General features: G+C 33.8%; 7 protein-coding genes across 9 annotated transcripts; 3 read left to right on the forward strand and 4 right to left on the reverse strand.

Annotated features, from left to right (window-relative positions):
• Positions 1-4,002: 4,002 nt before the first annotated feature.
• Positions 4,003-7,638, reverse strand: LOC133694000 (probable LRR receptor-like serine/threonine-protein kinase At3g47570). The gene is made up of 2 exons (XM_062115399.1): positions 4,728-7,638; positions 4,003-4,570 (listed from the first exon to the last, which is right to left on the reverse strand). The coding sequence occupies exons 1-2, from the start codon at positions 7,474-7,476 to the stop codon at positions 4,137-4,139; spliced, it is 3,183 nt and encodes a 1,060-aa protein (XP_061971383.1). The 5' UTR covers positions 7,477-7,638; the 3' UTR covers positions 4,003-4,136.
• Positions 7,639-10,068: 2,430 nt separating this feature from the next.
• Positions 10,069-14,912, reverse strand: LOC133693623 (sugar transporter ESL1-like). Its single transcript, XM_062114867.1, has 18 exons — positions 14,533-14,912; positions 13,314-13,376; positions 13,037-13,126; positions 12,868-12,927; positions 12,713-12,778; positions 12,564-12,629; positions 12,398-12,473; positions 12,259-12,323; positions 12,076-12,168; positions 11,757-11,840; positions 11,573-11,657; positions 11,426-11,469; positions 11,292-11,354; positions 11,144-11,203; positions 10,976-11,029; positions 10,718-10,777; positions 10,489-10,603; positions 10,069-10,395 (listed from the first exon to the last, which is right to left on the reverse strand). The coding sequence occupies exons 1-18, from the start codon at positions 14,698-14,700 to the stop codon at positions 10,244-10,246; spliced, it is 1,464 nt and encodes a 487-aa protein (XP_061970851.1). The 5' UTR covers positions 14,701-14,912; the 3' UTR covers positions 10,069-10,243.
• Positions 14,913-26,183: 11,271 nt separating this feature from the next.
• LOC133693974 (E3 ubiquitin-protein ligase ATL6-like) lies at positions 26,184-27,714 on the forward strand. The gene has a single exon (XM_062115370.1). It carries the CDS (start codon positions 26,354-26,356, stop codon positions 27,509-27,511), a length of 1,158 nt encoding a protein of 385 aa, XP_061971354.1. The 5' UTR covers positions 26,184-26,353; the 3' UTR covers positions 27,512-27,714.
• Positions 27,715-29,893: 2,179 nt separating this feature from the next.
• Positions 29,894-33,161, forward strand: LOC133693921 (DNA excision repair protein ERCC-1). Its single transcript, XM_062115301.1, has 9 exons — positions 29,894-30,187; positions 30,293-30,413; positions 30,703-30,806; positions 31,236-31,335; positions 31,502-31,578; positions 31,870-31,969; positions 32,093-32,164; positions 32,289-32,357; positions 32,526-33,161. Exons 1-9 carry the CDS (start codon positions 29,922-29,924, stop codon positions 32,841-32,843), a joined length of 1,227 nt encoding a protein of 408 aa, XP_061971285.1. The 5' UTR covers positions 29,894-29,921; the 3' UTR covers positions 32,844-33,161.
• Positions 33,162-35,153: 1,992 nt separating this feature from the next.
• LOC133694315 (probable serine/threonine-protein kinase PBL7) lies at positions 35,154-37,542 on the reverse strand. 2 transcript variants are annotated; one of them, XM_062115803.1, is made up of 6 exons: positions 37,093-37,542; positions 36,652-36,896; positions 35,965-36,344; positions 35,728-35,860; positions 35,492-35,581; positions 35,154-35,399 (listed from the first exon to the last, which is right to left on the reverse strand). In XM_062115803.1, exons 1-6 carry the CDS (start codon positions 37,391-37,393, stop codon positions 35,232-35,234), a joined length of 1,317 nt encoding a protein of 438 aa, XP_061971787.1. In that variant the 5' UTR covers positions 37,394-37,542; the 3' UTR covers positions 35,154-35,231. The 2 variants fall into 2 exon arrangements, with proteins under 2 accessions (XP_061971787.1, XP_061971788.1); XM_062115804.1 differs by having other exon boundaries at positions 36,652-36,916; positions 37,093-37,223.
• Positions 37,543-38,776: 1,234 nt separating this feature from the next.
• Positions 38,777-42,256, reverse strand: LOC133693722 (uncharacterized). Its single transcript, XM_062115003.1, has 4 exons — positions 42,093-42,256; positions 40,908-41,125; positions 40,304-40,403; positions 38,777-39,285 (listed from the first exon to the last, which is right to left on the reverse strand). The coding sequence occupies exons 2-4, from the start codon at positions 41,088-41,090 to the stop codon at positions 39,029-39,031; spliced, it is 540 nt and encodes a 179-aa protein (XP_061970987.1). The 5' UTR covers positions 41,091-41,125; positions 42,093-42,256; the 3' UTR covers positions 38,777-39,028.
• A 3,319-nt stretch (positions 42,257-45,575) lies between these two features.
• LOC133695464 (probable E3 ubiquitin-protein ligase LUL4) lies at positions 45,576-52,133 on the forward strand. 2 transcript variants are annotated; one of them, XM_062117476.1, is made up of 4 exons: positions 45,576-46,292; positions 50,363-50,882; positions 51,628-51,730; positions 51,835-52,133. In XM_062117476.1, the coding sequence occupies exons 1-4, from the start codon at positions 45,643-45,645 to the stop codon at positions 51,846-51,848; spliced, it is 1,287 nt and encodes a 428-aa protein (XP_061973460.1). In that variant the 5' UTR covers positions 45,576-45,642; the 3' UTR covers positions 51,849-52,133. The 2 variants fall into 2 exon arrangements, with proteins under 2 accessions (XP_061973460.1, XP_061973459.1); XM_062117475.1 differs by having other exon boundaries at positions 51,628-51,720.
• The last annotated feature ends 4,515 nt before the right edge of the window (positions 52,134-56,648 follow it).

The raw sequence follows: 56,648 nt of genomic DNA on the forward strand, positions 1-56,648 counted from the left end.
TTTTTTAATTCAAAGTTTGATATATTTAATTCATTATCTTCGTAGAGATAAAATGAAATTAATTCTAGTTCCATCCTCATCCACAAAGAAATTAATTAAATTCATGATAATTTAAAACTTTTAACAGCCTTATCTGATATTTGAATCTTTGTGATAAAAAAAGATCACACATCTACAATTTACTATCACAACATATATCCCTAAATTATTACTAAAAACATTTCTTAAAAAAATCATCATCTCTATTTGCTTGGCTTATCCAAACCATGGACGTACAGACTATCAGTGTCTCTTTTTTTTTTTTTCATTTACATGGGTATTCAGATTAGTTTGCGCACACCACGACTGATCACACGACTTACTAAACATCCTGCAAACCCAATAAATATGTAAGGCACCGCAGAGATAACAGACATGTAGAATAAAATTCAAATCTAAGTGCAAACCACTATTAGGCCAAGACCTCATGTGTGACTATCAATGTCTCTTCATCTTTGGCATAATGCCAATGTCGCTGTAGAGTATGGAACTCAGCCATTCACAGTCTTTGCGGCCAATATATAATACACTTCCATTGAGATATTTTTCGATACAAAAGGAGAAAAAAGTAGACGTTGCAGTTAGAGACTTTTTTTATTGTTTTTTACTGGATGTTTATTCTTTTTAAAAGAAAAAAAAAAGAGACGTTCATTAATGTTACAAGTCCCAATTAATTATAAATAAACTAGCTAGAATTTGTCTTGATCAACTTGTTGACAACTGTTAGTACGTTAGCTGAGAATATCTTGCATTGATCTTCTAAATCCTTTCGTTATGGAAGCACTGCGTAATCCTTTATTGCAGGAACTCTTCAAAAAAATTTGCGATTTTTATGCCCAGTTGTAACATTCATCTTGTACAGTCAGCTTGTCACAAACAAACTGCATGTATTTTCCCGTTTATTTTTATTTTTTAAATTTTTTTATTTGTTTTAAATTAATATTTTCTGATTATTTTCATATGTAGATATCACAAATAATTTTTTATTTATCACAAATAATTTTTTAAAAATAAAAAAATATTTTTTAATATCTTTTCAAATAAAAATCCTTTTGAAAAACATTTACACGGTAAAACATCCTATTTATCTCTTTTGTCACCCAATTTTTTTTCTCTATTGTTTGTTGATAGAATCACAAAAAGAAACTTCCTTGTCTCTCAATTTATGAGGATTAAATACCTTATCTCGCTAGGAATTAATATCAACCTTATCTCTCTAGGAGTCTTCTTGACCGTCTTCAAGGCAACCAGGAATCAAAGGCTGACATGGTATGAGAATTCCTAGGAGTCTTCTTGTTAGATCTTGACTCTTTTTAAGGAAACATCATTTCAATATCAAACACAACATGGTGTGACATAAAGAAATTTCTACGCTTAAAGCATTTATAGCCTTTGTATTTGTCCTTGTATCCGACAAACACACATGGAATTGTCTTGGGATCAAACTTATTTTTCTTTGGGTCCTATGTGCAAGGAAAGCATTTTGAGCTGAAAACCCTTAAGCTAGTGTATGTTAGTTGTGTTTTATGCAACTTAAAATATGGTGTTTCAAAGCTGAGTGCTGATGTAGGAAGGCAATTAAATAAATAAATAGTAGTCATCAATGCTTCAACACAAAAAAATAAAGGAACTCCAGAGAAGTGTAAAGGCATGATACCTGATGTATTATACCTTTTGCACAAAAATATGAAGTCATTCTCTTGTTAGTTGTAGTTTTGAAGCTCCTAGGACATTAACAAATCCTTTATTCTTCAATAATTGTAGAGTAGATGCTTGAGGGTGTCCCAAATGCTGGTGCCATACTTCAACAGTGCTTGATTGGTGTCTGCTTGAGAAGTATAGTTCTGGTAAGTTGGAGAGAACATAAAGGTCCCCTCTACGTGCTCCTGTCATCAATTTTTGTCCAGTTGTTCTGTCATTAACACAAGAATTCTCGTCAGAAAATTCACAATTTACAGGAAGCTGAGTTGTTAGTTGATTGACTGACAGTAGGTTTCTTATTAATTCAAGAACAAATAAGATATTTTTTAATAGTAACATGATAATCATCTGCTTTATATTTGTATCACCTATGCCATTAATTTGCAATGATGAACCATCTCCAATTATAACATCATTTTTTTTATAGCTTCTAAGATTAGTATGTACATCTACCTTACATGTCATATGATCATTGGATGCACAGTGTTTGATGTTCATTCTATATTAGCTACAATGTTATCTAACATTAGGGCTGCTAGTGCTTGAGGAATATCAGACTGTGTTGTTGCTTTCTTTAGCAGCCACCAATATATTTTTGCAACATGTCCATTGACATCATAGTATTGACACTTATCTTCACGATACATCTCTTTTTCTGCAGGTGTCGTCCTGCGTTCACCTAGTGACGAAGAACGACGAGGCCTGGAATTGGAAACAAAAACATCGTTAGGATTTTTATTGTTACCTTATGATTGTTGTGCTTGGAAGCCACGTCATGCTAAATTAAAGGACTGGTGTTTGCCATAAGTAGGCGAAGAGAGTTGCTGTGCTCTCTTCTGTTGCCTAAAAAAAACAAGTTGATGAGAAAATTGCCGAGGTTGTTTGTGTGTTCTTCCAGAGAACCAATTGTAACTTTGATCAAAGCTTTGGAGATGAGAGACAAGTTGTGAATAACTTGGTCTTGGGGGCTTGAGCATTGTTATTATGAAAGGTTCATATTGTGAACCAAGGCTTGTAAGAAGAAAGGAGACCTTCTCTTTATCCGATACTAGTTTCCCAATGGCTGCTAGATTATCGTAAGGACTTTTGAATGCTCTTAGATGTTCACCTATGGTTTTATCTTCACTCTTGCGAATACAATCCAATTATGGTCGCAGCGTAAATTCCCTTTCTTGGGAATCTTGTGTATATTCCTCTTCTGAGAGGGTGCCTATAAGCCATCCCCGTAGTAATTAATGAATTTTATTTTCGTCATACAATGAATGTATCTATCAATATTTGTGTGTCTTAGGGTTGAGATGTTGTATTTTGGTGGCGCAAGATCTTCATTGTTGAGGTGACCAACAAGCACTTGGATTCCAGCAAGGGCCAAGGCTTCTCCTCACCATAATGGATAATTTGATAAGGTCAAACGCAGGGTGATGAAGTTCGCTGCATTGCAGGATAATATGAGCATGTTTTTGTGAGTTTGATTTTGCTGACTAGTCATGAACTGTTAACATACCCCACACGTATGGCCTAACATATGTTTTCCTGAGATTGAATATGGAGCCCAATTTATATCACCAAATCCTTCATGATTCTGTTTTGAGTGTTTGTCTCTTCTTCTTCTTCTTTTTTTTTTTTATTATCGTGAGTGTCCGGGTCAGCTTGCGCGCACCTCGACTAATCCCACGGGTCCTGAAGTTAACTACCATGTAAGCCTCCAGTGACCATCATATGAGCAACCACAGGGTTCGAACCTGAGACCACAGAGGAAGCAAACCCCTTGATCTCAAGCTCTTACCACTGGGTCACCACCTAAATGGTTTTCTTTTTTTTAGTTTGATGAAGGGAGGAGATGGAGGTGGGCTATTTTAAAAAGGCCTTGTTTGGACAATGCTTTTAAAAAATTAATTTTTTTGTTTTTAATTAAATTTTATATATTTTTAAATTATTGTGCTGATATTAAAAATAAATTTTAAAAAATAAAAAAAATTATTTTAATGTATTTTATATATTTTAAAAAAATAATATTTATTGTTTTTTCAGACAAAAAAAAAATTGAGAGAGAGATAGCAAGGAGGTTTGTGTCGTGGGGGGTATGATTACTTTAGGTGGTTCTCTCTAATTTTTTGTGTTCGGCGCATGGAGGGAGGAGATGAAGGTAAGCTGTTTTGTAGAGAAAGAGGGGCGGAGGGGATGGAGGTGGGTTGTACATTTTTAGTGTAACCAAAAGTACTGTAACTAATAGAAATGTGCTAGTTACAGCTTGCTAGAGCATGTTGGTAATTATATTCCATGTGCTATAAAACAAAATAAAATATAACATGGGGCTTGAAAAGCATAAAACATGAACCAGGAAGAACAATTAGAGACAAGCACAGAATAAAACAGAGAGTGAACCAGCTAAATATCTAGAAACTCTTCATGCTGCTATTGCCAATTCCAGCTTCCAAGTCAAGATCTGGTTTGTGGTCAAGCGGTGGTTTGAGAAGAGTGTCTCTAGCCGTTTTCAGTTTGAGAAGAGAGTCCCTCATGTTAGTTCTCCGATCAGGAGAATCAACCGTGCAGGATAGCCCAACACCAAGGATAGTAATCAAGCATTCATGCTGTTTTTCAGGGCTCATGGATTGAGCGTCATGCTGAAAATCTTGAATTGATAAGAGTAGCTCAGGGTCCACTACTTGTTCTATGGTGGCAGGAAAAGCTGATTGCACCCACTTGATTATGCTTGAACCTCCAGAAAAGATTTCGTGTGTTGGGCTCTTCCCTGTGAACAGCTCTAGCAGCATAACTCCATAGCTGTAAACATCTCCCGAAGTTGATGGCCGCAATCCTAAACCATATTCTGCAAAGAATATGTCCATACATCTCAAATGCAATAAAGTAAAGGAACTGTATAAACACAAGTGATCTATAGACACAAGTAAGAACAGAGGCGCATGCAAGGAAACACACTGTTCAAACAACAATTTGAGATTCCAAGATCAAGTTAATTTGCTAACCTGGAGGAATGTATCCTATAGAGCCCCTGAGGCCACCTGTGCAAGTTATTGGCTGCTGATCAGCTCCTCTCTCTGCCAGCAATTTAGCCAAACCGAAGTCTCCCACCTTTGCAGTCATGTCTTTGTCAAAAAGCACATTACTTGGTTTCAAATCACAGTGCGCTACTGGAATTTCACAGTCATGGTGCAGGTAATCCACAGCGCAAGCAACATCGATTGCCACATTTAACCTCTCCAAAATATTCAACAAGCCTCCATCTGATCGCCTTTTGCTTCCCTTAATCCATTCTTCCAAGCTCCCATTACGCATGTAATCATAAACCAAAGACACAAATTGGAAACCCTTAACATCTATAGTTGAGCATAAGGTGACTAGTTTAATAAGATTTCGATGCCTTGCGTTCTTCAAAGCCTCACATTCAGCCAAAAAACTCTTCCAGGATCCGTACTTCTCGATGTCAAGCACCTTAACTGCAACAACAGTCCCATCTCCAAGTTCACCTTTGTAGACTGACCCAAAACTGCCCTTCCCTATCAGATTTCCAGTGTCAAAACTCCCAGTTGCTTTACGAAGTTCTCTATAAGTGATTGTGGGATGCCGAAGCTTAATTGAATCTGCCCTTGGCATAATTTTCCCTTTTCTTTTCCTTACACACAGCAAAACTGCTATCACTGAGCATACTGCAACTGTGGCTATGCTGCCAATGACAATATAAATTGCAGTGGATGTTCTTTTCCGATGTTGATTGTTCCAACAAGTTAAATCCAAGCAGAGCTTCGAATTCCCTTCCACGTGAATTCTAGAGAGATTTCTAAAGGCTCCTTCCTTAGGAAGAAGTCCTTCAAGGTCGTTGAATGAGAGGTTCAACAAGTGAAGGGCCTGCAAGTTTTCAAGATTATTGGGTATTATGCCTGATAATTGGTTCGAAGAGAGGTCAAGGATCTCCAAACCCTTCACGTCACCTAGAGTAGCTGGAATGACTCCAGAGAACATATTATTTTCCAAGAAAAACTTTTCCAAACTCTTCCAGCTTCCAATTGTATCTGGGATGCTTCCAGACAAATGATTGTGAGAAAAATCAACAGCGGCAACATTTTCGAGCCCCTTGATCTCTTGAGGAAAAGAACCTGTTAGCTGGTTACTGGACAGGTTCAGAGTTGCACTCAAACTGGAGAGACTGAAAATTTCTTTCGGTATGCTTCCGCTGATCCTGTTGCTGGATAGATCCATGGACACCAACTGCTGGAAATTAACAAAAGTTGTGGGCAGACTTCCTACCAAGTCGTTACTAGATAGATCAATTTCATTCAGTTTTTGGAGCTTTCCAAGGGAGTTTGGAATTCTGCCCGATATCATATTTTCAGCCAAATGCAACTCTTGCAGATTTGTAAGCTCGCCGATTTCTGGTGGAATTTCACCAGAAACATAATTATAGCTTATATTTAGCAACGCCAAGCTTCTAAGATGTCTGATTGAGGCAGGTATCCTTCCATATATTCTATTCCCTCCCAAGTATAAACTTCTAAGAGAACTCGAGAGATTTCCAATGGATTCCGGAAGGAGACCCTCCAGAAGATTGCCATCGATGGCAAGAAAGTTAAGATAGCTACTGTTTATGAAAGAAGTGAGAAAATTGAGACCCTCATCACCAGAACTTTTTATCTGATTGTAGCCAATATTATACATTTGCAATTCAGGAAGATTTCCAAGTCCTGATGGCACATATCCACTCAGAAGATTGTGTGCCATGCGGATGCTCTTTATGTTTGTAAGATTATGCAAAGACCATGGAATTGAACCGGTAAATTTGTTGATGCAAAAATTGAAGCTCGAAAGATTTGGGAGTCTATCTCCAACATCAACTGGGATTTCGCCTCGCAGTTGGTTTGAAGCAACAGCGAGGAAAACCAAAGAAGAAATGTTGTACAGGGATAGGGGAACATTGCCGGTGAGATTATTGATACTAAGGTCTAGATGTTTTAGATTCTTAAAACGACCAAAATCGTCAGGGATCATTCCACCAAGATTATTGGTGGCTAAATTTAGGGTGAGAAGAGAGGAAATGTTTGCAAAAGATGGTGGGATCGTACCCCAGAGCTTGTTTCCACCCAGCTTGAGGATTTCAAGGCTTTTTAGGCTGCTGAGTCCCTCAGGAATTGCTCCTGAGATCTCATTTTGCATCAAGTCCAGGATCTGGAGATTTAAGCACTTGTTTATGTTTAAAGGTATTGGACCATTGATGCTGTTAAAGCTAATATTAAGGACGCTCAAAAGGGAAAGAGCACCAATTTGATCAGGAATAACTCCTGTAAATTGGTTCCCTTGTAGATGGAGTGAGCGAAGGAAGGATAGGTTTCCAATGTTTGGGCTAATGGAACCTGTTAATCTAAGGCCAGACAAATCAAGGCCAACGACTCTTTGATTCACCTCGTTGCAGCTAACACGAGTCCAGTTACAGGGGCTGGAGTTGTTGTTCCATGAGAAAAGAGTATTTGAAGGATCAGTGGTTACCTGAGATTTAAGCGAAAGCAGTGCTTCCTTGTCAGTGAAAAGATCCAAAGCAGCTGCCTTCACCTTCACCACTGGAAGTGCACTTGGGGATGATAATAGAAAAACTAAAACAGCAACACAGCGAAAACGCAATGCTAAAGCCATAACTTTCTGGTTTCTGAGGGCACTAGAAAAAGAAGAAAACAATCTGAAAAATATCGGGTAACTGAGACAAGGAACACTGAGGTTACCGTACATTTATGGAACAAGGTGAGAACCTCATCTGGAAATCTTCTAAGCCCTGGACCGAGCCCAAAAGGCTAGCTCAAGAAACCACTCGAAACGTCAACACGAATGACTATAACGCTTCTTTGAGAGGCTGTTCAGATTGTTTTTTTCTGGCTAAGTCAATATGGTAGGTAGTTTGTATCGATCTGCATGTTTCACAGTTGTTTTGTTTATTCCCCTTCTTTCTGGTATTAATCTGTACGAAACTCGGCAGTGATATGAAGATGATAATAAAAATAAATTTAAAAATTTTCAAAAATAAAGTTGTACCGAAAAAAAAATTACAATCGAAGAGGTAATTAGATGTTTTCAACGACTGTTCTTAAAGATAATTAATTATGTTTTTTTTGCACTAAATTAATTAATTTCATATTATCTAAGAAACGAAAGGTAGCTAAATCATTTAGCATGATACATCATGCTAGTCTAACCTTGACATTACATTTAAGTTGATGGTTGGGATTTTTTTTAGTGGGTTTTTTTGGTTGAATTAAGTGGGTTTTTAATGAATTAAATATTCTACTAGTAGATAAATACCAAATAAAAAAGGAGCCATTAAATAAATATTGTATAAAAAAGGAGATATTTAGATTTATAAAGAATTTTTTTTAGCATTTTATCTCTTTCCTCTACGATATTAATGTAAAAGTAAAAGATAGCATAAAAAAAGAACAAGATTACATCATATTCATGAAAAAAAATTGCTGTCATAGGTGCGCTGATGTGATAGGTATTTATTATTATTATTATTATTATTATTATTATTTTCCACTAATTTGATGTGATAGGTGTTCCGAGAAATTGATTTGATCTTGTGGAAGATGTGGAAGAAGATACAAAGAAAATGTCTTCCATTATCATTTGGAGGGCGTTTTTTCCTCTGTTTGAAAAATGTTAAAAAAAATATTAATTTTTTTTAATTAATATATTTTTGATATTTTTAAATAATTTTGATGTATTAATCTCAAAAATAATTTAAAAAAATAAAAAAATATATTATTAATATACTTTTTTAAATAAAAAACACTTTAAAAAGCAATCATAACTACATTTCTAAACACGCTATTAAATATGATACAATTAAATTATATAGTTATGTGCTTTCTTTTCTTTGTTTTATTTAGTTATTTTTTCCACCCACCAGCAACTAAATCTTTTTTATTTCTTTTTTAGTTTTTATTTTTAATTTTATTTTATTTTGAAAATTATGCCTCTTAATTTTTTTATATTTCTCTTGACTTATTTACTAATTTTATAAATTTATTTTTTTTTATTTTAACATTTAATATTTTATATATTAGAAGTGGGGTTTTATATATATATATATATATATATATATATATATATATATATTGTTTTATATAAATTTATTTCAATATCATGACGTACATCGGGAGTTTAACAAGTAAATCCAAGTTAATTCTATTTATTATTTTTTAATTTTTTTTGAATAATTTTTTTAATTTAATTTTTCAACAATGTATTAGTTTAAAATTAAACTTTATAAATTTATTTTTTAATTTTTTTTATAAAATTATTTCAAATTTATAACTCTGAGTTTCATAACAAAAACTCTCCGGGCTAATGTTTAAGTTAATTTCAAGCTTATGGAGAGAGTTTCGTAGAAAATGATGAGCAGGTAACACTAGTAGACGGTTATCTGTTCTTGCCTTTGCGTACACTGGTATTTTTATAAATACCCGGACTTACGTTGGAAGATGAACAGGGAAGTGTAGCAACAGGAATTTAGAAAAGGACAGCTCTTTAAATTCTTCAAACCGGACGGCAGCAATAGGCGGTCAGCTGATATGGCTACTTGTGCAGGGGATTTCGTTAAGAGCTCCTTTAACAAATCTAAAGAACACCTGTAAATCATAAAGCTCACAACGCAGGACTTGAGAGATTCAGAAGGAGTATTAGAGCTTGAAGCAGAGTGCCTAATGTGAGCTCTTGAGAGGAAGTTCTGCTGGTTAAGGATGTGAAAGTCGACGAAGAGACTTGGTCAACAGAAGTGGCAGGAGATACAGGAATTCTGCTGCTCTGCTGAGCTGAAACAGCAGGCATAACCTTGGCCAGTGAGGTCTCATCCTGCTAGAAATTTGAAGTTTGCATAAAGTTACAATGAAGTGTACGAATAGCTTCGTTCCAAAGGAGAAAATTACATTATCAGTTGCCTGGGGATCCTTCTGCTCTTGTAGAGAGATCTGAGCTTATATAAATAACTCACACTTCACCAAATTATTATTATTATTATTATTATTATTATTTAACTCTTCGTTCAATTGACTATAAATTTCTCTAGCAATTGGCACTTCCGAAAGCTTTTTTAAAGACAGAAATTACCCTTAAAGATTCTCATCAACTCTGTTGTGAAAAATTCTGAGAATTGAGCTTCTCCTTTTTCTTTCTAGTTAGACACCCTCCTCCTGTCTTGATTTTTATTTTATATTTTAAAACATACAAAAATATCTTTTATTTTAATTCTTTGTTTTTAGGATAGATACTTATAAAAATATTATTTAGTTCATTCATTTTATTTCAAGTTCTAGAATCAAGGCTAAATGCTCAGAATTCCACCAATTTATTGTATGTAATTCACTATTTATTTTGTATTCATAAATTAAAAACATACAATAATCTTAAAAGAAAATTGTTGCATAAATTCATGTTCATTAAGAAAATCAAAGAAAAATTTAATATACTCATTAAAACAGTGTCGTTAAGCTAAACACCATCTTTATGTTTTCGCTATCACCGAGTTTTGTCCAGGGATCTGAGTGATTAATGTTGATTGTATTTCTTCTAATGTTCTTCCCTTCGTCTCTGGCACCAACTTCCATACGAATAAAATAGTTAAAGCACACATTCCACTGAAGATGAAGAATGTCCCTGCAAGAAATATCCAGCACAGAATATTAATGAAAAATTATTGAGCAATTTGTGCGTGGATGCGGCGGTGAGAGGGGGAAGGGGATAACTCACCAGCTGAACTCCACTCCAGCATAAAATTAAATGTGTATGTCACAACCCAAGAACTAGCCCAGCTGGTTAAAACCACTAGGCTTCCTGCTGATGCCTTTACATTTACAGGAAATATCTGCAGTGAAAACGCATGCTTAAGTTCAACTTATAAACCCTTTTTTTTTTCTTTCCAATCAGTTTTTCTGTTATAAGTACATACATATAAAAGTTTAAGCCTTATAACTTATACCTCTGCCATTATAACCCAAGGTATTCCTGACATGCCTATGGCAAAACCGCAGCCGAAACCCTGTTCATAGAATTAATTACTTAATCAATGAGCACATTTATGTGTTACTTGGAAGGAAAATTTGCTCAGAATAAAAGCTGAACAAATTAATACAGCTACTCAAGTATGAACTTATGTTCATTAATCTAAAGATGGGATTTGAATTGTTTATAGAAAAAACTCTTAATTTTTGGTAATTTTCCAGGCTAGATTAAATACCAATATGCCAACCAAAGTCAATATTGGGGTGAGCTCTTTCAGGTTGTGGGATTCCTGCTCATTAAAAACAAGGAAGAAGGATGCATTATGCAAAAACATATATAGAAAAAAAAACAACAACAAAGCTTATGAAAGGAAATATACTTAACCATTTTCAGGTCAAATTACCTGGAAGCAAAACGATAATCCTACAAGGAACAAGCATAAGCATGATGTGGTAGCTGAAACCTGCAAAATATGTTGGTAGATTTGGTTACCACCTTGATTATCAGCTTCATCAAAATTAAAGTAAATCGTTGCCCTTGTGAGTTCTAACCATAAGAAGTGTCCGTCTTCCAAATAAATCCATTAAGAGTACAGTTGCAACAGATGTTGGAATCTGCAATAGACTAGCTACTGTCATTAAGATATAAACAGAGCAAAATAAACAAAATAAATTCATTTATCTACCTGTAAAAGAGCAAAAATTATAGGTCCAGAGGAGGTTGAAACATCTGCGGAAAACCACACAAAAATCAATATTATGTCTTCCTTTTCCACAATATTGTAGGTTAATACGAGGGATTCATGTTTATATTTCAGTCAGAAGAGACTCACTAGCTTTAGCAAATATGGTGCCAAGATAATATGACACTGCACTATTTCCTCCAAATGTTTGTAGTAAGATCAGCCCTACTCCAACCTAAGCCATTTGGCGAATTCAGATTAAACATGTAATTAGACAAAAAAATGAAGATAATTTTTTTATATATATAAAGTAGATACCTTATTCAAGACTTACAATAACTGCATAAGCATATCTCCTCTGGAACAACTCTAAGGTTCTAGTTTCAGCTGAGGTCTGTTTCAAAATTTCTATAGCATCCTATAAGAACCAAATGTCATCTCTTGTTATGGAACTCAAAAACCAAAGTTATTAAACGCGGCCAAGGGGTTTGATTTTAAAAATAAATAAATTGAAATGATATAATTTAGATTGACGAAGATCAACCCACCCCAACCTCACTGGGCTGGGTTTAATAACCTTGCTGAAAACTCGATTAAAATTTTGAAATCCTGCAGCTACTTTTTCTTAAGATATATATGAAGCTGAAAATTACTCTGATATCAACTGCTTCTTCAGAAATATCTGAATTTGTTCCCCTAAGACGTTGCAAAGAAGCTTCAAACTCCTTTTCACGGCCGAGTTTTGCCTGTTGAAGAATTTAGGCTTCAATTTCGCCTCGAGATGGAACCTCTCCGTGTATAACAACAGTAGCAACAATATCATACATTGGACTCACCAGCCATCTTGGAGACTCTGGGACGAAAAATAAACATACAATTTGCACTATGCTTGGAATAGTAGCTGAAAATGAGATCACAATAAGTATAAGCTAGCGTTGCTTTAATCTCAGAAAGATAGATGATAAGAAAAGTTACCTATAAGAGACAAGGCACGCCAGCTTGCAATACTTCCAACAAAATACGTTACTGCAAAGCCACAACATACTAACAACTATACACAAAAATCAAAATAAAATTTAAGGGTCTACTGGGAGCAAAATCCTTGATTTGATTTTCATTGTATTCAAAAACTTCATTTTACCTGATTGGCTGAGGTAAATCGTCCCCTGAGATTCTTAGGAGTAATTTCTGAAATATATACAGGCACCTGTTGCACAAAATGCAGACTCCATAACATGCAGCAAAGACACGATGATCGAATACAGGTGAAATGGAAGCTTGTGTAGTTACCACATAAGTAAGAATCCCAATTGCAACTCCGACTAAGAATCTTCCAATGTCCAGACACCAAGCTTTCTTTAAACAAGAATTCAACGCCAGTTGGTTCCATGTATTATGTGATTGAGATAGAAAGACAGAAAAGGGCGAGGAGAGGAAATAGAAACCTTAGCAAATGCTATTGCAAGCCAGCCTGCCGTGCAAATTATCTGGCATGTCCACATCGTCTGCTTGACGAAAATTACAACGAATTAGCTGAAAATAATTGAGGGCATAATAAGATAAATCTCTTACAGTTCAAATTTTAAGGGCAAGTAATGTTGTTAAGGAAATTACTCCTCTTCGACCGATGAGATCTGCCATCTTCCCACTTAAAATTGCACCTACCATCCCTCCTATTGTCACTATCGAGCCAAAAACTGAGTACTGCAATTTGTATAGAAAGACCCAAAAAAACAAAAACCATCAAGCAGGGCATAGAAATCGAAAGTTAAGTTTGCAAAGACTGACACGCATGGTCTCACCAAATAGGATTGGAAATTCTTTAAGTTAAACATTATTAACGAGCTAAAAAGTAAAGGGAAGTAGATAAATTAGCTTGATTTGTACTTACCGCTGCAACAGAGAGGCCTAGATCTTTCATGATTCCAGACTCAGCAGGCGACGAGTAACCCACCTGACAAGAAACTCCATCAAAGTCAACGTAATAGGTAACAATATGATTCTATTTTAACGAGGAAAATAAAATCAATGAGATAAAAACTGCATTTGAGAATATCAAGTTAATGTCTGGAAAAATCTGAAAAAGGCATGCCCTATCAGATCAATAACGACCTGCAATGAAAAAAAGGAATCAAATTCTTTCTTTTTTTGAACTGCGTGTGTACGTCTGGGGGCGCGCGCATCTCAAATCCAAATATTTCTCCCATTACCAAGCCTTGCAATGCATGCACCGCTGCGTGTTTCTCTATAATCGACTCTAGCTACTGCAATTTGTTGCTATACTGAGGTATTGGACCTCCCGTCTGATGTTACAAGTTGTTTTGAAAAATAAATCAAATTTTGCTTCATGTTCTTCTAATTATGTGTTCCTTTTGTTATTGTAATTAAAAAAAAAATATTTTTGATTATGAATTTAAAAGGTAAGTTCAAAAACTGTGTTTATTAAAACCGATGTGGCATTGATTTTTGCCGCATAATAAATGGAATCCAGGTTTTCATGAAGGAAAAATAATTCATTTTAGTTTTTATAAAATCAAAAATTAAGATGCAATTACATAAATCAATATAAAAAGCAAAAGTTATTTAACTACAAAACAGTAAAAACATAAATTACAACAATACCGATAGAGTCACTATCCCACGAGAAAAGAGAATATCAAGGTCAGCTATGGAACAGTATGCTCATTGGGACAATCTACTACGAGCTTAAAGTTTTTATGGCCTATCTTATCCAACCCAACGTGGCTACATCTACAGCAAACGTCATGTGGGGCTCTTGCAAATAAAAAAAAATGCTGAGCAAAGAGACATGCTAATCCAAGGTTTAGACTTTAATCTTCGTTTTTTCAACTCAATATGAAGGATAAATGTTGCTAAAATCTCAGTTGTGAAGAGAGTAATAATTTAGCTTTAGACTAGAATTACATTAATTCGTGCATGGTGATTATTGGAACTTGGATTTTTCTCTGAAATTTTACTAAATAGGTAAATAAAATAAGAACAGGAATATGGCAGGAAAAAAAAAGCTATTAGATTTCTGCTAATACCGATCATAAACGAAACTAAATAAATCCAGACTTTGCCACTACTACGTGTATATATATACTTACAGAACATCCATAGCTGAAGGAACCACAGAGAGCAACAAAGGTGCTGAAGACAAGAACGGGAGTGATGGAGTGCTGGTTGCCGGTTGTTGTGTTGCCGGTGCTCTTATCTCCGAGAAGTAGAGGGCTTGTTGCTGATTCCAGCCCTTCTTCTATGCCGTCTCCCTCCATTACTTTAGTTTCTTGGAAGCTCAAGCACAAGGAAGGGTAGACAAGACAGGCAGGAGTGCTAACCTCGGGGAAAAAAATATTCTGATTTCTGTGCAGAAGGAATTAAGTATTGGAGGGGTCATATAATCATATTCGCATACAGTAAGTTACCAATCAATCCTATGTCTATACAAAACTCCAACTACCAGTAATAGGCAGGCACGTTTGTTTTTTTCTCAAGCTACTGATCTTCTAGCCTATTTATTAATTAATGCAGTTCAACCTATTTAATATTTTTTAAAATTGTTTTTATTTTAAAAAAAATATTAAATTGTATCTTTTTATGTCTTTTTAATAATTTTAGTATACTAATATAATTTTTTTAAAAAAAAACATCATTTCCAAACAATACATTACCAAACGTGCCCATTATCATGCGGTGATGATGGCCACAGGAGTTTGGTTTGTGATCTTAGCTAGAAAGGGATCTCTTTTCTTATAAAAGTTTTTCTTTCTCTCAAGAGTTCTGAGCTGAAGAATAAAGGATCGTCATCAATGGGGAAACATTGAAAAACTTTGTTGTAATGGAAAAAGAAATACTTTTCTATTCAGAAAAAATCGTATTCTAAAACAAAGACTCTTTGAAAATCTTGAGAATGATGAACTTCTCCCCCACCTTTCTCCCTCTCTGCCCTCCTCATCTTTCTTTTTCTCTCCGGTGATGATGGGCAAAGGCTTGATCCTTTCACTTTCAAACGCTTTGTTTTCTTCTGTGGTGAAATAAGCACTTTCTTGTCTTGTATAAATTTCTTGGTTTCAACATGATTTATCATCCCACCACGATAACGTTATACATCAGCTGTCGTTTCATGCTGGTGCCATGTTTGGTTCGTTGTCTGGTGCATTTCCAATTAACCATTGAAAATTGCAAAATTCTAATTTTTTTTTATAAAAAAAAATGAAGTTAAACACTAAGGATTCGTTTGTATAAGCGATGATATTAAAAAAAAATAAAAAAAATTATAATTAAAGTTTTAGGGGCTGAATTTGAAACTGCTACAAATATTCGGCTCATTTTTTACCGGACAAAGAATTAAAGTAAAAGAAGAGAAAAAAAAGGTTGTCGCGTGTACAAGTACAGAGAAGAACAGGAGTTAGACCCTCATACTGTGGTGGCGCAGCCTTCCTTGATATTGTTGAAATCGTATTTTCTTACAGAACATCCATAGTTGAGGGAACCAACCACAGGGAGCAACAAAGGTGCTAAAGACAAGAACAGGAGTGATGGAGTACTGATTGCTGGTTTTTGTGTTGCTGGTGCTCTTCTCACCAAGAAGTAGAGGGCCTGTTGCTGATTCCAGCCCTTCTTCTATGCCATCCCCCTCCATTACTTTAGTTTCTTGGAAGCTCAAACACAAGGAAGGGTAGACAAGACAGGCAGAAGTGCTCACCTCGGAAACAGAAAAAAGAGAATATTAAGTTAAAGTTTAGTTATAGAAAGGAGGGGGTAGAGAAAAAATAACTTTTTTAAAAAATAACACATTCATCATTGTACCGAACACCCCTTCACCTACCTCCTGTACCATATATGTTTTTGCTAAAAGATCCTCTCTCTGAGTATATCATAGGATGTATGACCTGTGGCAGAAATTTAAATTAGGTGCGATGATGGCCACAACGGTTTTTTTTTTTTTTTTTTTTTTTTTTTTTTGATTATCGTGGGTGTCCGGGCCAGCTTGCGCGCACCTCGACTAATCCCACGGGCCCTGTGGCCACAACGGTTTGATTAGATTAGACATGATGATTGGTGGGGTCTTGAATATGGGGATGGGAATTGTATGGATAGGATGTGTTAATGATATCACCATCATCAAAGTATAGATTTAAAACTGAGCCCGGACCAGTGGATCGATTTACAACCCAGTTAATTTAATATGGAAACCAGATTGGGTTAAAAAATAAAAAAAGTTAAAACTTAGGGTGATTAGGTTGATAAGGCGGGTTGATCCAGCAAGACCCGGTTAAAAACTCAATTGCAACCTGTTGACTCTTTTTTTTTACTAAAAAATCATTTTCATTTTTAAAAAAAATTAAAATTGATCCGGTCAAAATCTAGAACTCGAGTCTTGAACCGACCGGGTTTAAAAACTCTTACTTTCTTCTTTGTGAAAAATTTTGCTATTTTGTTAGTGGCCTTGTCGATTAAAGAAATGAGACCATTACTTTCTAGAGTTGAAAGCTCCATCACTTCACATGCTTTGTTTTCTTCCGTGAAGAAAGAAGCACTTTCTTAGGCAATGTTTGATTTGTGTTTGAAACCTTGTTTGAGCATGCTTTAAAAGTATATTTGGCTTAAAAAAATTAAATGATTGCTTTTTTAATGTTTAATGAAGCTTTTAGCGAGCTTATATTAAAAATTAAAAAAAATATTTTAATATATTTTTAAATAAAAAATATTTTCAATAAATAGTATACACTATTGACTATGTCATTGTTTCAACGTCCCATAACTTTATACATCAGCTAACAGCTGAAATGAATTGTCGATAGTTAGACTTCACTTATTCTTGATTTTTCAAGGGAGATAGCAGCTGAGATTAATTGCCCGCATGCATTAACTTCATTATAATAATTCATTTCTTATACATTATCTTGATAAAATTTAATTAAATTCTCTAGTGCTAGTATTAATTAAGATTTTAATCTAAAAAAATCAAGAGAGTAATCAAGCTTTCCTGGCCACTAAAACAATGCCTTGTGGTTAATTTGGAGTATCCAGGTGATGATCAGCAAAAAAAAAAAAAACCCTAAATCTTGAACAAATTATTAGGTTGCATTTTATTTTACTCGTTTCTTCAGATTTAGGACAATAAAACCCCTTTGTGTTTCACTATAATCTTTGTAAACCACCATCACTGGCTCAGGCCTATATACCCAGAGGACAACACCTTTCAAGACCATTCGAGTTGAGCTCAAGACATTTTAAGAAACCGAGCTGCTTGAGCATATTAACCCTCCATTACTTTATTTTCTTGGAAGCTCAAACACGAGGAAGCGTAGACAAGACAGGCAGAAGTACAGACCTCGGATTCAGAAAGAGAATATCAAGTGATGATTTTTTTTTTGTGTTTTAAAAATATTTTTAAATAAAATTAATATTATTTTTTTAAAAAAATTAATATTTTTTTTTATATTTTTAGATTATTTTAATGTGTTAATATCAAGAATAACTTTTAAAAAATAAAAATATATATTATTTTAATATATTTCTGAGTACAAAATATTTTAAAAAATAATCAACATCACACCCTAAAAAAATAGTTTGATGGTCATTTTCGCATATAGCCTACTGGGGCATCATGAAATGAGTACTAAATTACACAATTTCATCATTTTTTGAAAAAAATTTTGTTTTAAATTAATTTTTTATATATTTTTTATTGTTTTGATACAATAATATTAAAAATAAATTTTTAAAAAATAAAAAATATTTTTATTTATATATTTTTTAAAAAAATAGTCTAAAAATCAACCTAATAATTTTCCTAAACACTCCCTTCACCTTCCCCTTGCACCATATATGCTTTTGCTAAAAGATACTCTCTGAGTGCAGAAGTTTAAATTAGGTGTGATGATGGGCACAAGGGGTTGATTAGATTAGACATGATGATTGGTGGGGTCCTGAAGTTGGGGATGGGAATTGTACGGTTAAGATGTGTTAATGATCATATCACCATCATCAAAGCTTCCTTGTGAAAATTTTTGTTTTCTTGTTATTGGCCTTGTCGATTAAAGAAATGAGACCATTACTTTCTAGGGTTTGTTTCTTTAAATAATACAATTAATAAAAATGATTTTCAATAAGCATAATTGAGGGGGGGGAACTCAGAGGAGTAGCCCTCTCCATGACCGAGCCTAAGCTTTGAATCATGAGTTCGAGCAAGTTAATTTGAATGGATTCAAAATGCATGGTTTTGGAAAAAGCAAATTTAAAAAAAGTCATATTGAATTTAAATTGGGTTATGAATTTACTCGTCAAGTTAATCAAATTAAATTAATTTTTAATTAATTTAATTTCAAAATATCTCGTGTAAAAATTAAAGTCAATAAATCATTATATTAACTTCTTCACAATATTTTCTCTAAGCTCCATCACTTCATATGCTTTGTTTTTTTCGTGGAAAAATAAGCATTTTTTTAAGTAATGTTTGTTTGGTTTGAAAATGTGTTTGGGTATGATTTAAATGTACATTTGACTTTAAAAAAGAATTAAATTAATGATTTTTTTTTGTTTTATAAAGCTTTTGAAATGCTTGTATCAAAAGTAAAAGAAAAATCATTTTGATATACCCAAACACATTTGTAATCTATTAATATCCATATCATTGTTTTAACGTCTCATATTATATATTGTTCTGTTTGTTTTTGTGTTTTAAAAGCGTTTTAAAAAAAATTAAAAAAAATTTATTTATTTTTTTACTTCAAATTAATATTTTTTTAATGTTTTTAGATCATTTTGATACATTGATTTTAAAATTAATTTATAAAAAAAAAATTTAATATATTTTTAAATAAAAAATACTTTAAAAAAATAACTGCAATAACATAAAGCATAATTTATGATTATTGAGAAGGAGTATAAGAAAACATTCTCTTTTCCAGCATATCACATTGTACTCTTGAAAAAAAAAATAGATGTTTTTCTTTTTGTCTACATGTGCATGCACTTCACAGATACGCACTGCATGCTTTGTCTAACGTGGGAAGATTATGTATTTTAGATCCTTTTTCAAAAAAAAAAATATGTCCATGTGAGATAGGTAGGTAGACTTCTTTTGTTCTTGATTTTTCATGGCAGATAACAGCTGAGATCAATTGCCAGCGTCAACTTCATTACAGGATATTTAGATTCACTAACTTTAATTGGTCCAATTAATTAATTCAAGCTTTCGACAAGTTCAAGAAATATGGTTCCATAGCATATGCTCCATTTATAAAGCTATTAACTGCACATGTAATAAGTTAAGGAGTTGGAAATTCGTGACCTCAATATTACTGGTTTTTCTTTTTTTTGAATACTAGGCTCGGTCTATCTGATAAGCAACCAACAAATTATTAGTGATTGCATTGTCGAAGAGATCATGAGTAAGTTTATAAAGAAGAATCCGTTTATGAGGTATAAAAAAATATATTTTTTATAAGGGTAAATTTATAATATTTGATCTCATAATAATAAAATTATAAAAGTAAGATCTATAAGAATTATGCTGCATTTCTTGGATGTCGTCCCAGTTTCTTAATCCCAGAAACAGGAGAGACAAGTGAATTTGTTTATACTGTTAACAAGCATGATTCATTTAGAATCTTTTAATAAGGCCCCAAAGGGATTTTGCTAAGATGCTAGATTCAACCTCGTGAACTTTGTTGATCTTATTTTTTCACCTCATTTTGATTCATCTGTTGGCTTCTTGCATCGGGTACAGTGTTCTTCATGTTTCCATGAGACAATTTGAGAGCTGGTACTGATTATATTTGAGAACTGGTACTGATTATCCGATAAAGATAGTCCTAACCTCATCTAATCTAATGATGGCTACATCAAATTAGAACTTAAAACTAAGTCAGAACCCAGAACTGTCGGAGTCAGAGACTAGGTTGAGTTACTGTCTTCAAGGCTGTTTCTGCCGCATATAAAGCCTCTTAAATCGGTTCGGTACTTTTCTTCTCCTTTTCCTTGTAAGAAACTTCCTCCTTTTTCATGTCCGGTTTCGCCAAGAAAAATGCCTCTTCTAGCAGCCTTGAAGGAGCTAAAAACCCACCTCCCGAAAGGACTCCCGGCACCGACCTGCTGCTGGAAACTCTCTGCTTGCTGCTGTTTCCTCTTCCGTGACTTTGCTGGGAGTTTCTGAAAAATGATATTTGTTTTTTTAATTGTAAAAAAATCATGTTTGTTGTTGACATCGAACATTTTTTACTGCCCCGTGCCAAGTCATTTCTCCGAGTCTGTAGTATCTGAGATTGGAAAATCTTCACCCCACCGAATAAAGCCCAGATGCAGAGATTGGACTCAAATATTACTGAGCTAGCTGGGTCAAGCTAAAACAAAACTCTAATCATGGACCAAGAATCAAGGGGCTTCAAGTTTTATTATGTCACCACTTTTCACCCTGTTTTTCCTGGAGTAAAAGAATCAAGAATGAGGTCAAGAGATGGCGTTTTCCTTCCTTCAAGTTCTATCACCTTATCTCTACACTTCAAGAAAGAAAAGGAGAGCGTTTTCTTTCAATTAACCATTAATTTCTATTTTTCATTGCCCTTTGCTAACCTTCGTTTAAGTGCGCAGAGTTCTTTTTTTATATATAACTAAATGGCTTGTAAGAGCATACAACTCATGCCCTCATCTTGTTCTATTGCAATCGGCCCAACAAGCATTTAAAAGCACCACACAATCCATTGCAACCAAGATATAAATGTCCCCAGTCAGTTCTTTGACATATGATTTTGTTGATTTGTCGCCATAAAGATTAATGAAGTCTGAACACGATGTTAGGGAAGTTGGATTCCTTTTTCCAAGGCAGACGTTTCTGTTCAAAGGTCATAATCTTTCCCAATTCCAGGCTTTAACTTGGACCAGCTTTGTGACTTCCATGGGAACGAAAGGTGATCATGGAACATTCCATATATTACTATCCATTGTCCACGACAAAGAAAACGAAAGATAGGTGGGGATATGGTTTTCCTGAGTTTGGTCTGCAAATTTATGTTATCTGGCCACTTGAAGACCACGGATGTCCGAATGGAATAGCGTGGCTGAGGGAAAATCTAGATTAAATTTCGAATTGAAAGAAGACTCGGATTTTTCACTAAAAAAAAGATAGACAGATTGCGAGTTTTCCTGTAGATAGATGTATAAGAAATTGAGTTTATTTAGACACTTAAGTTATAACTACGAAATTTTATTTTATGGAGTTTAAAAGGTAACTAATTTTTATATAAAAAAACTTCATTCACTTATTTTTATAAAAAAAATTAATAAAAAATCACAGTATTCTTATCGCTTTTCATGGTGGGTTTTATTTTATTTTTTTGTATTTTTTTTTTCATTTAGAAAATAATTAATAGAATATTAGTAGTTATTTCCTAACTATAATAAAATTTTCTCCATAATTTCTAGTGTTTAAAATAATTGACTGATAAGAAAAGAGAAAATTATACTTAATTCTATAAAAAAATGACTAGAATATATTTCCAGTTAAAAAATTATTTTTTATATTTTTCTTTATTTCTTATATTTATTTCTCAATAATGCAAGTATAGTATATTCAAATCATAGAATTTCTTCAATTGAATAATTAAAATCAACTTTATTCTCTAGTGCTGGGGTAAAAAATCAGCATGCTTGATGAAATAATGCTAGATGGTAATCCTTTTTGTTAGTGACATTACTTGCGTTTTTTTGTACTTGAGTAGATTAGAGAGGTGGTGTAGAAGTCAAGGAAAAAACTTGAACGTTGAAAACTTGAAAATCAAAAGTCAACTTTTAGTTTGTTGAAAAAAACTTTACTCACAAAATAACTAAAATTATTGTATCATGCATGATGCAATATTTGTGCTGAATTTTCAATTTTGACTTTAATTGCTTACTCTAGAACCTGTCATCATGGTAGCCTACCAGTAGTTTTTGAAAATATTTTTCTAAAATTTAATTTTTTATTTAAAATTATTTTTTTATATTTTTATATTGTTTTGATATGTTGATGTCAAAAATAACTTTGTAAAAATAAAAAATATTATTTTGATATATTTCTGAGCAAAAATTATTTTGAATTGCAATCTCTACCGCATTTCCTAATATCCTTTTAATTCACGCAAGATAAGGGTGTAATTGTGATTGTTTTTCAAAGTGTTTTTTATTTAGAAAAGTATTAAAATAATTTTTATTATTTTTTAAAAATTACTTTTAACATTAGCGCATTAAAATGATATGAAAACACCAAAAAATATTAATTTAAAGTAAAATATAAAACAAAAAAATATTTTTTAAAAAAATATTTTTAAAATACAAAAACAAATCAATTCATTTAACACCTATACCAAAGCAGCACCAAGAATTAGCTTAAACGGGGTGTGTCCCAATCAATTAATCAAGAAAATCAGTACTTAATATTATACAATTATAGAAGCCAATTTTTTTATTTAGATATGGTAGCAAGAGTTGACAAGCCAGGCTACTGTTGATTAAAAAAAAGGCATGCTTGTTGAGGTGCCTTTCCATGTGAATTTGTGTCTTGACGTGGAAATCAGCAAGCATTTTCGTTCTCCATTAATTTAGGTATTAATTACTGTTGTTAGGAAACATCGAAGAAAGAATGGATGAGGAGCTAGTTATTTTTTTAGTTTAATATAAAGTTCGGGTCGGTTTGTGTATATTTTAATTAATTTTATGAGATTTAAAATTAATAATTATATAAATTTTTAATAATCATTATATAAATAATCACAAAATTCAAATATAAAATTACATAAAAAAAACAAACTTATTAATCCCATATTTTTATCATTAGATTAGTAACTAAATGGTTAACCAGCAATATTTATTCCTCGACGAAGGCAGATTAGACTATCTTGACATCGCCCAGGAAAGTTGATGCACGGAACGCGTTCCGAAGCGAGATGATGGAATCTCTGCCCACACTTCTTCAAGACTGCCTCGGTACTCCCACTTGCACAGATTCTTCATGTACTTTCCTCCCTTCCCAGAACGAAACAGAAGAGAAGCGCAAGTACCACACAGCAACAGGGGGAAAAAAACACTATCACATGCAAAAAATATATATATATATATATATATATATATATATATATATATATATATATATATATAATGATTTGTGCGATTGGATTGATCAAGCCGAGTTCGAATAGAGAGTTTGATTAGGTTATGGACTAACTTGTTTGGATCAATCAAATTGGTTAAATTAATATTGGTTTTATTTAATTTAAAATCTAGTTTGTACCGTGTTTCTATTCACTTATTTTAAAAGTCAACTTGTTAAAATGGGAATAATAATTATAATTATTATGAACTAAAATACATTAGTGTACAAACTGCTTTTTTTTCCTTTTTCAATAGATTGTAAAGGGACAGCAGTTCTTTTGTTTTGTTTGGTGACTTGGACCCCAGCTATAACTAAAAAAGAGGACACCTTGAGATCAGGGCAATGCCATGAATAGTCAGAGAGCGTAACTGCAATTGTGGTCCAACCATGGCGGCCCTTCTACGAATCTCAGCGCCCAATGTTTGACTGCAACTGGGGCTTATACAAGTCTCGATGCCTACATGCACATTCCTTCTCACAACTCAACGATCCTCGGGACTTCTTGACCACCATACGTCGTCGTTGAAGAATCATATTCTTGTTGATCTAGAAGAAGGAAGATCAATACCTTGTACAGTACATCTTTCATAGTAATCTGTAGCGGAATTGGGGCCACAAAGTGAAAAATGCTTTCGGCCGATATGCAACGTTTGTTGAGCTACATGTGATATATTTGACCCTTGTATTTAATGACTTCACCTAACCAAGAATCCATTACCATACAGGACTTTCATTGAAATTGCCGATCACATGTTGGAGCTTGCGATCTTGAAATTGATCAATTGTTCGAAGTCAACCAATATTTTATTGGTATTTACTAAGAAAATACTAGATAAAAAAACACATGCGTTTAATTTTTAAAAAATTTTAGTAGTGTTTGGCTGCACGTCAATACCAAACACGCCATGATAAAAATATGTTGAGACTTGTTACATGTTTGGGCTTGATGCATTGCTAGGTTAAGTTATTACTGAGTTATTGCATTTTTTTTATTTAAAAAAATATTTATTTAAATTCTTTAGAGTCTTCACATTTATCATGGGATCTTTTAAAGATACTAGTCACGAGTTATATTGGTCTATCAATCATCAAGTACAAGCTCTCAACTACCTTGACTAAAAAAAATTAAACAAAATTATTAAAATCAATTAATTAATTAATTAATCAGTATAGAATTCCTCTTAGTCTGCTAATTGGATTTTTAGTATATCTTCGTATATAAAATCAGAAAAAATCAAAATCACACTAATGTTGTGCGTGGAAATATCACATGGATTATGTAAAGTTGTCAGAGTTGCATATTTTGCCTACAAACTTAATATTCTAATGGAAATGAGATCAATACGGCAGTCCATGCAGCCAAAGAACTGGAATGTGTGGCAATTGACTAGGAATTTAGTAGTGGATTAATCGAGTTTTCTTTTGATAACAAAGAATATCTTTTACCTAATTTGTATAGCTTTTAACTAATTTAGCAGTGGATTAATCTAATCAAAATTAAATATCCTTTATAAACGTGATTTAAAACTTGATTTAGACTTTAATTTATTTTAATATATTTTTTACATTAATCTAGCTAAACTCTGGATAATTAAATGAGTTGACACATGATTTATTTAACCTGATTAAACTCGATTTAAATATGATCAAACATAATAAATTCAAATTATAAAATAAAAAAATAAAAAAAATATTATTTTAAATAAAATAATAGATTTAAATTGACATAATGACTCACAAGTTAACTCGATAACTCAATATCCTAAATTCCAAATCAAATACGACACGTTTAAAAACTATGCTGTAAACAATTTTAAAAGCTAATCGCCTTTTCGTATTATTAGAAAGAGAGATTATAACATGGGATCTTATTTTTTTTAAGAGGAGGAACAACTTTATACGAGAAGATCCCAACCTCCACTTCAAAGTTTGGCTATACAAAAAAAAAACTTTCATTAAGAATGGAAAAAATAAAAATGTAGTGCTTCTTAATGGATGCAAAACATAAATACAGAGATAAATTTATCTCAAATTTATAGTTATTAGTTTTGTTATCATTTTTCTTCTTCCAAATTCTCCCTGGTTTGAATTAATTATTATTATACATGTTAATATAAATGTGAGAAAAATTAATATCAAGTCAAATCCAATTAAAAAACGCTTATCACATAATTACTAATCACTAAAAAACATTAATTAAAATATAATTTTATATTATTCTCTAATATATTCTTTTAAATAAAATTCTTTTAAATTTAAAATTTACATAAATTTATATTATCTTATACTATTAAATAAAAATAATAAAATTTAAATTCATAAACTTTAATATAATATTAAAAAAATAATTTACTCCAATAACTTAATCTCTCACATGGAATTTTTAAATATAATTTTATATTATTCTCTCACTAACAAATTCTTTCATCAAAACAATTATTTCTTTCTCTGGAAACTTCTAAGCAAACACACTTGTCCACGCGGGCTCACCATGTCTGACCAATCCCTTGCATCACCATCACACATCAAAGCACTGGACCCCACAACTCTTTGATAGTCTTCCTCTCTTGTTCTACACGGCACTTTCTCCTTTAACGCCCAGCATGCTCCTTCCTTCCTTCATTTATAAACCCCATCATAGCCATAACCCTTTCTCTTCATTTCCGTTCTTCACCCCGTGCCCCTACCTGGCGCACTCTCAAAAACATAAAAACCCTCGAACAGAACTGAACTTGACCATACCACTTCCTGTCTGATCATCACTATTTTTTGTAAGGTTGTTTGATTTCTTCTGCATGTACACCATGGATTCTTACAGGTTCACACACATGATCCTCCCCCTCTTAGTTCTCTTCATCTTGTCAACACCTCATGGTGTCGTTTCCCAAACCACCAACTCGAACGACGGGCAGCCGTACAACTACGCCCGGGTGACTCCATCGATGGCCATAATCATTGTCGTTTTGATAGCCGTACTCTTCATCATGGGGTTCTTTTCAATCTACATCCGCCATTGCAACGAAGCCAACGGCAACGGGAGTATCCGGCCGCTGGGTATGGGCGGACTCTCTCGACGCGTCGCCGCCTCGCGTGGGCTTGATCCTGCCGTTATCGAGACGTTTCCCACGTTAATTTACTCGGTCGTGAAAGGCTTGAAGATTGGCAAAGGCGCGTTAGAATGCGCCGTTTGTTTAAACGAATTTGAAGAGGATGAAACGCTGCGTTTGATTCCTAATTGTGACCACGTGTTCCATCCTGATTGCATCGGTGCTTGGTTGGAGTCTCACACTACCTGTCCTGTCTGCAGAGCTGATTTGACCAAGCCTGCAGACTCGGTCCCTCAACTCGGTGAGTCGCACGACCCCGAGCTGGACCTGGAGGCCCAAAATGGGGCAGTGATGGACGAGCCAGAAAATGGGAATGCTAATGTGGAAGTGGTTGGACCGGAGCCTGAGGTTATGGGAGCGAGTGTGGTCAAAACTTTGAACAGGAACCGGACACGGGGGTCGAGATCGGGTAGGCCATTGAGGTTTACTAGGTCACATTCGACCGGACATTCTGTGGTTCAACCAGGAGAGAATACCGATCGGTTTACTTTGAGATTGCCGGTTGAGGTTAGGAAACAAGTGATGAACCGGAAGTTGAACCGGGCGATGAGTATGGTGGTGTTCTCCAGACAAGGAAGTTCAGTGAAGGGGAACAAGAACGGAGTTGGTGAAGGGAGTCCCAGGAAGGTGTTAAATTATAAGCGACTTGAGAAACTGGACCAAGAAGCAAGGTCGGACCGGTGGGTTTTTAGTCGGAACCCGTCATTCCTAGCAAGAGCGTCGTCATTCCTATCGAGAGCGTCGTCATCGGTTAGGTCACCAAGAGTGGCTGCTAATGGCAACCAAGGGGATTCATCTAGACAGGTTGGACCGAGTGCGGGTGAATCGAGCAGACCGCTGGTTTAGTAGGGCAGTCCTGTTTGCCCACTTTTTTTAATATATATATTTTTTATTTGTTTTTATAAATTGTGTAATATAATATAGGATCGTCAAAATGGAAGAGGTCAAGTCAAATTGAGATAACGACCCTCTAATTTTTTTATATTTTTTTTCCAATTGTAAGTTAAAAAATCATGGGATTTTTGTAAGCGATATTGCTTGCTGGTTTAGACTTTTGCCATGATTTAGTTACTAGACATTTCGTGGAAGGACCCTCCTAGTTTTAGGCAATGGTAATTCCCCTGTTTTTCAGCAATTTTGTGCCCATAAGCAAATGCAATTTCAGACTACGTTAAAAGACTTAACCTACCAAGTCAACTCTGTAGCCTGTTAGCTCGAGATTTAAACTAGTTCATAACAATATTGTTTCAAGATCTTGTTTTAAGAAAAAAATTCAAAACTTAAATCGATAATTCACTTGATTTACAATCCGAATCTTGAATTGGGTTTTGCAGGCATTGATTATTAAGAAGGTTTACTAGATTTATGAGCTTTTTTTTATGCTGATATTTTTTGGGAGAGACAAACCGTATTTTTGGAAGGATTTCCCCGGTGATCATTACAAATAATCCCATATCTGATCTTATGATCTCTCACCTGCCCTTATCTTGCTATTTGTCTTTGTTATTTTTTTTTTAGCTTGCATGTATGTTGATTAATTTCACGAATCTTGAAGTTAATAATTATATAAAACTTCAGTAATCTTAAGATTTATGGGACTCGAACTGATAATATATCTAGAGAGTAAACTCATATCCTAATTATAATCTAATCTTTAAAGAATCTAATTGGTGTTGTTTTCATGAATTGGGGTCGGAGGAAATGGATAGATGGTCAGAGAATTCATCGCACCAGAACTTAGCTAAGGGAAATTAATATCGAACAAGGACCAAGCATGCTGAATTCTGAAGAGTCATAACTTGTCCATTTCATTTCCCAGAAGTAATAATATTTTGATCCAACTAAAGGAACTGGAATTTCAGAAGTTCATAACTATGCTTGGTCCTTGTGCGGTATCACTTTCCCTTCGCTAAGTTTCGAGCATCTCAGCCTCTTATAAAAAATGACTAAAGTTATCAAATCTCTGAGCCCACAAGAGCTCCAGCGACTTGGTCAGCCATTTGTGGGATACTACCCAGGTCAAATGGTCAGTCTTCTAGAAATATAGAAAGCCTTTCTAAGCTCTATAACGGTCAATCTGGGGCTGTGATCATGGAGATTATAAGCATTTGCCAATTGCCATTGATAAGGAACAGTGACTAATTTGTTTTGCTGCCTCATATTTGTGCAATGAACCTAAGTTGTTCGTGACTTGAGACTGCTGCATTGCTTCTTGGCACTGAGAAAGTTCGGTGATCAGACTCTTTTTCTGTGTTTTTTTTCACTAAACAGCTTTATCTTTGATTTCAAAGAATCAATCATTATGCCAGTATTCTTCACTCTTGAAGCAATTCCTATGGAGTTTTGCATTTCCTTCTATAGCCAAATTGAATTTATAGTGCATCCCTTGGTGGTCTAAACTTTAGAAAAGAAGAGTTTTCTTTAGCATCAAATTAAGTACCACCTTAACAAATCGAGCATGAGTCTTTTGAATAATATAAGTATATACATATTAATGATAATATCTAAAATCATACTAATTTAAATATGTATATGATGAAACTTTTGTAATATAAATTCTAAGTTCAAGTCTTCGAAGATTTTCTCTTTCAAGTTTTGTTTAGTTTGATAGTACAGCTAACCGCGCGATTAAATTTCATTTTAATTTTTAATTTTGTTTCATTGTTTTTGTTCTATTGAATGCAATAGGATATTTAAAACTCTTGCATGTATGATAATGAGTTTATTTGTTTTTGTGTTTCATAAATGCTTTTTAAAAAAGTTGAATTTTTTTTATATTTTTTTATTTTAAATTAATATTTTCAAATCATTTTAATATGCTAATATAAAAAATATTTTTTTTAAAATAAAAAGTATTATTTTAATATATTTTTAAATAAAAAATATACTTTAAAACACAACTATAACAACACCCAAAAACAACCTTTGTAATGTCTTGCATCCGCAAATTGACTGTTCCCTCCCGTTGGTCACTAGAATTCCTGGTAAAACAGAGCTGCCGATCACTCAAGGCAGGCCAATCTTGACCCTTTAAGAGCAATGTCTAGTGGAAAGTGAACCCTAGGTTAAAGTCACCTATCAACGACATGTCGGCTGTTTGAATCAACTAAGCCTAGCACTCAGGCCTAGAAACTGTGGGCTTAGAATCTAATCGTAGAGCCCAATGGCCCGGTTTTTAGGCCTAGTCTATCATTCTATGGCAAAATTCTCTTTCTTGTTTAAATTTTCCCGAGAAACAAACAATCGGTAATCAAAGATGGAGAGAGAAGAAAGAGGAGAAGAGCGAAACACAAATTCATCAAACCAAAACAAAAAAGTACTAATACAAATACCATCCTACCAAGAAGTAATTGAAAGCTCACAAGTTAAACCTACACAAACACAAGAATCTTCATTCTTTAAGCCATCACAAACTTTCTCTCAAGCTTTCTCCTTTATTAAAAACTCTGAATTCTACTCTCCTCCTCCTCCTCCACCACCTTCAAAATCTGAACATGGGCCTAGTAGTTCTGCAACCACGAGGTACTTTATATTAATGGGTTTTCTTTTGTTTTCTGTTCTGGGATTCTTCTTTTTAATTTTGAGGAGACATTTTGTGATAAAGTTTTTATTTTTGGATGAAAACAGTGAAAAGGTTTCACCATCTCTATTGGCATCAGCTCCTGCTGCTTCTTTTGGTGGTGGAGTGGCTTCATCTTCAGTACAAAATAACCAGAGTCGCAATGCTATTCTTGTTAGTCATAGACAGGTGAAGGTTTACTTATGTTTTAAGACATTTTTATAAATTTCGGTTGCAACATTGGCATGGGAATTATCGAAGTTTTTAAAAGGTTGTCTTTGGAAGTCATGCAGTAGCTTTTTGATTCGTTCTTGGTTATTTAAGTACTCCTGTTTTCCTGTACAATTATTTTTTTGAACTAGAATTGTGTCTCAAGTTTCGTGCTTTACTGAGTTTCATAGTGAGTGATGATTTAGATTTTGTTGAATTGTACTTCCATAGATTGGCCTGAATTTAAGTTTGCCTAGTCATTGCGCAGAAGGGAAACCCCTTGCTTAAACATATTAGGAATGTAAAGTGGGCTTTTGCGGATGTTGTTTGTGACTATTTGCTTGGACAGAGCTCATGTGCTCTTTATCTAAGGTTCGACCTCCTCTCCTTCTGTCCTGTTTCTCATTGCAAATGTATGAATTTGAGTTCTTGGCTGCTTTTTAATTATTTGATTTTTAACTTGTTACTATACTGGTTTGAAGGTAAAGCTAGAAAATTGTTCTTATTCTTTAAAATAGCTACCTTGATGATGTGATTTTTATTATTCTCCATACTGACGTAAGTACTGAGATCTAGTCTAGTTCCCAAGTTAGTTACAGATTTTCTATAGGCTTTACTCTTTTGATATCTATATCCCATTTACCATTTTCAAGTGTGAGATAGACAACAATACCAGAATATATTCTTGAGCATAACCAAATTTGTAACTCTATTAACCATTAATGTATTGCATGTCTTCGTCATTGTTTATTCCTACCACAAGCTAACTTTGAGAATTTGCAATTTGATGATTTGATGCAGTCTTAGATATCATTTACTCCATCCAGACTACCTATATTACCGTATAAGAGAGCTACAAAAGAACTGCAAGCTTCGTGTTGTTCTATGCCATGTTGATGTGGTAAGCTGCTCTTTCCATGCAATGAGTTTCTCATGCCTTCTACAGCCATTACTCTGCTTATTTAATATGCAAAACAAAGCCTGGTTTCCACTAGGAAAGTGAACTGTGGAAGTTTGTTGCATGTATTAAAGAGTTCAACACCGACCATTGTTCTCATTGATTTCAGGAGGATGTAGTTAAGCCTTTACTTGAAGTCACAAAAACAGCTCTGCTTCATGATTGTACACTATTATGTGCTTGGAGGTATGCTGCATATCCCAATGCAAATGGATTATATTTTAAATAGTCTTTATATTAACTGTGTCTGAGGCTACTCATGTTTCCATTGATCTTTCCTTGTGTTTCGTATCTAGTGAGATTGTACAGAATTTATAATGGTTTGCTCAACTTATTTTTCTTTCTTTATATCTGCAACTTGATTTTATTGACTTCGTTAATAGAGTTGGACCAATATTGCAAGTGGACTTGTCCTCTTGCAGTAAGGGCCTTGAAATGATTGTCCTTGACGAACTTGTCTGGTATTGTTTTTTCTAGCTTGGAGGAATGTGGTCGATACTTGGAGACTATAAAAATGTATGAAAACAAGCCTGCAGACCTTATTCAGGGCCAAATGGATACTGACTATTCATCTCGGGTAACAACCTGTTATTGGTCTCCTATCAGCAATCAATCAATGAATTTGAACAAAGTTGCTTAAATCATTTAGTATTCACTCTTTGAACTGGTTGAACTGAATATGTTCTTTGTTTTAATGCAGCTACATCATGCTCTCACAACTGTTCGACGTGTTAACAAGACAGATGTGGTAACACTTGGATCTACATTTGGGGTATGCCATTGATCTTGCCCTAGATAGTATGTGGCTAGTTGTTTATTTTGCTCTGGATAGTATGTGCTAGTTGTTTATTTGTTAGTCTATATTCCTCTGTTAGCTGATTTTCCTCCTTTTGCAGTCTCTTTCTAATATCATGGATGCATCCATGGAAGATCTAGCTCGTTGCCCTGGAATAGGAGAGCGCAAGGTATATCATGGGTTCTTGCATTATGTTATCTTGAGGCTCATTACCCTTAATATTCTTCAATTGATTGTATACAAGACTGTTGTTGGCTAGCAACTTTAAGTGAAGCATTAAATGTTTGATTGGTTTTAATTGTTACTCTTATGTGCATCCATATATTTGATGGATCAGGTGAAACGCTTGTATGATACTTTTCATGAACCATTCAAGCGTGTAGTTTCAAGCCACCCTGTTGTTCCACAAACCCCAGTCCAGAAAGACACTGAACCTTCCTCAGTCAATGAAGTTGCAGAAATGGAGATGGAGGAAGCAAATGCAAACAAACGTAGGAAGAAAGAACCAGAATTAACTGTCAAGTCAGCCCTATCTTCTGCATTTGCAAAGTATGCTACTGATAAATTGGGTAATAAGAAATTCCAAGGAGAAAAGGTCGGAGAAACAAGTACTGCCATTGCCTCGGAAGCTGAAACTAGGAAAACCTCTGGTTAAGGGGCTGCAAATTAATCCTCACTTCTAACATCGGTTTCCTTGAGATGGGAAATATTTATTTGTTTGTGTCATTGGAAAGATGTTCCAAGTATATGAATTTTAGCGGCACTACATTCTTATCTCATGCTCCGGAAAGATTCTTCTTTCCGCTGCATATCAGGTGTTGTTGAATGTTAACATTCTTAAGTCTTAACCTACCTACTTCCATCTGATGATTTTGTTCAGGGGATTAGAAACTCTTCAGGTTAAAGTGTAGCCGCATCTGTATATATGGAGAGTGCTTAGAATTAGAATGATTCTATACCTGTTGACAATTGACTTCCTTTCTCCAAAAAAAAAGTTAGTACACCTTTCCCCGTTTTAAGCTGCAAGATGACCACAGGTGAAATGTTCATGTAACAATTTCCCTTGAATGGCACCCGCAAAATGGATACAAAAAAAAGTATTTCTTTTCAAGTTTTTATCAAGAGAACATTATTTTAGTTTCTGCTTTCAAGGCCCCCTTGCACAGTTTTGGTGGTCCTGAAAAAGGTGGTTGGAATAAAATTATTGCAGTTCATTTCCATCTCAGCAGGAACAGGCTACAAGCACGTTTGTATTGATATTAGATAGCATGCAGGTTTTAATTGAATTGTATGGAGGATAAAAGAGCAGGAAGTAGTTTCTCTGAAGTTATTTATTGGCATGAAACCAGGATCGATCCATACTAGTAGAAGCAAATCTGGATATGATAAATAGTGCATTGACAACCTTAGACATTCTTTCTCGATTATTGCGAAGATGGAAGGTCAATTGCGGAGCCTGAACATATAGTACAGTTTTGGCCTGTATCCGGGACAATGACCTTGGAGGTAAATGTTCAATGAAGTTAATGCATATCATACATAGTTATCAAAGCTGCCGTGCCTAGTAGGTCGATCATGTGACTTGTTTTTTTTTCTTTTTTTGGAATCTGGCCAATGACCGTGCAAGTTTATCCACAACTCAAGTTATCTTATCAACACCTTTTATTTTTTAAAAAAGACATTTCAGTGTTATTTTAAAAAAATTATTTAAACTAATATTATTTTATTAAAAAAAATAATCTAATAGACTCGGGTTAATTTAACAACTCATGGATAGACTCACTTAATTTGTAAATCATACTTTGAATCGAGTCAAATACATACACAAGTTGAATTTGTTTTACTTTTCCATTAAGCTTCAATTTAGAACATTGCTTCAACTAATGCACATGGAATTATGAAAATGATGGACCAATGTAACATTGAACTTTGCTGCTAACTTTATGAACAAGTTCGTTAACATTATCATAAAATGGTTATCCGTAACGGCATGTCCTTGCCATACTTCTAGGCAGCTCAGCCCTTTGAGCATTCTCCTCTAGTGCCCCTTTGGCTTCCATTTAAGACACTCACATGGGAGCTTTAATGGTGGTGCCACCCCATTTTTGTTCTGTCTGAACTTTTTTTAGTAGGCTACATAACACTTTTCACTTGCTTGCGATTTTTTCACACTATGGCCACCCTGTTTCTCTCCCAACGCTCGTGTCCTCTGCCAACTTCCATAAATCTAGACTAGTTGGGTCCAGAGGAACGAACATCCACTAGCATCATAATTTAACCAAAAGCAGCATGTCAGCTTGTTAAAACTTCCTCTATTCACTACAATCTGTATGATGTATCACAGTTTTTACCTTTACAATGAATAGCCTTGCTTGAAGAACTTGAGTGGTTTCTGTATCACTTCATATCATACTAATTACTCATCTCAAGTTTTAAATTGCTTATTTGGTGGATCAAACCGAATTTATAGAAACCATATCATACTAATTACTCATCTCTAGTTTCTATATCACTTCATATCATACTAATTACTCAACTTGTTAAAACTTTTTGTTGTTAATTGGATTATATCTCACATGAGTTTGATCAGATTAACTAGATTATAGGTTGACTAGTTGAAAACCAAGTTAATTTTTAAATTAATTTGAAACGAAACTTGATCTGAATTAGACTCAAGTTAATTTTTAAATTAATTTGAAACGAAACTTGATCTGAATTAGACTCTGAATCGATAGGTTACAAGATCGATTCCTGGTCTAGTATTTCATATCAATTATGGTGTATCATGATCATGCAAGTAGTTTACTGCATAAAGAATGATGGACATGCTTATGAGATTATAATCGAAATGTAGGATAAATTCTTTTGAACCTTAACTTGAAACTTGTTCTTAACTGCTTTGCAAGGTGATTAGCACCACACTACATGCCTCTTGGTGACTTCAAAATGCCTAACAAAATATCAATTTCCAAATTCCTAGCTTTGATTTTTGACCCAAGCTGGTAACAGTGTCTTTTATTATCAATCTTTATTACAACAAAATCTACATAGGCCTTGGACTGCACAACATCTGATTCATAAATCTAGAGGAACAAGAGGAAGATACGGAAGAAAGGTTCTTGACCAGAGGGATTAGAGACTGCACAACATCTGTCATGAGAGGCCTATAATCTGCTTCTGGTTGCACACACACGGCTGCAATAGCAGCCACCTGTGAAAAGGCAACATAGTGCACAAATTTAGTTGGAAATTTTAGGTTTAAGGATACATCCAGATGCTAATAGTATAGAACTCAAAGGTAACCTGGATCAAGTCCTTCTTTGAATATTGGTCTTTCATGGCTGGATCAACCATTTCCACTACCTTATCTCTGTTGGTTAGCCTTGGAAGAGCCTGCGAATTCATATAATCACAGGAGGTCAGGGGTTTGTAGCTAACAACCTCCTTACTAGTTAGCTCTCACAGTTTATGGCATGAATTAAAAACATATTCTAGCTAGTAGATTTTTTGACAATGGAGTAATGGAGTGGCACACTAACCCAGGAGACAAGGACATGTTCACCGGAGGGCTGCTTGGTATCAACAGGTTTACGGCCAGTTAAGAGCTGTAAAAGAACAACTCCATAGCTGTATACATCTGATTTTGTGGTGAGCTTACCCGTTGAAGCATACCTAAATATGGCAGAAAATGATCAGCATTGATATGACAATTGACTTTGCATTGATATGGTTTGCTCATTGAAAATGAGATGCAGGATAGATGATGGATCACTCACTCTGGTGCTAGATAACCAGGGGTACTCGGCAAACACGTCGAATTTCGAGCATTGATCCTTTCCGAGCCCATCTTAGCCGATCTGAAATCTGAAACTTTAGCCCGAAAATTTTGGTCTAGTAAAATGTTACTACACTTGAAGTCACGATGGATTACTGCTGGGATTGTGAGCTCATGAAGGAACTCCAGGGCCCTAGCACAATCAAGGGCAATTCTCAATCGTGTCCCCCAATCCAACTGTCGATATTGCTTGTGATGGAGATGGTGTTGAAGAGTCCCATTAGGCATAAATTCAAATACTAGGAGCCTGTGGTTCTGGTCAGCACAATAACCAAGTAGCTCCACCAAGTATGGTGAGTGCAACCTGCTTAGCAAATCCACCTGCAATATGGAGATAGAAAATGACACTACGTATCACACCCATGTGTAAGGTTTCTTAGCATTCAACACAAAAGAGTAGGTGCCTTGACAGATAGAAATATTTATGCATGTATTTCAAATTCAACAAGCAACATTTCACTTAAATATCTATCATTGACATTGCAATCCCATTTGAGTATTTGAGGTTGACTTTAAGCCTCTTAGGCTATTAAACTTCTATAGCAATATAGAGACTAGGAACCAAGAAAATAACAAATCAAGAAGAGGGGCCTAATGGGGCAAAAAGCTCTTAAAAGAAGTCACTTGCCTCTATCCTGAATGCACGCTCTCCTTGCTTCCCTGCTCTATGGAGCATCTTAATTGCTGCCACAGTTCCATCACTTAAGGTACCTCTATACACCACCCCATACCCTTCATTCCATGTCACATTTGCTTCACTGAATTTGTTTGTGGCGATTTCAAGCTCCTTGAATGTGAAAACCTGGACTCCTTTGTATTTGCCTGGAAGCTTATGGCCCATATTGCTTCCATATAGACATCCACCCTTAACATCTGATATATTCCCAAAGACACTAAATTTCCACACCAGTAAAAATTTGCATGGATTATGTAATTTAAAATTTCAGATGATTGGATCTAAATACACTGGTTTTGAAAATTAGATGTTGAAAATTTACATTCCAAACACAATTCTTTTTAGATTGAGAAATGAATAAAGATCACAAAAACTTTGACATGGGACAATTACCTGGGCTTGGAGTGAATCTTATGGTGGTATGAGCAATGAACTTGCTAGTGTTGCAACTGCTAAAGTCTCTGCAGTTGCCTCCATCTTTGGAATATTTGTATCTTCTAAGCATTGCTATAATTAGAAAGATAGTGAGAACTACAACAACAGAAATGGATGATACGATGATTATAAGAATAGAGGTGGAAGAGAGGGTGCCAATGCCATGATGGTGATCATGGATTTGAGATTGGAAGCTATGATGCTTATTGGTATGGTTTCCATGTGACTTTGCAGGTTCATCAGTGGTGCTAGGTTCCATGAGCACAAAGAGCAAGGAAGAAAAATGACTGTGAGAGATAGAGAGATGGGAATGATAATGTGAGGTGCAAGAAAGTATAAAAGAGGATTAATTCTCCCTTCCTTGGAGATGTCACATTGCCTATGCTGTCAGAAAACTCCACTCTATTTCTCTCTCTCTTGCTCGTGGGTAATGTAGGTGTTTTGTGTACTTCGTTCGTCTTTTCTCCTGTTTTTTCTAAGGAGTGGTCATTGTCATTGTAGAAAAGATTAGAACCTTTTGCACCATTTTTACTTCTGTACTCAAATCATATCATTTGCTCAGTCTATGTATATTTACAGAGTGACTTCAAACATTCAGTCCTCTCAAGTCCTCATGGGTGGGAGCATTTATGACTGTAGACAAAAAGAAAAGGGCTTCTATCCCTAGTTGGAGTTGATTTTGCTGCTTTCTTAAGCAATGGCAGAGCCAAAATTTGTCATGACCCTTTGCATGCAATTAATTTCCAAAGGGCTAACTGCTAAATGACGCACAGGTCAAAATTTTTATCTGGGTTGAAATTGTCATATAGGATTATTCCAAGAATTGTGACCATAAACTCAACGGTTGCATAGGATCCAGGGAAACCAGAAGTGCCCCATGGTCTAGTGTTACATGTGAAGATTAGTGTTCAATGAAGCTCAAATCATTTTATTTATTGGTCGAGATGTAAACAAATTAACTCGGACACCCTCAGTTACTAAAAAAAACAATTTGCCTTGCCAAAAAATTTTGAATTTTTTAATGACACTAGAGCCCAGCTCATTTTTTTACTCCTATAGAGGGTTAGGCCATTAGGATTTCTTCTTTTCTCCTTTTACCTAAAAGATTTCTCCTCCATCCCTACTGGGCATCAAGAAAACAGCAAGACCTCCCCTCCCATCCCACCCCACCCCATCTCTAGCAGTATATCACTATCTGCATGGGTTGTGCCTTTGTCCCTTTTTGTCTCCGGTTTCAAAAACAGGGACCCTTTAATAGAGTGCTCATCTGCAAGTCACACAGGTCATTTCGCAATCACAATTTGGTACAAGACTGGAAGTGTTTGGTCTTGAAAAAGAAATGAATTCACGTAGGGACCGTGTACAAATAATGCAAAGGAGTTTCTACTTCCTACTATACTACAGTGCCATCTCATGTTACCTCTATCAGAAATGAAATTCAGATCCAGTATCATATTCATTTTTTACATCAAGAGCTGTGTCATTGATCAATGATATTGTCAGCTGCTTGCAAAAAATCTCTGTTAAGAGTTTGCTGAATGGAACCTTGGGTTGGTAACCTGATCATCAACTAGCACCGAATTCCCACACAAAATCTTAGCATCGTAACCATTCCAACTCTTCCAATAAATAGCCACATCAATTTCCAAATGTTCACCATTCCATTCAACAAAAATGTTTTACATTGTGTCATGAAACTAAATATAAGTGCAATAAATTGTAAGTAAAATCAACCGGATCTATTCCAATTTTTGTCGGACAACTAGCTAGACATGTTCAACAACAATGTTTTATGCCTTGTCAAATCAGGCAGCTCCACAGTCTGGCAATGCTTCTGCCGGCATGTGCATAAATACAATTATCTAATTCAGTTATAAAAAAATTTACAGAATCGTCAATCATCTGGGAAACCTAGAAACCTGTTTATAAGCTTGGCAACTGCTGTGGCATCACCTGGCGGGTATGGAAGGAGGGACTCAATATTCATATCAGATATTGTCTGATGAAGCGTTTGAGGATGAGCACAGTATAAATGCTTCCTCTCTGCTAGTTCTTCTGCAAGTTCACTTTGATGATTGTCCATCAAATCTTCATTAACCACAACAATTAGAGGTTTCCCAAGCCGCAAAGTTTCAAATATGCTCCCTGACCCTGCACAACAGACAGTGCTAGTTAATGACCACTCCAGCATCCAAATTAAGTGTCTGTTACTGTGGTAGCACATAGTTATCAGATATTTTCATATCACAGCTTTTACCTTGAGACAGCTTTCACTAAATTATAACATCATTGCATATCAAGGCATGCATAGCTTGACTGACTAAAAAGATTTCGCTTCCATCCCCCCCCCCCTCCTTTTTTTCATGGAAAAAGTACAGATTCTCTCAACCTTTTCGATAAATAAAAAATATATATGAAAAAGCTGCAGTACAACACCACAATCACCAGATAATAGTTAAGCTGAAAAGTACCAATTGACCTTCAGCAACCGACCAAGTAAAATTTATAATTTAATTTTTAGAAGTTACGCACTCTCCTACATACTCGCAGGCACATGATAGGCTACAATTATCAAATAATAAAGAACTTGAAGTATGTCATGAACCATGTTGTTTCGATAAATTTCTCAATGGTCTGCATCATTATAGACAAGGAGAATGAAGCAGTAAAAGGACTTTGAAAAGTTTATCAATTTTTTGGACACAAAAGTGCAAGAATACAAATCCTAAGGGGCTATAAAATAAGTATAAGGAGAACAAGGTATCTTCCTCGTTTTAAATAACTAAACCTTCCATGTTAATGACTATCCTTTATAGAAAATGTAAAGGGGCGCAAAATAACCTTGCTTCTAATAATGAATTTGTAGTTTTCCTCCAGATAGGTACTGACAATGATATTTCCCCATGCTTACTCATGGAAACCTTAATTCAACCAATACTTTCAATTCTGGGCCTATGTTGCTGTGTGCTATAACCAATCCTGGACCCCACCAGCATTTTTCTGTTTCAGATAATCCTCAATTGATAAGAACTTACAAACATTTTCTGTCATGCTTAAATATGATAGTTTCTGTGATCTTAGGTGTGAATTGTATAGTTGTAACAAAGTGGAATATAACCCTGACATTCACAGAATATTAATGAAAATTAAAAGATAAATAATATCTTACCTGCATGGCTGATGACAAGAGATGCTGATCTCAGATGGTCTGCAATGCTTGGTGAAAAAGTGAAGTAATCAACAGCCAGAGATCCATCTTTTCCTTCACTCTGCATTTAGGAGGAACTCATATGAAATGTGATGGAAGCATGAATCAAAGAGTAATATGTCCAAGGAAGGAATCAAGTGAAAAAAGAAAGATTCCAATATTCCCCCAAAAGCAAACCTACTAGGAATCTAAAATATCCAAAATATAAGACTTCACTAAAGGATTCATTGCTTTTCTAGAACCTTTCATCTCACATGATTTTTAACAATTTTCAAAGCACGTAATAAGGGCCGTAGATATGTATTTTACTTTAAACGTAGATCCCGCATAAATTTCAATTATGATCCTTGACATTATAGATGCATTAGGATAGAAAGATGCATTATATCATGGATAGAAGAGCTGCCTACATAAGAATTTAGATCAGAGGCAATTATCTAACTTATTTAAGACAAGACGTCTCTAGCCTTTGTCCATCATTAGGAAACCAAACTCAACATCTTATCAAACCAAGAAGGACAAATGACATGAGTGAAAAGGGAATGAACTATATAAAAAAGAATACCTTGGCAGGAGTGTAGGATCCTCGACCCATTTGAATAACGAGGTGGGTATATCCTTTTCTTAATAACTCTTGTTTAACTTCCTTAGTATCCACAGTTCTCACAAGAGCATCAAACAATGTTGTTCCTACAGTTACAAATACCACTTTCTTCTCTTGCTTCACACTCTCCTCAATATCTCCCATTTTACCTGCCTCTGATTCTTAAAAATCCTAACCAACTACAAAACACAAAAATCACAAACAAACCAAAAACATATTACAAAACTAGTATGATTCTAACATAAGGTGTTTGTTTATTCATCTTCTCGTTCCTTTACCTGCACACTCACATTCGTATTCCTATCTAAACATTAAACTTGTATTATGTTGTAATCTCACATCTTATTTCATTCTTCATTAAAAAATAATACTATAAGATCATCAAATAATAAATAAATAGATTATTCAAACTATGTAAAGGAAACAAATGAAACTAAATATATGACAAGAAAATTCCTAAACAAACTTTGTACCATATTATTAAGCATAAAATTCAGATAATGCTGCAGCACACTTTACAAAACACTATCTTAATCACCAACCATCACTAACAGAGAAGTCCATTCTCATAAAAATAACCAAAAAGTAACTTCGAAGTTCAAATACACACTCCACACAAAACACAGTGTTCTATATGACAGAACAGCACACAACAACTTCATTGCAGAATAAAAATCACATTTAATTAACAATGCTACCGGATTACAAGTTAGAACCCAAACTACTACTTCCTTAAAAATTGCAAATTTATGCTTTTTGAGTTTTTTCTATGTTAAAGTTTCCTACTTTACAGTTTAATATGTTGTTTTATATTACAACATACTAAAATCCACCAAATGGAATTTCAATCTAATTGACAAAACACACTATATATCTAGCAAAACCCACAATTTGAAACCATGAGCAATAATCTAATTTTATCCCCACGTATCCTTTCACATTGAATTCAATTACTAATTAGACAGCAAAGTTTGGCTTCAGAAAACAAAAGGCAGATTGAAATGGATGCAGATGATGATAACAGCAACTGGGTTTCTGTGTTTTGCTCACTGTCAATGCAAAGTTTAAATCGTTACATTGATCAGCAAATATGCAAATACTAATGAAATGAAAACAAGAAAAAATGGGTTTTTGAGTTTAAGTTACCTTGTTTTGATGGAAGATGAATTGGCCTCAGCATTTCTATTCTTGTTCCTGTCTTTGCAATTCAATTAGGTAGCTCCTTAGAGAGAGAGTTGAAGGGGGAGACATGTGGTTGATGAGGAAGAGCACAATTATTAAACTCGGACTGGCCGGCTCGATCTAATCCGAGGCGGGTGTCCAAGAAAGCTATTTTTAAAAAAAAATTAATATATTTTTTAAAAATTTACCTAGTACCTATTAACCATGTAAAAAATTGAGCTGATTTATTTTAAAAAAAGTATAAAAATTAAAACAATTTGATTTAATTTTAAAAAATTAAAATAATATTATTTTAAATAATCAGCTAACATATGATTTGAATCATAAGTTAAGTCAAATTTTATTATTATAGTCTACAATCCTGCTTGGTATTAGTAATTTTTAAAAGGTATTTTTTAAATTATTTTTTATTTAAAAAACTATTAAAATAATATATTTTTATATATTTTTTATAATTCTAATATGTAAATATTAAAAATAAAATATTAAAAAAATATTTTATATACTTTTTTAATGAAATAGTACTTTTTTAATGAAATATTTTATATATTTTTTATAATTTTAATATGTAAATATTAAAAATAAAAATATTAAAAATATATTTTATATATTTTTTTAATGAAATAGTACCTTTAAAAAACATAATATATCACATTACCATATACTAGGAGAAAGGGAAGAGAGGTAAGGTATTTGCGTTTGTCTTCGGTTACCGGTTATTTGATGTGAAAGTTCATTTTTGGTCCTTAAACTAAACATTTATTCATTTGGGTCTCTCACTCACCATTTAGAAATTAGAATTTCTTGGCTGAGTGCCTTCTTCTATATCCGTTAATAGTTTTCATTTAGGATGCGTATTTTCTTAATCAAAACAATATTATTTTATATATCATTCGACTTTTTTTTTCATGAAAACATCTGTATTAATTTTGAAAAGGAAGATTAAACTGAGCAATTATGCTAATTCAATGTAAGTGTTTTTTAATACGGTAATCAAAGGCTAACTTTATATTTTTTCTTGAATTTTTTTTTATTAACGTAGGTGTCCGAACCAGTTTGTGTATACCTCAACTAATCTCACGGGCCCTGAAGTTTGTGAGATTTAAACTGATGATCTCTAAAAAATAAACCTAAAATCTAAACAATTAAACTATACTCTTCAAAATTTCTTGAAATTATTTCACGGTGAAGGGTTTGGTATTAATTAATACAAGAAAGAAAGAAAAAAAGTGGATAGATTATATTGAGATAGAGAGAGGAGATATGAACAGTTTGAACATTAAGATAGAGCTCAATAATTTGTTTCAAGATAGGAAAAATGCCAATAATAAAGATAGAGAAGACATGTTTATTCGTTTTTGTTTTATCATCCAAGCAAAGATTATATTCCTTTTGTATATGTATTTCTTGTTATGATTATATTCCTTCTATATTTGTATTTCCTGTTATACTAACTAATCTAAAAATCCTTACAAATTTATTGTATTTCTAATGTTGTGGGTGAATTTTTTTTTTCTTAGGTGTATCTATATCTTTGTTATAAAGAAAAAAATATTTATTAAAATATTTTATTAGAAATTATTAAATTTATTTTATTGTCATGTAAATCTATTAAACTAAAAAATGATCTATGAAATAAAAATTTTATTGAATCCGATGACGTACATGAATTGTATTAAGAATTTAGTTGGTTGACTTAAGTTCACTTGAGTTTTTTCAATAAAAATAAAAAAAAAGTTAGATTTAACTTAGTTGACCTTTTTACGAGGTTATCTCAATCTCATGTCTCGAACTATAAATTTAGCAAGTTAACCTAATTGACTTGAGTTTTTTATTTTATTTTTTTAATTGATATTTTTTTTCAATTTCATCTTTCAACATGAATTTAATTATAAATTATGTTTCATGATTTATTTTGGTTTGCTTTCTACAAAGTTATCTTAATTTTATGATTCAAGTCATGTGTTTTGCAGGTTAACCCAAGTAGATTGAGATCATTTTATTGTGTCCTGTTTTTAGATTGAATTTTTTTAACTTTCAACTTTCAATAATTAGTTTATTAAAAATTGAGCTTCATAATTTATTTTAATTTTTTTATGTAGTTATCACAGTCTTGTGATTCTAATCATAAATTTGACAGGTTAACCTGGATTAATTCAAGTTTTATTTATTTATTTTTTATAAAATTATCGTAATCTTATTATTCAGATGATGAATTTGACAAGGAAACATCTTAAATTAAGTTAAGTTATCCTCCTTTTACCTTTTAAAAAATATCATCAATAACATAATATTTTTTTTAATAGATATATATTTTAAAAAATTATCCGATCCAGCACCTAACACCTAACACCTACGAACCAGCTAGTGGAAGACTAATTACCAAAAGGATAAAGATGGCAATAAACTAAAGGGGGCTGGCTGATGATAGTTTATCTAACAAATCAAAAAAGAAGATGCTGAAATCATCAATCTTCACTGGTGGGGTAGGGAGATTCCATCCAGAGGCTGGGAATTGTGGATATAAAGCAAAAGAGACAAAAACCCCCCTAGTTGCCATCTTTTATTATATAATTACCCTAATTTGTTATTCCTACTCTATGATCTATTTTAATTATTTAGATAGATCAAAATACCCCTAGATATAAGTCTTTTTTTTTTTTTACAAATGATGGTATTAATAAAATATTATCCAATAATAAGATATTTATTTAGAATTTTAACAACTCTAATTTTTATTTTTTTCTTTGAAATAAACTTTGATTTTAATAGTTAGAAAACAACTTTCAATACCATTTTATTATGTAAAAAAACTCTAAAATTGTATTAAAAAAAACAAGGAAGAATGTATTCTATCAATGTAATTTATAATAAAAGTAGAGTGAAAATAAAAAATCATGGAATGAGAGCACCAAGCCAACATCCAAAAAACAAAATATATAATAAAAATTTATGAGTAAATATTTAATTGATTGGGGTACCGCTATATTAGAATCTTCCCTCCACTGACCTATTCCCGTCAAAATCAACCAAGATTTCCTCTATCCCCTTATCCGAGTCAAATCAAATAAAATAATGCTAATCCAATTGATTACCGTAAACCAATATTGATTTATTATTTATATTTATGAAACTCGAATTAAACTAGTTATGATTAAAAAAATAAAAAAATAATTTAGTTAAAAATTCGGGTTAACCCACCTACTTGGTTGAACCCATTAATCTTTTCTAAAGTTATTTTTATCAACTTGGATTATCCCAATAATCTGTGAGGATGTTTGAAAGAGCTTTTGTATTTATTTTTGTGTAATTTTTTAAAATATTTTTGAATTGGAAACTCAAACATAGAATATATTATTGTTTTATTATTTATTTTTCTTCCAGAAACAAAAAATATAATATTGTGGTCCCATCTAGTTTCGTTTCGTCATATATGCCTTGGAAAAGAACACCAAAACCAAAGCAAATGTCTCCTTAAACAACTTTGAACAAAACAAGTTCTACCAGTTCAAAGATGGGTTCCGCTTCCAGCAGACACAGAAGAAACCACCGCCAAAACAACCACCTCCACCATCGTCAAAACCCACAACACCCTTCTCTACCTTCCTCCTCCTCCACCACCGCCACCACCCCAATTCACCAACCTCCCTCTTTCTCCGACACCAACAATACTAATAACCTCTACCCACAAAACAGTTCAATACCTTGTAGTAATAATTCCTCAACAAGTACTATACCACCACCATCATCATCACCATTACCGCCACCTCCACATCAACCGACACCGCCTCTACAACAGCCACAAAGTTATTATTTTGCAGCGAATGCACCATACAGTACTCCTATGATTCCTACAAGTTCTGCTTACGGTTCTTATAGTTACCATCACCCTCCTCCTCCTCCTCCTCCTTTCAATAATAATGGATGGGGGTCATATCATTATCATCAAGCTGGTTTCATGGGACCACCACTGCAACCATCAACACAGGTGAGACATCATAATTCGGGACTGGTGCAGCCGCCGCGTTATGTGGAGCATAATCAAGCGAAGACAATCAAGAATGTTGTGAATGTGAATAAGTCTAGTATTAAAGTTGTTGCTGATGAGAATAATTTGGATTCTCACTTGGTTTCCTTCACTTTTGATGCTGATGTTGATGGCAGGTACTATTCAGATAATCTTTCTTTTTTACTTCTGTAATGATGCTAGTGTTTGTTTTGTGATTTTAGTATCTGATCGGGATTAAAGTCTTGTTTTTAATGTGGAATTTGTTAATGGGGTTTTGTTGTTTGTGAGTGTTAGTGTGAATTTGAGTTATTTATGATTGATAGGAGAAAGTTTTTGTAGGTTGGAAGGAATCGGTACTGGAAAGATTAAGAATTTATGTTGTTTGGTGTAGGGACGTTTGGAAATTCTACTTTCCTGGATTATAAATGTGAATTTTTTGGTAAATTGAATTGAAACAATTCTGTAAGTGCCTTGGTGTATAAAACCTGCTTTGGGAAGATCAGTGATTCAATTTCGGTGGGGGTTTGCATTGAAAAGGTTTACATAATTTGAAAAGAATAGAGGTTAATGATAATGGTAAGAGTAACATATTTTATCTAAGTTAACATCTCTTGAGCAAGATCTTTGAAATATTATATACTCCAGGAGAGTTCTCATGACTTATAAAATTTCAAGAGGAATATGAAAGCTAATGGAACCATTGACAAATTAACGAAGTGGTTAGAACTGCAGTAGCTTTCATATTAGGGAGAGTTTTTATCTTAATAGTTTATTTATGTAATATTTATGATGGTAGTTTGGGTGGCTAAGATATAGTTATTTTTAAGCGCAATGATTTATTTTACTTATAGTTTTGTTAGTATTTAAAGGGCTGCTGTTACTATATATATATATGTATGTATGTATATGTGTATATATATATATAAAAAAAAAAACTACTTCGAAATTTTGATAATTTTATAAAGAATTTGTTCTCTTTTTCTGGCTTTTCAGCCCAGACAACCAGCCTTTGGTTATGTTAGCTATCATTTATCTTTTTCTGCCTACATGAGTCGGTATCAGATCAAAATCGATCCTAGTTTTGGTGATGGCAGCCAAGCAATCAAGAGTTCCTAGGTTCAATCAAAACCAAGAGATGTTGGAGTTGTGAAGGATGCTAAACCAACCCAAGCAAGAGGTATTAACCATGCTTGAAATTAGAGCGGAAGCCATAAATGAGCCTTTGGAAGGTGGCCACAACCCCTTAGACATACTAGAAGGTAGTCATAAGAATCAAGACTCTTTTCATCATGCTAGAGCCGGGAATTATATGGTGTGATATGGATTAAAAGAGGAAAAAACGCTCCATTTCAATGGAGGAAGAGAGTTGAAGAGCACTAAGCACTATTTATTGAGATGAAAGAAGTTATGGATTGGAGTCCTTTACCAATCCATGATGAGATAAGTGTGGATTAGGATTCTTCACCAATCTATGATGTTTGTTGTGATGATGAGGTTGACGAGGAGAACGGTGACAAGAGTAACAACACCCATGAAAAACTAGAAACTGAATGTAAAGATCGCACCGTTGTAGTTGCTTCAAAAAAAGAATTCATAGTTTTAAACTATGATGATCTTTTTGATTACGTGCATGATACAAGTTTAAAAAAAGCTTCTATAGAGATTATATATTGGTTACGCAAATTGATAATACAAAGATGTGCTATACAATTTATCATCCAAGATAAGAATTGGAAGGGAATGAATTGCAAGTACAAGTTTGTCATGCTAAACATGAAATAAAACTAATATTCATTGATGATATGTATTTGAAGCTGGAAAAGTGTTGGTGCTTTTTACTCGGCCACCCTTACTATCGAGGCAAGAACGGTTTCAACTCAAGGACGAGTTTCTTGCAACCCATGGAGAATGATGCAAGAGCTCGAACTACACTAACTTTCATATAATTAGGGTTTTTCTTTTAATAGTTTATTTACATAATATTTATGGTGGTAGTTTGGATGGCTACGATTTAGTTATTTTTAAGGGCAATGGTTTATTTTACTTGGGGGTTTCCTTGTATTTAAAGGGTTGTTACTACTATAAAAGAAAAAAAAAACTTGAATATTTTGATAATTTTATAAAGAGCTTCTACTTATTTGGATATTCAAACAAGACAACCAACCTTTAACTGTGTTGGCTATCTTGTCTTTTTCTTCCTGCATCACTAAGACAAAACAAGACTTGTTGTCAAAGGTTTTAAATAGCAAGAAGTTTTGGACTATTTTGATACGTACTTGTGTGTTAAGAATAATTTCCATACATGCATTAATAGTCATTGCAGTTATTGACAAGTTAAAAATACATCAAATGGACATAAAAACGACTTTCCTAAACGATGACCTTGACGAAGAGATCCACATGGAATAACCCGAGGGGTTTATTGTTAAAGGGAAAGAAAAGAAATTTTGTATGTATGTCAAGTCATTATATGGTTTGAAACAGGTTCCTAAACAATGACTAAGGTTTCAGATTTTGGATTGGCTGAGATGGCTTCTGATAGGATCAACGGTTGGAATTCGATATGTGTGCTAGGGACCACCGGTTATCTAGCACCAGAGTGAGTGATCCATCATCCATCTTGCATCTCATTTTTAATGAGCAAACAATATCAATGCAATGCAATGCAATTGTCATATAAGATTGCACATGGGCAATTCCATTGCCCATTAGATAGCATGTCATTTTCTTCATCTTCTGACTGCTATGGAAAGCAAAAGGTCATGCTCAAGGACAATTTTACATGAGACTTTTAGTTTCACTGCCAAGTTTATTAATCCTTAAATATCTTGGGATAGCATCAACTGAATTCATTAACTAGTAAGTTAATTAGCACATGGAAAAATAATTATTTGGTTTTGAAGCTACTTATATTAATGCTGATTATTTTCTGCCATATGTAGTTATTTAATTATTTGGATTTTGGTTTTAGATTTATGGATAGAATCTAGTTTGATTTTAATTATTGCTGATGGCAGTTCTTTCTTTCTCATTGATTTAATCGGCTGTGGTTGGTGTAGAGGCTATTTGGTGACCATTCTTGTTAGTAGTGATAGAGCTTGTGAGCCTGCAAGCTATACTGTGAATGGGGTTGAAATTGTATTGAGATTACTGTTATGGATGGTGTTGGCTGGAATAGCGTCTGTAACAATGTGGTTTATGAAATAACTTCCAGTAAATATTATGTTTCCATTTAGGATTAGTTTAAGTGATGCCTGATGTTAAGTTTTTCATGGAATCCAAATTGAAGCAACATCTTTAATTTGCAAAAGGTGGATCACCATTCTGAGAGAGCTCAAATACAGATCTGTGTCTTCAAGTACTAGTCAACTCTAGTTGGGGATTTGAAGGACTTGAAAGTAAGAGAAGTTCCCCTGGTCCAAGTACGATTAAGTGTTTGGGTATTTCACCATTTAATGTGTAGGTTTTTTGTAGGATCCATCTTGAAGCAACAATCTGGTTTCCAAAAATAGATCTGAACTTTGAGGGTGGTTGAATACAGTTTTGCACCCCTGTAAGATACAATTCTAGCAGGGGATTGGAGGAGTTGAAGTAGGAGCAGCAGTTTTCTTGATGGTGTGGATGAGACTTGTGGTTTTCTCCTTTGAAAATTTTCATATTGAGCTAGTTAATATCTTTTTTAAGATTTTGAGTAAATCATGGTTGTTTGCTTATTAAGATCCTCGTAACTTTCAAATTTCAGATAATGTAACTTGCTATTAATTGATGTTTAGCTTTTTTGTTCTTTAGTTGCTTTGTTTGATCTAAAGCCCTAAAATCTTCAGCCAAGTTCTATTGGTGTAGGCTGCTATTTGACCAAATATAAGTGACTACGAGATAAAGTTCCATTTGAAATTTTTGGTTTAGGGCCATTAGCAATGTTGATCTGATTTTTGGTTATACAATATGCTGCAACCTTTGGACTGTGCATTCATTTTTGGCTGTCTTGTAGAGTTCGAGAGTAAACTTGTTTTGAATGGTTATGGTAATTGTTTGAAAAATATTGGAGCTTCAAAGAGTTGCCATGTGGGCCTTTTGCGAGGTGCTTTGGTTATTAAGATGTTCTTTACTGGCTTGGATTTGCAGATATGTTGTTTCTCTTGTTTTTTCTAAATTATATGAATCCAGCGTAGGACCAATTATTCCTTCATACATGTGACAATTTTTCTTTTCTTTTCAATGACAGCATCACCATATTTTATTTTGCAAAGAAAGGAGACAATTGTACATTTGTACCAGTTTACCCTGAAATCTATACGCCAAGGAAAATCCCCTTTGAGAAAGGAGTCGGCCAAATATTCTCACAGCCATCAGGAACCGGCATTGACCTAGGCTTTTTTGAATTGGATCAGCTATCAAAGCCCTCGCCCGAGGAAGATATATTTCCGCTTGTTATCTTTGCTGAAGCATCCTCACCTTCTCTCTCTACATCTACAAGTCAAGAGCCTGACAAGCCTTTGCCAACCATGTCTACTCACGCACAAATAACTGAAGCTGTGTTGGTGAAAAATAACGAAGGCCATTTTCAAGTAAAAGTAGCCAAACAAATTTTATGGATTGATGGGATTCGTTATGAGTTGCGAGAGATCTTTGGCATTGCCAATTCTGATGGTGCTGGTGTTGATGGGGAGACTGATTCCGGAAAAGAATGCATTATTTGCATGACTGAGCCTAAGGATACTGCCGTTTTACCTTGTCGACATATGGTGAGAATGCTGACCTTTATCTATATATATTTTATCTTGATTTTTCTTTATATTAACTACTTTTATTATTAACAACCGGTCTTGCATTGAGTCGTGTTCCATCTGGTATCATAGGGTTTGTGGTTGTATCAATTCTGACATGAAAACATCGCATCAATTCTGACATGAAAACATCGCCAGTCTGCCTTCTTGATGTGCAAACTTTCAGATTCATCAGGATGTCCTCATTCCATTGGCGAATTCAAAAAAATTGGCTCAAGGGTTGAAGCAATTAAGAGGTTTAGATTTTTTTACCATTCTAATGGCGTCGGTACACACAACTAATGCAGGTTTAGATAGTTAGACCATTCTAATGGTCTTGGTGCAGGCAACTATTGCAAAGCATAATCTTGAGAAACTAGTTTATGCCTTAAAGCTCTTCAGCTAGAATAATGAATTTGAATTTTGTGAATTCTTGGGGAACATGCTTGGTAGATTAAATAATCCCAGCAATTCAACAGTTTCTTGAAAGATATCTCTTTGCAATAACATCCTTGTTGCTCTTTCAGTGGATCTTGTTAGTTAGGCCCTGAATCAACCTTAACTCAGTGCTGGTTGAGAACAGGCGGTGACGATAAATTTTTGTTACTACGAAACATGGTCTTAACTACAATCATCTGCACTTAGAATCACATCTGTCTACCATGTTCCACGCCTTTTGCGTTTGTTACTGAATTAAATGAATAACCAACATCTTCTCTGGCAGTGCTTGTGCAGCGGATGCGCAAAGGAGTTGAGGTCTCGATCGGATAGGTGTCCTATATGTCGCCAACCCATACAGGAACTTATGGAGATCAAGGTTAATAATTGTACGAGTTCTTAACCCTTTTCAATTCACGCAAGATTTCCTGAGAGGCTATTTCTTCAATAGCAATTTTCCTTTTGCCTTACATTCTTTCCTGTTTGCTTATAGCTCATCCTAAATAAAGAACCAGTAGACCATCGGGTGAGGGTTGCCTGAAAAGTTTATGATGACTTGAAGCACTGATCTGCGCTCAAGTCCTGCTTTAGCGTCTCTCTGTGGTTTGGGATGACAATTTTCTTTACACATGAAAGGTTGAGGTAGTTTTTTATTTCTTTATAAACTGGGTGCATTTTCTAATAAAGAAAAGGGCATCATCTTGATGTGTTTTTTTCTTATTCTTTTATAGAGCTTGTATTGTATTTCATTCTAAAATAATAATAATAATAATAAAGATCGTATTATATTTACTTTTACAGAAAGGATAATTCTTTTCTGGTAATTACTGTACTCTCTTTCACTTAGAGATGAGATTTATTATCGATTGATCATATAATTCACCCCTACCATTAAAAAAGAAAATTAATGTCCATGATTATTTGAAGATTGGAATAAAAAGATCAAATTAAAAATTTATATACGAATAGTAATTTTCAAATAGATGTGATAATATATAAAAAAAAAGAACAAAGAAAAATGGAATTTAAGATGCATGTACAAAAAAAAAAGCTTGGTAAGGAATAAATAAAGGGTATTTTCATTTATTTTATATTGGATATAAATTGATATAAAATAGATTTAAGATAGAAAAAAATAAAAACTTAAACCTTTGCTTGTGATCTTGACTTGAATAGATATATTTTGTCAATATTATTAAAACAATAAATTTAAATAAAATAGAGCTTACAAAAAGCTCACGCCTTCTTTACCACTTACATATCTAATATTTTTTATATAAAGTTCAAGGGAGAATCAATGGCGATAAACTTTATCCAGAGAGTTAGAATCTATACTGGGCAGCAAATCTCATGTCAGCTGTAGTGTTTTGAATCGCACAGGCATTGTTCCGCTCCCTGGTCTCCAGTAAATAGATGCCTGATGTACCTTCTTCACCAACAGGCAACAGGTCCCTGGCGCAGTTGCATGATTGCTTCACAGCGCAATCCTCTGAAACCACCACCATATGAAAGGAAAAAAGTGGTGGAAAACAAAACAATCTGTCTGTGCTTGAACAGAAGAATCTATGTCGATATTCTTCTTTTCTTTTTTGTTACATCTTTCTCAGATTTCAACAATTATCTGAAAAGAGTGGGACTGCAGTCATTACTTGAATGATAGATCGGACTTTTACTAATTTCTTATCTTTTTTAAACTTTTCCTTTTTTTATACAGATCTTGTATCCTTGTTATAAATAGTGTTATTAAGCCACGCGGTAGCTATAATGATAATAATAACATAAAAAAATAAAAAAAAATCTATTTATTTGTTTTTATGTTTTGAAAATTAAAAAAAATAATTATTTTTTACTTTAAATTTATTTATTTTTGTATGTTTAGATTATCTTAATGTGTTGATGTTAAAAATAATAAAAAATATTATTTTTATGTATTTTCGAGTAATAAAAAACACTTTAAAAAATAACATATTTCTATTAGATTTATAAAATCTTTAAATAGGCCGAAACCATATATATTTATTAGGAAAGAACTAAAATTCTAAAAATATCCAAAAAAATTAAAATAAAATCCAAATTAAAGCAATAAACTTATTATTATTATTTTTACACTAATTTTTCATTTTTCAAGAACGCAACTACCACCGGACTCCTTTTTATTAATGCTTCCAGCTAATTTTTTATTTTTTAAAATATTTATAATGGCGGTGAATTTTGAGAAAGAAAGAAAGAAAATCTTCATGCATGGCACCCAAAACAGAGCATGTCAAGTCTACAGGGAAAGCAAGACACTGTCCGTGCCTGATGTACTGTACCTCTAAATCTGCTGAAAAAGACAAAAGACCCCACTGCAGATCGTCCAATCTTCGCAGCACTGCTGTACTGAAGCGTGCACGTATGTCACTATCCTCCTCCCACCTACGTTAACATCTCTTTCATCAATTTTATAATATTCTAGATGGATTTACAATACCTGCAAGTGTTGAAATTATGGAGCTGCCACTTTATTACAAGTGCTCTTGCTTATTTTACCAGTAAGTTCATGCTAAATTATTCATGGCCTTACCAGCTTAAACAAAGGCTTTAATGTCTCTCGTTGCTGTTCGTGCTTGTCCCTGTAGCTGTAAGTGTGATAAAACAAGCCCATCAGGGACATGATTGAATTAATACAGTAGAGATTTGGAAATTCGCATGTCTTACCTTTTAATCTAAATATCAGAAGATTGACTGACAGACAATAAGGAGCTTCTGCCTATGAAGGAGAAATTATTTTAAAAAATAATTAAAATTTGATAAAAAATACAAAAAATTCCATCTTTTATTTAAAATAAAAGATTGGGTTAGCTTTGCTTGTGTAGACCTCTGCTGCCAACGAACCAAACCATAGAAACTCAACTAATCAAATTAAAACCATATATGTGTCTTTATCACATGAGTAATACTGTCATCAGGAATTTAAGAGTTGTAATATTCTTTTCGTCACATGACCAGCTGGTTTGACTGCATATACTGAGCACAAGCAAGCACATGATGAAGTGTCAGGCTGCCTAGCTGCATAATCTATTGCATAATGTGCTAGAAAATTAGAATTTATGATTCCCTGTGAACTTGCGGCCTTCTTCTTCATCTCCTCACCTGAACATCTGCTCACCTGTACTGATAGTGAACACTCACTTTTTATAGTTTCATTTTGGTTTAGCAAGATCAACTCCGTTGCGTTAATTGACTTGTCATATCATCAATGTTTGATTAGAATGACTTTTAAATAATTTTAAAGAAAACTAGGTATGTACTAAGTCAAGTTTCATATAAACAAGTGATAAGATTTACCTGCGAGTTAGATTTAATAACTATAGTTTAAACTATTATAATGCAAACTTTTTTTTTTATATAACTATGAATGTCCGGATCTATAGTTTAAACTATAGACTTGATAACTATAGTTTATGCGCGTCTCAACTAATTTCTCGAGATTCTAAAGTTAGATTTGATAACTATAATTTAAGATTTGATAACTATAGTTTAAACTACGAGTTAGATTTGATAACTATAGTTTATGCACGCCTCGACTAATCCCTCGAAATTCTAAAGTTAACAACCAGATAAGTCTCTAATGACCCTGAAACTTATAACATTTGAACTAGTAATTTTAAAAAAATAAATTTAAAATCTAACTAGTTAATCTATATTTCTTGTGTTTTACCCTTCCTGATGATTACTTTAAAAAAAAAAAAAAAAAAAGAAAGAACACCAGCTTTTGTCTACAGGTAGTTTTAAAACCCTACAAGGTGAGATTACTATGGTTTCTTCTAGGTGATAGATACTTAAGTACTTAAGTACTAGAATCGTATCCCTAGCGATTGACTCTCTCCAGGCCCAAGGTTTGGAAACAAATAAAGAAGATAAGCTTAAAACACAGTGATTTCATAAGTAATTGGACCCATGATTAAAAACTTGATGAAAAGAGTCCGATCAGTCAAAAGATTGGGCAGGAAAAGCCATTTTTGCAACCCAACACCATCACAGCCTATAAAGCAGAAAATACGTGCGAGGTTAGATATTTTTGGGGATGTGTCCTGTGGTCACTTTTGGTCACCGTTCGTACATCTTTTACAGGCAAGAGGAAGCAAGGAAGAACATAACATGGAGGGACAGCATTTTCTTCAAGGATCGAGGGCTGGACTTTTGAGGTGGATAAACAATAATTTCAGTTGATAAAGAAGGGCCCAAAGTGAGATAAAATCATTGTTCAACCACTTTCTTAATCCTGAATTTTTGGACTCTTGTGTTTGTATGCATCAGAGCACAACTTGGTTAGTTAGTTCCAAGATCTCCAATTGTTTAATTGTTTCTTGTTAGTGCTTAGGGCGTGGTAGTTTATGTGTTTTTTTTTAATATATTTCATTTAAGAATATATATATATATATTTTAATGATTTTGATATATTAACATTAAAAAAATTCAATTTTTTTAACATATAAATATCTCCAAATAAAATATACTTTTGAAAACATATGTTTTTTATTTTTAAAAAATAAAAATTCATTAAAGAATATTTTTAAAATAATTTTATTTTATATCTTTATCTTTATCTATACAGCAAAATACATGCTTACACATTATATTTTTCCTTTTGCCACCAAAGGTAATATTGTTTTCGGGAATGCATTATTTAAAGCTAGAATGGCCACTCTCCCTCGTAAAATGATACATTGACTATCACTCACTAGACATGAAAAAGATTCCCTCCACGAATTGTTTTGCAGAGCAAATAATATTAAAATTCAGAGCTGTCTCGTTGCCGGTTCATAGATCTATGTATTACAAAACCTGATAATTAATGTATTTGACTTATAAATATCGAAAACAATTATTTAATAAAACTGTCTTCAACATGTTTCTGAATCGTGGAGGTCGACCCGAAGGATTGCTGACTAGAAACTTGCTATATTTTGTATTTCTAACTAGAAACTTGCTACGTCTTTTTGGTTTTCTAAATTTGTGTAGCTTGATTTTATTTAATCTTTAAATTGTTCTTGACTTTTTTGTTTCTTTTATCTTGTTAAACGAGTGAGATGTCTTTTTAATTGGTTAAAATCACTCTCATGAAACACTACTGACCTGATGGGTCAATTAAAATTAAATTAAATTAAATAAAGTGTTTGGTAGATAGTTCAGTGGTAAGAGTTTATAATTAAAAGATTTGCTTCCCTGTGGTTTTATGTTTGGGTTTTATGGTTGCTAATCTGATAGTCATTGAAGATTTATATAGTCGTTAACTTCAGGAGTCGTGGGATTAGTTAAGGCATG

This window comes from Populus nigra, chromosome 5, assembly GCF_951802175.1.
Source record: "Populus nigra chromosome 5, ddPopNigr1.1, whole genome shotgun sequence".
NCBI classification, from domain to species: Eukaryota; Viridiplantae; Streptophyta; class Magnoliopsida; order Malpighiales; family Salicaceae; genus Populus; species Populus nigra.

Bases quoted from the DNA above. Each gene is read 5' to 3' on its own strand.
- LOC133694000 (XM_062115399.1), bottom strand. From the start codon at position 7,476: ATGTACGGTAACCTCAGTGTTCCTTGTCTCAGTTACCCGATATTTTTC. The intron at 4,571-4,727 runs GTTAGCAAATTA...TATTCTTTGCAG, and splicing joins TATAGGATACATTCCTCCAG to AATATGGTTTAGGATTGCGG.
- LOC133693623 (XM_062114867.1), bottom strand. From the start codon at position 14,700: ATGGAGGGAGACGGCATAGAAGAAGGGCTGGAATCAGCAACAAGCCCT. The intron at 13,377-14,532 runs GTAAGTATATAT...GTTTCTTGTCAG, and splicing joins CCTTCAGCTATGGATGTTCT to GTGGGTTACTCGTCGCCTGC. The intron at 10,396-10,488 runs GTGAGTTATCCC...TATTTCTTGCAG, and splicing joins GCTGGAGTGGAGTTCAGCTG to GGACATTCTTCATCTTCAGT.
- LOC133693974 (XM_062115370.1), top strand. From the start codon at position 26,354: ATGTACACCATGGATTCTTACAGGTTCACACACATGATCCTCCCCCTC.
- LOC133693921 (XM_062115301.1), top strand. From the start codon at position 29,922: ATGGAGAGAGAAGAAAGAGGAGAAGAGCGAAACACAAATTCATCAAAC. The intron at 30,188-30,292 runs GTACTTTATATT...GGATGAAAACAG, and splicing joins AGTAGTTCTGCAACCACGAG to TGAAAAGGTTTCACCATCTC. The intron at 32,358-32,525 runs GTATATCATGGG...TTGATGGATCAG, and splicing joins CTGGAATAGGAGAGCGCAAG to GTGAAACGCTTGTATGATAC.
- LOC133694315 (XM_062115803.1), bottom strand. From the start codon at position 37,393: ATGGAACCTAGCACCACTGATGAACCTGCAAAGTCACATGGAAACCAT. The intron at 36,345-36,651 runs GCAAGTGACTTC...TCCATATTGCAG, and splicing joins AGCGTGCATTCAGGATAGAG to GTGGATTTGCTAAGCAGGTT. The intron at 35,582-35,727 runs GTTAGTGTGCCA...ATGAATTCGCAG, and splicing joins AACATGTCCTTGTCTCCTGG to GCTCTTCCAAGGCTAACCAA.
- LOC133693722 (XM_062115003.1), bottom strand. From the start codon at position 41,090: ATGGGAGATATTGAGGAGAGTGTGAAGCAAGAGAAGAAAGTGGTATTT. The intron at 40,404-40,907 runs GTATTCTTTTTT...TCCTAAATGCAG, and splicing joins GATCCTACACTCCTGCCAAG to AGTGAAGGAAAAGATGGATC. The intron at 39,286-40,303 runs GTAAGATATTAT...TCTGTTGTGCAG, and splicing joins TCTTGTCATCAGCCATGCAG to GGTCAGGGAGCATATTTGAA.
- LOC133695464 (XM_062117475.1), top strand. From the start codon at position 45,643: ATGGGTTCCGCTTCCAGCAGACACAGAAGAAACCACCGCCAAAACAAC. The intron at 50,883-51,627 runs GTGAGAATGCTG...CTTCTCTGGCAG, and splicing joins TTTTACCTTGTCGACATATG to TGCTTGTGCAGCGGATGCGC. The intron at 51,721-51,834 runs GTTAATAATTGT...GTTTGCTTATAG, and splicing joins AGGAACTTATGGAGATCAAG to CTCATCCTAAATAAAGAACC.